The sequence below is a fragment of the Xenopus laevis genome, chromosome 2L, assembly GCF_017654675.1.
Source record: "Xenopus laevis strain J_2021 chromosome 2L, Xenopus_laevis_v10.1, whole genome shotgun sequence".
NCBI classification, from domain to species: Eukaryota; Metazoa; Chordata; class Amphibia; order Anura; family Pipidae; genus Xenopus; species Xenopus laevis.
In genome coordinates this window covers 92,773,935-92,830,685 of record NC_054373.1, presented here as the reverse complement: position 1 = coordinate 92,830,685, position 56,751 = coordinate 92,773,935, and the positions used below count along the sequence as shown (strand labels likewise).

Genomic DNA, 56,751 nt, shown 5'->3' with positions numbered 1-56,751 from the left:
TTCTCATCTACCCAGTGGTTTGCTGCTCTTTGCAAATGTGCATTAACCCATAACAACAAATTGGCAATTAGCTTGTAGTTTAGAGCAGGTAGAATACCTCTGGGTTCATACCCTAGCTTAAATGTACCCAGAGTGAGTGTATGTGCTCTACTGCCCATTAGATGTCTTAATTTGGGTTACCATGCCATAGCTAACATAGCTGGTTCAATTTGCAACAAAAAATATATGCAAAATGTACACATAAATAAGCATGCCAATAAAAATTACGCTGCATATAATATAATTTTCCTATATGATATAATAAATTATAAAAAAATAAACCATATTCAGTAAAAAAAAAATCATATTTTTAGCCAGCCTTTAAAAAGCAGCAATGTATTATGCAAGCTTTGTAGAGGAAACCAGCGCTCGTAGCACGAAGTTTTGGACAAGGGGAGAATGACAAAAATAGTAATATAGTGTAGTACTTCTTATGGTATGACACACCGCTTAGTGCATAGGCAAAACTGAAATCTTATATAGGTGCCTTTAACCCTCTACTCATCCACACTGTGCACTTTCTGCAACGCCACTTCCCAGCATGCGGTGTGTGAAGAATCAATGGTGGGGTACTTACAAACGTTTAAACGGAATAATTGCGTTATAATAATACTTCAATGGGTCGATGGTCTAACCTTTCCAGGTCCTATGGTTCACACACCGCATGCTGGGAAGTGGCGTTGCAGAAAGTGCACAGTGTGGATGAGTAGAGGGTTAAAGGCACCTATATAAGATTTCAGTTTTGCCTATGCACTAAGCGGTGTGTCATACCATAAGAAGTACTACACTATATTACTATTTTTGTCATTCTCCCCTTGTCCAAAACTTCGTGCTACGAGCGCTGGTTTCCTCTACAATTCTGACAAATATCGATTGCAAGTCTGAAGGAGAACAGACATTTCTGAAACCGGCAGAAGAAGCAGACTATTCAAGACCTTAATATATCCTTTTGTGACTTTATTATGCAAGCTTAACTTCCCAACCCACAATCACAAGCAAGTTTGGGCACTTTTTTCCTATTTTTCCTACATTTACTTTTACATACTCTTACATACTCAGATGATTATATTGTTCTGTAAGTTTCTAGACTACAGAGCATTATACCACTGATCCTGTTTGAGTGAAGTGTTTTACAGCTGGTGGAGAAGCTATGGTGATGCATACTCTATGTGACCTAAATTAATAATAGCTCTATAAAATATTGTTACCTAGTAAACTGCAACATCCAGTGAATCTTTTTGTTGTAATGTGACCATCTGACTAACATTTATGTGCTGTATATGGCTGCTTCTTTAACACTTAAAATAAAGGAATGTAACTCCAGGGTTACAGAAAGAAAGAAACTCTTTCATAATCACAGAATCCTTTGTAAGTGCCCTCAAGTGACCTCAAGTCAAGTGTCAGTTTTTCTGCAACATTTTCAACTTTATCTCATTACTTTTTTTTTTAACCTAAAATTTTTGACCTGTTCTGAAATGGTGTTAACTTTTATAAGGCATAGCAAAATGGTGGCAAGCTTTCCGGAATTCCATAAAAATAGTGGTTTAAAAGTGGCCTATATTTGTTCACGCCAGAATAATGTTTCTTATAAGGATAGATCTTGCTCAGGAGAGAATACATTTTAATGTAGTAGTTAACTTTTAGTACATTATAGAATGGCCAATTCTAGAAAACATTTCAATTGGGTTTCGTATTATTTGACACCTTCTTCTGACTCTTTCCAGCTTTCAAATGGGGGTCGCTGACCCCCTGCAGCCAAAAAACTATTGGCTATTCATGTATCAGTCTCTCATTCAAACCACTTCAGCTGCTGAAACTCCAAACTGGAGAGATGCTAAACAAAAATGAAGACCAATTGCAAACTATCTCAGGATATTACTTACTACATCATACTAAAAGTTAACTCAAAGGTAAACAACCCCTTGAAGAATTTGATATGCACAAATGAAATAGTTGTGAATAATAGCAAATTGCATAAAACTTTTTCCTATTATGCAGAGAAAAAAGGTCCAGATTATTAAAATAAATAGAATGCTTGTAAATCAACTATCAACTCCTTATTACAAAAAAAAAAATTGACGTACAAATCTTCAAATCACCCATGATTTCATTTGTATTGTAAAAGTGAAAACAATTGGTACTCTTGGTTTCATCTTGGAAGTCATACAGATTTTAATTTGTATGAATGAATTCACACTGTGTTTTCATAGAATGCTAAGAATGCATTTAATGCTTTTCTTCTATTTGTAATAGGTGGTAGGTTGCAATTCCCAGTGGATTAGCATTACATATTTAAAAATTACCCAAGATTGTGGGAGCTTAACTACAAGGTTATATTTTATAGCAGTAAGCCACAGTAATCACTGCAACCATTAGCCCTGCTTGTGAAGCCAAGAGCTTTATTGTCTTGTTTGCTGCCAGTGCAACAGCTGATAGCTGATTTATTTTCCTATCTTCTGTTACGGTGAATGACATTTGGGCCCATGTGACATACCAAGATATCAACAGTGACACTGTTTATAAGTTCATTGCAAAGCACTTAAAGACAAATATGGAGGTATAGGTCAGGACAAACTGTACCAGCTTAGCATTTGAAGGACCAATAATCTCAAATTGTGATTTTTTTATTTTTTACATGTAAAGTTTGTATCTTTTGATCTCACTGTACATATAAATCATTTCTTGACAATAAATATTTTATTTGAGAGGGGTATTCATTTTACAGTTCTGTAGAGAGCTGAGAACTATAACCATAGTATTCTACAGAGTTTATCTGCTATGTAATCTTTTTTCCTTTTCTCCTTTTTTCACCCCCATGGCTACACAGCAGCCTATTTATTTATAAACTATAGCAGTGTTTCTAAAGCAAACACATGATTTGGACTAGCAGAGGGCAACCGTACATTATATTTTAAATACTTCAAAACTTATTTTATGTTTTTACTGTTCCCTTAACTACAAAACTAACTTTAGAATGCATGGGGGCTTTAGGGCTAGGACATTGTTTTTTTTCTTCACCTGCCTAAATTCTGTCTTTCCATAATAAAGCATGGGAATTCCAGCATCAATTACCCATCAGATTAATGGTGCAACATTCCTGCTTAACCTAGTGCTCCCTCTTCTCTAACTCTAGTGGCCCTGTTAGTGTTTTAACAGTTATGTTTTCAGCTACTAGTTATCAAATATGAGTGAAGTTTGGAGTGAATCCAAAATGAAGTAATCCTACATCAAATGTACAATAGGTTTATTTATTGGCCAATTCCTATATGAAATGATTTTACTGTATGTTGTCAACTTCCACAGCATACAAAGATTTATTAGACGGTGGACCCATGCATGCCAAAAAGAACTAAGGACAGTGCAGACCTACGTATATTTTATCTCCAGCCACTTGATGGTAAAAGATCATTCTGGAAACCAGCTCAGGTTAATTACTGACCAATAAAATGAATGTGTGGGTAGAAATTAGGGGGACATTTTTAAAAGCAACCTTTGCAAACCATGCAAATGTACCTTTTAGGTATATGGAATTCTGCATTCATTCTGCTGCCTTTACATTTCTTATCATGTCGCATGGAAAAGTTAACACCTTCCCTGCATCTGTTGACATGTTTTTCCAGTTTGTTATGGTAATAAGAATCAGAGCCTATGCAACCTACTGCACACACCACTCAGATATAATGGAACCTTGTGTTGAAAAAGTCAGTTGCATCCTTAACCCTAAGGAAGAAGCTCAAAATATTATTTTACTATAGGGAAATAAAAAACTGAAGTCCAGAAGCTGTAGTAAGCTTATAAAGAAAACACAGTGAAAAAAATAATTGTACCTGTAAACTTGATTGATGTTTAGAAAAGAATGGCAGTTTTAGCAAAAGTTGGTTTAGGATTTACAGCCATTTTGCACATGCATAGCAAGTTAGAAAGCAACAATTCGGTCACAGTTAATGACATTCTAACTATTCAGGCCACAGCGGTCTGACATCCTATCTAAACCCTGTTTTAACATTTCTTCAGAATCTGAATCCATTTACATGTTTCAGAGTGATTAAGTAAAGACAGACCTTTTGATTGCCAAAGTGTTCTTAGGAAGAACCAAAGCAATCACACGCCCCTGGTTTACTGGCAGCCTCTGCCAATTAATTTGAGTGGAAACAAGTGCTGCCAGGTAGTGACTGCTCTGAAATCAGGATTTGTGACCAGTTTTCTGACAGTGCTAGGATCTGTTTACATAGAGCATTTACAGTTCAAGTGAAAGGGAAGGGGCAACTTTAGAGGATGATGGTAGTCAAAATGAATGTGTGAGTTGCCTTAGAAAGTTAAAAAAGCATCCCTTACCTCATAACAAACTTACTGATACATGAACCATTGTTTTTGTTATTATAGAACTATTTTCCTACATTTGTTTCTGGGAAAAAGGATTATAGCACTATAGGAGGACTATGGGAGGGAGCAAAACTTTTCATACAGTATGGTCATATGATCACTGAGCTATGCTGTTTGGTCAGTTATACAATCTCCTACTCATTAGCTGGTGTATCAAGGTCTAAAGTTGACCAAATCAAAGAAACAGACCAAACACTGAGTAGATGTATCTCATGCATAGGGTTATCACTGCTCATGGCTGCTCGGGCATACATTACTGCATGCAAACAATCTAAAAGGTGAGATAAGTAGCAATCTAGTGAATGGACTGATTTCAAAAACCTCTAACAAATACCCATTTGGCCCATTTGTCATCAGCAAACCTAATGGCTCATTTAAGGAGATTTAGTAAGAGATGAAAGTTTCACGTTTAAAAAACAATTGTATCCTGTTTCCAAGTCGGCTTTACACCTATTTTATTTTCCTATGAGTGTTCAGTAAACTATACTGGCATTGTACTGCACAGCAAGTCTAAAGGTGGCTATAGACGTAACAATTACGATCTTTCTTGGAAAAGATCCTTACAACATTCTTGTGCAGACAATGTACAGGATTGGCAGGGGTGCTTGAATGCAAGGCTTCACTGGATTACCACATAACTTGAGGAGGTGCTCTTTTTGTGTTGTACTGACTGAATTACATGCTAACCACCTTATTGATACTATGTGCATCCTGTGCATTGTCTACTGGTAGGGTTGCCACCTTTTCTGGAAAAAGATACCGGCCTTCCTATATATTTATCGTTTTTCCCTATTAATAACATTGTGATCAACCAGCATTTTTACTGGCCAGGCCGGTAAAATACTGGCCAGGTGGCAACCCTATTTAATGGGCAGGTGCTAATTTTCTTTCACATTGGTAAATAGAATGTAGCATAAAATGCACAGTATTTAACAGGTTACATAATTACATATTTAGGTTGGGTTGAAAAAAAAACAAAGTCCATCATGAATTTTTGGAAATTTTTTTGTGTGTAAAAAACATGGCGATATGCAACAGTTTTTTGCTTTGCACATTGCACTTTTTTTTGCAAATGAGCCTTATAGAGCGAAACATTTGCATTTGTTTGTCTTTACATGTACATTGTCCTTTTTTCTGTTAAATATTATTGTAGCGTAACATATATCACAATATTTCAAAAGTCTATAGCCTCAATTTTTTGTCGTTGAAAAAAATAATCAGTTCTCCATAAAAAGTTTTAATGAGGACTAGTAGCAGAAATGCTATCACAGCACCTTTGGTCGAATATGTGGAAAAACACTGTTATTCTGAAATCATGAAGCATAAACATATTCCTCTTACTATACATATATTTCTCTTGACAGACGGGGCAACATTATTTTCTCACCTGGCAAACACAACACACCATTCATCTCAATATGAAAAGGTGTGGCAATGTGTTTAGGAAGTCAAAACAGTGTGTGTCCCATCCATAGATTGATCATATATGTTTAGTGTTTTTTTTACACCCACAAGTAAATGAATCAGTGTTGCAACAAAATTGTAACAAGTTACCATTCTTTCTATGCCATTTCCTAGAACTTGAAACAGTCTACTGTCTGTTCAGCACAAGAAGGAACATGTTTCAACTTAAGTGTTGAACAACAAAGTAACTATTATAGGTGTGATACCAGAAGCATTTTGAGACAAGCCAACACAGGTTTTAAATCTGGAATCCCCACATTTTTGTCCATACATTGGAAATGAATATTCTAATACCTGGCTGTTCCATCTCTAAAAGCCTTCAAAACTATCTTTAATTTCTGACTTCTTAAAAAATGAATCACTAGAGAGTTTTTTTTTTTCATCTTACATCACCATTATAGTCAATACAATGCAGTGATATGGTAGAGAAATAGGGTTGCCATCTGACCAGTATTTTACCGGCCTGGCCGGTAAAAATGAGGGTTGATCCCAATGTTATTAATAGGGAAAACAGATAAATATATAGAAAGGCCGGTATTTTTTTCCAGAAAAGGTGGCAACCCTAGGGAGAAATGTGGGAACCTTAGTAATCTATCCTTGCCAAACTGACAGGGGAACCTCAGTTGGTTTTTGGCAAAAGCTGTAAAGTTGCTTGCTCTCTATATGTCTCTTAAAATATAGCTAATTAAAATGTGTGATGATATGAGACCCTGGGCTGCCAAATTGGTCATACTGGAATATAGCATGATTAGAAATGGCTTTCATGGCTAGGAAAGCACTCAGCAAAGTCCATAGTACCAATATAGAATAATTATAATGATTTTGAGTTATTTTTTTCTGATATATGTATACGTTTTTCCTGATCTACACTGTGGAGATATTATAGGGATGAACCAAATCCATAATTTTTGGATTTGGCCGAATAATGAACCCTAGCTGAGCCATAGCTAAATACTACTATATACTAGAATTCTTCCTAATCCTAGCTTTGTGCTTTCCAAGTATATATATATATAAATGCTTGGAGAGAATTTGTCAAAAATTATGTTCAAAATGGCAGATTGCACAATAAACTAGACCCTTGCAGTCCTTTGATACATGAGTGTCATAAGCTATAGAAATATGAATGGGTGCTTTGTAGTTACTGCTGCTTGTCTACAATTCCCAGCATGCCTTTGTTAACTACTTACAAAATGCCAGGGAGAATATACTAAACTTTAAGCTAGCCATACATGACAAAATTTAGTCGGGCAGTTTAGCTTAACGCTGCCAGACCATCTGGGCATGTATGCCTCATGGGGGGGGTATTTAACACACTATCCTGCAATTCTCATCTAATATCAGATCACAATCAATCTGTCCAAACTGAAAACTTCATCTGCCAATGCACCTACCTACCTTGTTGCTTGTATGGGCAGATGATGAAATGAGAAGATCCAGGGCTAATCTTTACTACCTGCCAGATCCAATTGTTTAGGCTGATATCCTGAAAGAAAGGAACAGCATTCCCACTGCACAATATCTTATCAATGAGATACCTTAAGGAATGGCTAGTGTATGAGTTTACTACAAAAAAATTATGTTGCTGTATATGTGAGATGTGGGAGTGCAGCTTATCTACAGTGGGAGAATGTTTGTCTAAAGCACTCAAATACAGGAATGCATTCTTATCTCAATGTACACAAAGCCAGTAAAATATTTAACTATAATTTAATGATTGCTTCATGTTTCAATAAACTCACTTTCATGCGGCAGTAGTTAACACTGCTGAAATTTAAATATACTTTCTGATTGTTTCCTTGTTGTAGTGGTAAAACTTCAATTGTTTCTCAAGGCATAATGCATTGGGGATTCTTTTATTGTTACACATAGATTAAATGTGGCAATTTCTTGATACTGGGGAACAGAAAGCATAGTGGTGAAACAGGCTGGGTCAGGGAAAAAAATCCAGGTACGGGATCTATTATCCGAAAACCCATAATCCAGAAACTAAGATATAAATAATCCTTAATGGAAGCAAAACCAGCCTCTTGGGTTTATAGATTTTCTAGTAGACTTTAGGTATGAAGATCCAAATCACAGAGAAATCCATTATCTGGAAAACCTCAGGTCCCGAGCATTCCCATACCTGTACTTTATTGTAAGTTTATTCCATGGAAGATGGTGATGGACAATGGCCACAACATTAACGATATTTAAAATATATGTACCTTAAAAATCTGGTTAAAATAACTGTATTTTCGTTGTATAGAAATCCATCAAGGAACTGAATCTAGTTGCCATTTATTGGTTAAAAATCATTTTATTTCCTCTCGGTCATTACTAATGTAATAAATACAAAATAATTAAATGCAATGGACTAAATCCTTTTTTTTGACCCTGCTATCAATATGTTTATGTGTTAGTGTATCATGGTTGGATCAGAGATGGATGGGGGGTGGGCCGGGGCCAGAGGACTAGTGATCACAAATTTACCAACTGGCTCCAAACTTGGCTGATATTGTACAAGCTAGGCTGGTGAAATACCAGCTGATTGATGAGTGTATACCATTTGAATAGTACCACCAATAGACTGTGTAACATCAGACAACACCAGCCTAGCCGGTAAAATACTGAACATGCCAGGGCCAGGGCAGGTTTTACAAATTTACCATCAATACACTCTGCCAGTAAATTTGTAATAACTTGTCATCCACCCCCAGCCTGCTTCTGAACACTCCTGGGCACCTTCAATACCCACTGCCTGTCTACTATACCCTGCTTATTTTGTTCCCTTGACAGATTTGGATTCAGCTGAATTCTAAGGGGTCAATTTTCAATTTTTTACAATAGTCATTTTATTGTGAATTGTGACAAAAAAAGCATGATTCACATGATTTCCAGTAACATTCGCAACAGTAAAAATTTTGAAATTTTCCCAGTCATAACTGAACCCTTAGAAGTCATCTGCCAAAATTTTTGTTCACACTGTAGGAAGTGTGTGGGGTAAAATCAGTTTATACAGTGTATATTATGAAATAGTAACCTCTGCTTGTGTTGACATTTTGGGCAGTACTGCTTTCTTACTATAATTCATTTCCCTGTTCCTGCTTCTACTTCCTGTTTTGCTAAGAAGAAACATGGATAAAGATAGTCCTATCTGCCATGTTATAAAGAAATGAACTAGCGGTTAGCGTCTGATCACATGGGCAGATTCGGGGAGATTTGTCGCCAGGTGACAAATCTCCTCTTGTTCACAGCGACTAATCTCCCCGATCTGCCTTCCCCTGCCTTCCGCCGGCTTAAATGAAAATAGCCTGGGGGTAGGCACTTGGAGCACTTCGTTTTCCGAAGCCGCCCAAAGTTTCCTCGTGAAGCAATTACAGGCGACTTCCGAAAACGAAGCGCTCCGAGTCCCTGCCCCCAGTCGATTTTCATTTTAGCAGGCGGAAGGCAGGGGAAGGCAGATGGAGATTAGTCGCCACGAAGAAGAGGAGATTAGTCACCTGGCAACTAATGTCCCCGAATCTGCCCGTGTGACCAGACCCTTACTGTCTCCTGTCTTTCTATTTCACCTGTAGCTACACAGCTGATTAATTAAACCCACTGCTATCCAAGCAGTTTATCACAATTGACAATCTGTAATATATGTAATATAGGAAATGTTAAAAGACATACAAAAGGAATAAGATGGATCAATACAGTTCACAAGGAAGATCCAAAACTGTACAAACAGTATTAGATGAATAAATTCGCCAGGCATGGATTCACTGGGAATTTCCACTGTTTTGCTGCCCGCAAATAAATTCACGAAAATTCACCAGAGAAAAATCTGCCACAACAAAAAAAAAATTGGTGCACGTCAAAATTGCTGCACGCATAAAAATTGTCACATGTCAAAATTATTCAGATGCCCATTGACTTTAAATGCATTTGGTCAAAATAGTCGTGCATATAAAAATTGTCACACGTCAAAATTATTTAAATACCCAATTTTTTTTTTGGGCGTTTCACAAATTTTCTTCCGTTTAAAAATTTTTTTTGGCCGTTTCGCAAATTCTTATCTTAAATAACTTAACTGCCATATAGAGTGCAGTGTGCTTCAGTGCAGGGCTGCTCCTGCCATAAGGCAAAGTGAGAGCTGAGCAACCAAAGTGGATGCGTATATTAGCAAGGAACTGAATCTATTTTTTTTTTTCATATTACATCACAATTATAGCCAATACTAATGTAATATATACAAAACAATTAAGTGCAATGGACTAAAGCCTTTTTTACCTTGCTATCAATATGTTTAAGTGATGTATGTATAAAATTTAGATGCTGCGGGGCTTATTAGTAGATAACATACTGTATATATCATAAATCAATAATTAATAAACATGCACTACTCTGACCTCTCACCACTTCATCCTTCCACAACCCCTATCACTGACTAGGCTTCATTTACTGCTGAATCATTTGGCTCATTGCATAGTGATGAGCCAAATGATAGATAATCATTTGGCTCATTGCATAGTGATCATTAGCTCATTGCATAGCCCCTACCATCCCCTACACCCAACCCTTACATGGCAACAAGTAATTCATCTGATTGCAGTTTTGCATAGGAATTACTAACATTTTGTGGTTACTATAGACTCTCCCATATGACAGGGAGATACAAACTAAAAATCACACTCCACTGCACTTCCCTACTAAGAAGTGGAAGTCCATAAAAATCAGAGCCAGTCATTCAATTTAGTATAAAAATAAAAGCTTGCCATTCACAAAATTTCTGTGGGCCAAAGCAGTTACTCACTAAACATTTTAACTCATATCAGTTAACATTTTATTTGAAAAAAGAATTAATTTGCGGCATTACATGGCGTGTCAGATCTGAGTCTGGGAGTGGAACCTCCACCTACACAATGTGCATTCTTGTCAAACATGTGTGCATCAGTTCAGTTACAGAAAGCCAAGTGTTTTGTTAAACAAACTCAATGAACTCAACTGCCATTCTCTGTGTACATTAACATTAAAGAGGCAGTTCACTTTTATATTCATTTTTTAGTATGATTTACTGACATTCTAAAAAGAATCTGCAATCGGTCTTCATTTTTTATATTTTTGTGGTTACCGAATCGTTTAGCTTTTTGATCAGGAATTTCAGCATCTGGTCCCTAGGTTCCAACTTACACTAGCAATCAGGCAGTGCTGTGAATTGGAGAGTAGATGATGAATGAGGGTCAGGACCTTACCGTTAGGTCTGCCAGTGGTCTCACTCCTGACATGCACACAATCGTCTGCAAGTCCCCTCAGACATGCATTCTGATGCAAGACGGCATGCTTCACAATGCAAAGAAGTGCAAATCATGATGCAAATTGGAGACAGTAGCAGTAGCAGTAGGTATAACTTTACCAGTCTCTGCATTCTGGTAAGCACTTGGACATTGTTCCTTGACTAATACCTGTGACTTATTGCTGATTATATTATTTGGTATCTGAACCTTTTGTCTGCTTGACAATTATTTTGGACTTCCTTCTGTACATTGCTTGAGCTTCTGACTACTTTTTATCACCCTTGGCCTAAATCTGGACTTGCTTATTAACCTGCTGCATCTGGTTTTTGCAGTTCTGCTCTCCACTGCTGACCTTTGGAGCCATTCCTGTTTTAAGAACTCTGGCTCTCAGAACTCGCCTTTTCACTCCTCATTCTCAACTGAGGGTGCAATAGTGGCGAGCTTTAAGCCTAGTCCTCCTTGTCATCCTGGTTCCAGTACCCAGTAAGCTTTATAATAAGTAGAAAAGAGCCTGAGTAATAAAACAATAAAATAAAATTCTGATTTCATAATTTAAAGCTGCAAAAAGGCAGAATTAAGATCATATGAAACATAGATTGACAAGAGAACATTCTATAACATATTAAAATTTAACTTAAAGGAGAACTGCACATTTCGATAACTGGGTGCTATCTTTACTGGCAAAATTATCCAAATAGCAAAGGAAAAAAGATGCACACCAGGATTTGTATACAAAAAGTTAGAATTTCATATTTATTGGTTTACATTTTAAAAGAAAATGTTATCTTTGGGGGAGACAGACCATACCTGCTTTTCTCTTTATTTAGCCCACATGTACCCAATAAGAAAGGTGAGGAGCGGCATTTCTGCTTGTTTGTTTAAAAATTTTATATTTTTTGGGGAGGTGGCTCTCTCCTTAAATGCTCGCTCTCCGAACCCCCGCCTAATGGTGTCTTTGGAAGAGATCATGCTAAATATATATATCGCAAAAGAAATGTGCCCACACTTGTCTCTCAACAATCTGTTGAGGTGCACAGTAAATTATAGATGTGTAGGTTTGGTAAGGACCAGCACTCACTTGCATTAGATTTAAATCAATAAAATGTCTTTATTTCATTTACCATTGGGTCCAATGTTTCGGTCCACATTGAGTCCACATTATCCTTGATAAAGGTCTCAAAGTGCTAATTAACACCCACAATGGTAAGTCTGACTAAATTCCATTTCAAAGGAGCAATACCCCAACCATAATCACTCGCCTCCATGCTTCATGTTTAACTTGTCTCCCAAAGGTGCACATATATTGGAAATATCAAAAATCACGGAGCAACCAAGAGGGAGTTAATAAATAAAAATTCACCTTTAATAGTTCAGCTTTAAACAAATGGAATACATCACATCATTAAACCGTGGATCATACGCTTTACACGTTTCGTGGTGTCTCAGAAGCAAATGCTGTCACTTATGGCATCAATAGAAACATGTGCATGTGATTCACTGTGAATAACAAGTGAAAGGTCCTTGACCTATTTTGCAGTAAATTTTAGATGATGTTAATGCATTATGCATCAATGTTTTGATTTTGTCTAAAGTCATATTAACATTTCGTTGTGTTATGTTTCTAAATATTTAGCATCACAGCATAGAACTTCACATTAGACATGACTCCAGTCCTACTACCTTCAACAGATTAATTAAGGGTCACTGGAACAACGCCACCAAGTCGATTGATATTGTACTGTAGTTAGATGTAATCAACAATATGGGTTTGTTTAGGCTATCTCCTATAGTCAATCTCTCACCTATCCATCTCTCTCACGGTTTCTTCTTTATACCACACAAAAACACATACAGAAATCAAATGACTAGCAGAGAGTGAAAACCAAATGGTACAAAGCAACAAAGCAGATTTACAAAGCACTATGTTAGTGGACTTGGGCTTGGTATTTAATCATCATTATTTTTTTGTCACTTATGTATTGTATTTAAGTTTAATTGTTTACTTGCTTTTGCAATATATGAAGGAGGTTATGTGGGAATGTTTCAAATATGATGGCATTGTTGATGAAAATAAACATGGCTTGGTTCAAGCAATATTCTTACTTTGCATAAACTAGTAAGTAAAGTTCACATGCACTGTAAATGTGTTACTCCAGTAATCTTTACCTTCCCTTGATGGGCTGAATAGTTAATTACAATTCACCTAAGAGCACAGGACCAAAACAGGACAAAAATTAACAAAGGCAGCTGGTGCTACAGGGCTGCCAATAATCTAAATTATTTACTTATACTGTGACATTTATATGATATATATTCAGTATTTTTGCTCTGGTCCCTAAGCTCAGTAACTGACAGTAGCATAGAGCATGTGCAGTGAATCATCACAAAAGAAGATGGGGAACTACTGGGGCTTCTTTGGAGGCACCAATCTTTACTGCTATAGGACTGTGGTTGCCTTGGCTGGTACAGAAGCCCAAAACATAATGTACACAATTTCTTCCCTACCTCTTTGGTTAAGCTTTAGTTTTCCTTTAAAGGGCATGTAAAGGCAAAAAAATAAAATCCCATTTTTACTTTTTTTAATGAAAAAGAAACCAATATACTTTAATTAAAAAAAAAAGTGTACAGTTTTTATAAGAAACCTGACTGTATGCAGTGAAATTCTCCCTTCATTTACTGCTGTGAATAGGGATTCTCAGATGGTCCCTAACTGCTGAGCAGGGAAACAATCATACTTATGAACAGCAGGGGGAGCCCCTGCCTTACTTCCCAGCCATGCAGAACTCAAGCAGCTTTGTTTATGATAAGCAGCCCAGACCACACTGAGCATGTGCACAGTCTTAGTCTTGCAAAGATGTTTAACAAAGTTACAAGATGGTGACCCCCTGTAGCCAACTTTGAAAGCATATATTATTTGTTTGATTAGGCTTGTGGTGCAGTAAGTTCATGTTTATATTTAGTATACAAAATACAGCATTTCTAGCCTTATTCTATTTTAGACTTTACATGCTCTTTAAGTGAGACCAATGCTGTGCTGTAGTAGCTAAGAAAGCCTGTTAAAAAGTGGTATCCATATGGTGCACAGTGTGGGTCTTGATAAGGACTTTTGGATCAAAACTAACAATACACGCATACACTAAAATCTGATATAACATGAATTGTATACTAATTCTGGGTAGGTATAGGAAATAAGAGTAGAAGAGCAATCTATATGTACAGTATATTTAAAAATTCTACTCAAAGTTCATTATAGGATTAACCAAAGCACCCAGAAAATGCTACCTATCTATTTTGCCAAAACAGAAGCCCAAAAAGCAACAAAATCTCACAATAAATAAATATCCATGGAGATTTAAAACTTTTTTATAGAAATGTATTTTCCCCTGTGTAAGAAGGAAACAGTTCTGCTCGCCATTACTTCAGGCAGTCCCCATAAGGGTTGGGACAGATAAGAGCTAGTCCTGTTTTGCATCTGGAAGAGGAAGCTGTTTCCCTTTCCAGGTCAAAATATTTTCCAGGTAGTTCCATAGTTGACCAGGGGTGTCAGGGTTCCTTAGCATGTATGAAGGGAAATCACCCTGTGCTTGGTCTCTTTCTGTGGATCACCCCTTGCTGGAGGGGGAGGTTGGTGCCAGAAGAGCCTGAGGTGGGGGTAGGCCTCAGTTGGAAAAGACAATGTTTTAGGAGAAGTTTGTAATAGTTAGCCCTAGGAGTGAGAGGCAGGATTAGGGTAGCTAGTGATATAGCCTAGGCCTCCAATGAGGAAACCAGAAGGGTTAGTAACCGGCGAGTATAGGACTCACTATGATCATCCTCAAAGAGGTGTCTACTGGCATGCTGACATCCTCTGCTCCAAAGGAAATCAATCAGGCATAAGCAGTAGGCATCTCTTTGAGGTGTTCACAGTCAGAGAGTGAGAACTCTAAACAAAAAAGAAACTAAAAGAGATGCAGTTGATCTAGTTGGAATTGGGCTTGCCACCTTTTATGAAGTCTAATACTGGCCTGGGAGGGGGCTTGCCTGTGAGGGGGGAGGGTTAACTACATCAGGGGCGGGGTTATGCTACAAATGGGACGGGTCAAGACGTCACTGCCCATGTCAAACTAACCTGGTGAGTAGTTTCTGGTATAGGGGCAAGCTGGTAGTGGGAACTAGAGATGGGTGGGGTGGATCAGAGGCAGATCAGGGTTGAATCAGAGGTGGATCTGGGGTGGGCCAGGGCCAGAGGACTAGTGATCACAAATTTGCCATTAATTACATTGCCAATAAATTTGTAATACTGGTCCCAAACTTGGCTGTTATTGTACAGGCTAAGCTGGTGAAATATCAACTGATGAGTGTATACTATTTGAACAGTACCACCAAGATTGCATGAAATCAGGTTATTGTTTTGTTGCAAAAACCACTGTTGCCCAAGTTATTGTAAAGTTCTCTTTGTATAATGGCGCCCATCATTTTAAATAGTGTTAGACATGTAATAAGACCTATAAGTATAAAAAAATTCTTAAAGTCAATTCTGGGCCTGAGGTTGAGAGCACCCAAGACAAACACCACCCCTTGCTCCCCCCATTCATCTCATCAGCGCCCTAGGCAACTACCTGTTCTGCCTACTTCTAGTTCCAGTCCTGAGGGTTGCAGTTAGGGTTACCACCAAGATGGTATTTCACCAGCCTAGCCGGTAAAATACCTGCCAGGGCCATGGTGAATATTACAAATTTACGGTCAATGCACTCTGCCAGTAAATTTGTAGTAACTTGTCATCTACCCCCAGCCTGCTTCTGACCACTACTGGGCCAACTTCAATACCCTCTCCCAGCTCCCCGTCTAGTCCATTTTACTAACTATGTTCCCTTAGATTTTGCCCAAAACACCATGCTTCCGCACATCATGACTCAAGTTGGCAAGCCTTGTAACGCAAGTTAGGTGCACTTGGTGACATAAGCAGCAGATACTACTTTTCCAGGCTCTTCATTGCCATAAGCGCTCGGACATTGTTCCTTGGCTAATACCTGTGACTTATGGCTCCCAGTGTAGTTCACCCTACTCACTAATGTTAACTTGGATTTGGCCCACAATGTCATACTTCTGCCCCCATGACAAATTCAGTTGGCGATTCAGCTGAATCCTAGAAGTTTTGACAGATTTGGATTCAGTTAAATTTTTAGAGTAGTAGAGAGTAGTAATTTTACTGTGAATTGTAGCAGCAAAAACATGATTCAGATGATTTCCAGTAACATTCACAACAGCAAAAATTTCAAAATTTCTTAAAATCACCTGATTGCCACATTTTTTGTTCACACTGTAGGAAGTGTGTGGGGTAAAATCAGTTTATACAGTAACCTCTGCTTGTGTTGACATTTGGGCATTACTGCTGCATTGCATTTGTCTTACTATAATTAATTTCCCTGTTCCTGCTTCTACTTCTTGTATCACTAAGAACAAGCATGGATAAAGATAGTCCTATCTGCCATGTTATGAAGAAATTAACTAGGAGTTAGTCTCCTGTCTCTCTATTTCACCTGTAGCTACAAAGCAGTTATCCAAGCAGTTTATCACAATTGAAAATCTGTAAAATATGTAATATAGGAAATGTTAATTGCCAGAGGGAGTGCAGTGTGCTTCGGTGCAGGGCTACTCCTGCCATGAGGCAAGGTGCGAGCTGAGCAACCAAAGTGGATGTGTATAGCAACATATAAACATTTTAACATTCCCTCTCTCTGTGCCGCATAAGCAAGTGAGTCATTGATGATAATTCCCAGTCTGACTGGAGTGCAGAAAAATTTCAATTACATGATTCAGAGAGAGAGAGCGTATCCTTTACGATAACACTACAAAGAGTGCAACACCGGAAAACAAATTATGGTTGCCTTTATCTGAGCAACCAATGTTATGACCAGATCATGGCATACTGCTTGTTTATTGCATTTTCAAAACATTACAATGTGCTATAAACAAATATTTCATATTTACTATGGTAAATGAAAGTGTTAGATAAAAGGGGTATTTAAAGATTATCTGATAAACAATGATGTGGCAGGGAAGGCAACAGTGGCTGTGTTCGTAGGAAAAAAAGATGACAGCTCACTGGCTGTAAATTAGAAATAGCTTGCTATGAGTCTGAAAAGCAGGAAAAAAAGGGAGGAGCTGTAGACAAAAGAGACTGGAATTGTGAGAAGTAGGTGGTGAAAGAATATAGTTGAGTAATAAAAGGTCTAAAAAAGCACATATAAAATTAGTGGTTATGAACAGTGAAAGGAGATGCAAAGTGGGCTCATGAGAAAGTGAAAGTGACAAGAAGGGTAAACAAAATTGAAACAACTAAGATTCACTAAGGTGGTAAACATGATAAAGAAAAATAAAAGAGAAGTATATTAAGAAATATATGTGTATTTGAAGAGGCAACATAGAAGATAAAAACCATAGGAGAAAAGAGCAATCATAATTACATGAGAGTGGACACTAGGAAAAACTATGAATTTTGACCCAAACAGCTCGGCTTTTCTTAGGGGTGTTTGGGTCACAACTGCCTTTTCGGGTTTCAGCCTTGTTAAACCTGAACAATAATCCGTCCAGTAACCACCTCTGATATCAAAACTGCGCACACACACCCTTAAATGTCATAACCCCTTAAAATGACCATATGTGTGAATTAGAGACTTGTAAATCCCACTGGAGCAATGAATGATGTGTAATATTTGAAAGGATTGTAGAGATTGTTGGTACTCTATAAATAAAGGATAATAACAATCCCCCAACAATAGTATATCTGCAAATGAACAACATCCTTGTATGGGATTAGCAGATTAAACATATCTTTTGTGTAGTGTATATGAAATGGAAACGCTTATGAATCTCTAGTAGCACAGTATGCACTGTTCCATACTGACATATGGGATATCTACTCAGTAAACCCCTTCACATTCTTTTAAATTTGATATACAGAATGTACTTCGTCTAATAGTTGCTACCAATCCATAGATGCCAATTGTATTAGAATCATTTACTATGTTTAAAGTGGACCTGTCACCCAGACACAAAAATCTGTATAATAAAAGTCCTTTTCAAATTAAACATGAAATCCAATTTCTATTTTTTATTAAAGCATTCATAGCTGTTGTAAGCTTATTTAAAAATCTCAGCTGTCAATCAAATATTGTCTGCCACGCCTCTATGCCCTGGGCATAGAGGCGGGGCAGACAATTACTTTCACTTTCCATTCAGCACTTCCTAAATGTCACTGCTCTCCACACATTCCCCAGTTCTCTTTACCATTTAATTGTGTAGCCAGGGCATTGGGATGGACATCGGGTCCCCCATTCTGGTGCACAAACAAGATTCTGAGATGATGCAAGACTTGTCTTAATAATAGTCAGCCGCACTCTGAATAACGTTGTATCAGTGTTCAAAAGTTAAACATTTATTAAGCCCATATGCCAAGGCAACGTTTCGAGCCTACCAGGCTCTTTATCAAGCCCCTGTGTTACACCAAACAAACAGCCTTTTAAAGTGAAAATGGGGGTGTAAGACTACAAGTCCCACCTCCTAATCAGTGACATCATTACATATGTGTTAACCCCGTGTTATAAAATACACCATAGGTTTATCAATTATATGAATATAAAATTGTACAAAAGTATGAAAAAACCTTTTTTATATGCATAGATGTTACATACTTTGAAGCCTTTAATAATTGTCAAACGTTTTTTCTTCTTTAGGCCATTAAAAGATCCACTTAAAGTATCCTGAGTGCAGGCAGAACATCTTACACAGCATAGATGTCTCAGAGAGATGCTGAGTACAATATGCAGAGTGAGTCATGCTGTGGCGTCTCAGGTATGCTGGATCAATATGGGTATAAACAAAGTTACTATATTAAACAATGTTGCGAAGTAATAAATAATATCAGAATGATATATGTCAAATATAGGTTGTTACTTATTGCAAAATGTTTCAAGCTATTGATACCTTCTATAAAGAAGGGAGTATACTGAATGAATTTTTGTATAAAAAAATGGACTTGGAATATATTATTGGTCCTGGTTTAAAGATTTGGACATAAGAACCTGAGACTAATACAGATGAAAACGAACTTTATTTTTTTAAAAAAAGAATTTTTTTTGGACAACAAGGAACTTTACCTTTTGGACAATAATGAACTGTGGACACAATTATTGATTTTTTTGATTTTTTTGATTTTTTCATTTTTCTCATTTTTTCATTTTTTTCAATTTTTCATCTTTTTATTCAAACAATGAATTTTTGGATATGAGAAGTAATTGTTTGGTCTCAGGAGCTGTTTCCACTTTTTCTATTTTTATACAATTTTTATACAATTTTTTTTCGCTTTTTCACTTTTTCACTTTTTTAAGATTTTAAATAATTTCTGAAAGGTTTTTTCATACTTTTGTACAATTTTATATTCATATAATTGATAAACCTATGGTGTATTTTATAACACGGGGTTAACACATATGTAATGATGTCACTGATTAGGAGGTGGGACTTGTAGTCTTACACCCCCATTTTCACTTTAAAAGGCTGTTTGTTTGGTGTAACACAGGGGCTTGATAAAGAGCCTGGTAGGCTCGAAACGTTGCCTTGGCATATGGGCTTAATAAATGTTTAACTTTTGAACACTGATACAACGTTATTCAGAGTGCGACTGGTTGTTTCCTGCATGTTGTTTGACCCAAAGACAGGAGTGGGTCTCACAGTACAGCACCTGACGCTACAAAAGCGACACTCGGAGAGGTGAGCACTCCATGTATGTGTTTCTTGTCTTAATAATAGTGTCCACAAAATGGCTGCTGCCTGCTTGCTATAATTTTGAATTCCCAGACTGAAGGAAGCAAGATTCAAATAATTTATATAGTGTAATTAAAGTTCATTTTGCTTGACTAATGTGATAAAATAGGATTTTGAATAATTTTTTTGGGTGACGGGTCCCCTTTAAGGCCTTGTTTAGCTATACTGGGATTGGCTAAGCAAGGATGGTAAACTTTGAACCTTCCAATCAGTACACAAGGGAGCCATGTCTTGTAGATTGTACAAGATGGTAATGCAGTTAGCATCTTTGAACTTCCTGTAACTTGCTATTTCAGTTAACTCTGTACCTACAAAGGGCATTGGGGATCTCCATTACAGCTATGACAAAAGGCAGCTGGGTTTAAACTCTGCAGATATATAATATAAAAATAAACAAGTAGCACCTGGGTGTTATCAGCAAATATTAAGGGGGTTACATACTTAGATCCGAATTTATCTCATTGTTTTAATAAAAAAAGCTCAACCAAACTCCCTTTGCCTTTATTATACTATATTATTTATTACTAAAATAACCTGAATCTGGCTTTTTCTAACTTTTTTCCTGAATTTCTTGATTTGTGGTGTTTTTGCCCTAAAACCAGCATTTATCGGATTATCTAGCTAAACCCAGCACAAACCATAATATTTTCAAATTGGGATAGGTACATCTCCCATTGACTTATAAATGACCTCAACAGGTTGGAGATGGTGGATTTTCAGATTCTGGCTTTTTGCAGCATCAAGATATAATAAATCTTGAAAAAATTGCATTTTATTTTTTAACTAAAAATCAGAGTTTTTGCCCCAAAAATCCTGACCAGATAAATTTGAATTTAGTAAATAACCCCCTAAGAGTAACAGTGATTTAAAGCAGCACCCTCCTTGCCCCATGTCTTTTTTGTGTTCAGGAAGAGACTGTTTTTGGGAGGCACATATAAAAAGAAAACAGACAGAAAGAGCACAAGGAAGGGGTTTATTGATATAGAAATTGTAGTACATAAAATCCAAGCTTAATTCTCAGGGTTTAATTCTGCAATTTGTGGTGGGCTCTTTATACCAGACTGAATGGAAATAGTCAGATTTGTTAGGGAAGTTGAAGTTGAGCGGCAATATTTACTGATGTATATTTGACAATGTTGTAAAATTTTCAATAGGTCACTTCTAATATACATTATCAGTTGGTTAAGTGTTCACTCTATAGGTAAAGTTTTCCTTTAAATTCTGCTGCAAGAATCTTTCTCCTCCCATCCAATATATAACAGGACCCTTCACTCTTAAAATCTTTATCATGGTTTTTCCATAAATCAAAGAATAACTTACAAGCTACTTCTTAAACCCCTTCACTCTGCACCTCATTACATATCTTTTCTTACATTCTCCATATATTCCTGGCCAACTCCTCCATTCTTCTCAGAGCCAAAGCATGGTTGCACCCCCCACTGCTAATTCCTGCCTTAAACCTTTCTGCTTTTTACATTTGGAATGCCATCCCTAAATTCCTCTAGAGAGATTCTTCCCATCAGTCTCTTCAAGAATAAACTACCTATTGGGGCACTTGTTTAACATCTGACTCAATACAGACATCCATTAGACAACCACATTAAAGTGCAGCATTTATTATACCCCAATTGGTAGGTGGAAGTTACCCACCTCTAAGGTTGTAAGCTTTATGGAGCAGTGACCTCCTTCTCCTTCTTGTCTCTTTAACTGTTAAATGTAATTCAATTTTGAATGTATCTATTTTTATTGTACTGTCCCCTGTTTGTTCTATTAATGTACTGTTCTAGAGGACTGTGCTGCTTGCAGTAAACCTTTTATAAATAAAAATATGCACACTTACAAGCTAAAATGTTATACAAGTATGGGACCTGGTATCCAGAATGCTCGGGACCAGGGGTTTTCTGGTTAACAGATCTTTCCATAATTTGCATCTTCATACCTTAAGTCTACTAGAAAATCATGTAAACCTTAAATAAACCCAATAAATGGGTTTTGCTTTCAATTAGGATTCATTTTATCTTAGTTTGGATCAAGTACAAGGCACTGCTTAATTATTACAGAGAAAAAGGAAACAGTTTTTAAAAATTTGGATTATTTGATAAAATGAAGTCTATGGGAGACTGCCTTTCCATAATTCAGAGCTTTCTGGATAATAGGTTTCCAGATGATGGATTGTATACCAGTATATACAGTATTTCTTGGTTGCCTAAAATAATTCTATCCTATTCAATCCTATTCCTAATTGACCCAAACATTGTCCTTATACTGTTTAGGGTGGGTCTCCATAAACGTTTTAATATAGTGCAATACAGGGGCTGATATGCAACTGATCGTTATGGAACAATCTATTTCAATCTATCCATAATAAAGGTCCCTCAGCAGACAGCAGCAGAGTACATTTTTAAATGTCCAAGTCTAAGTCTGCTCTAGTGACAAGACAAGAGATGTAAATGTATAGTAAATGTTTTCTTAAATGGAAGCCCCAGACCTGGAAAAAAACTAGTGGGTTTCTTCAGTGTGGGGGGTGTCTAATATATTGGCACGCCCCAGTGATCATGGTTTATTTGTCCTTTAAGAAACACACTGCTCTGTATGAAGGCATCCAGTGCCAGATTATTTTACATTGCTTCAGACTGTTGTAAGTAAGTTTTGCTGGAAGTGGGTCAAAGAAAAAGCAAGTAAAAGAATAAGGCAATTTTTTTACATGGTGATGCCTGGCGACGTGTGGCATTTTATTCCACTATTTTTTACACCGCAAAATAAATCTGCCCCCTTGTAATTACCTGATAATTACCTGATATACAATATATATACAAATATATTATTTTTAAGTTACGTATATTCTGTAGTGCATTGTATAGGGACTGCTATACTCTTGAAAACACTAAGATTGATGTATAATTTCTCAATGTACCTTGACATCTCTACAATGTTTAATGACCAATAACTTGTCCCTTACTGTGCTCCAAATAAAAAGAGTTTGAAAAGAAAAACTGGAAGCTGTTGAGCTGCACGCATTGCAAGTCTATTGCCTCGCTGAGTTAAAGGAATATTGACAACAAAAAATGAAAGCGTTTTAAAGAAATGACAATATAATGTAGTGTTTCCCTATACTGGTACAACCAGTGTATTTGCTTCAGAAACTCTACAATAATGTATATAAACAAGCTACTGTGTAACCCATGGGGGCAGCCATTAAAAAAGGAGAAAAGGCACAGGCACATAGCAGAAGCTGTATATTATGAAAAGGGATTATTCAGAACGTATCTGTTATCAACTGTGTATCCTGTGCTTGAATCTCTGCCCCATGGCTGCACAGCAGCTTGTTTTTATAAACAATAGTTGTGTTTCTGAAGCAGAAACACAACTGTACCAGTGTAGGGCAACACCACATTATTTTGTCATACCTTTTAAACACCTTCATTTTTTGGTGTTACTGTTCCTTTAAATGCAATCTTTGCAGTCTTTTCAGCTGGATTTTCTAAAAGCGTACAGTCTTCCAAAAGAACTGGTAACCTTAGGATAAAGTAGAACCAAGAATGTCTGCAAAGGACAATATACCTTTTAGCTATTCCTGGTTCCCCTCCCCCAGTAAGGCAGTACCAGCAGCAGTCTCTGAAATCCTATCAGGTATTTTCTTAGACACACCTAAGCAAGACAGGAGGGAAACAACTCACACTGCCACGGAACCTTCAGACTTCTCCCCGATCTTCTCCGTCCCAAGGTAAAATACAGGTAGGAGCCCTTTTGTTAACTCTTACCAGTACAGCACTACTTATAACTGACACAGAACAGTAATAGGAGAGAATATTACTAGATTAGTTCTTTAAACATTGTCTGATCCTTCTTTATCAGTAAAGTGTTTCTTCATACATTTTAACATGATTTCAGTATTTAAACAACTCTGTACTGCAAGGCAATACTATCATTTAGATATTGCTTCCTTTGTTCATTATATTATGGTAATACTGTGTGCTTTCTTTCCATAGTTTATTGATTGACCCTTACTTATTTTATTCCTCTTTCCCCCCGAAGAAGTACTACAAGTTTGTGTTTAGAAGAATGAGTTTTAAATGTGTTGTCATCTTTGGGTACTGGCATTAACATGGTGCTGGGATTAATCTTGTGTCGGAGCTAGAATCGCCTTTCGTTGATACTGTGGTGCATCATTGTGTGTGGAAAAAAAAAATCACAGAAGGAATATTGCCAAAGCCAAAATTTATAGCAATAACAGCAATTATGAAAGGCATCTCATTTCTAAGCAAAAAAAGTGGCTGGTTGATACCAATGTGAGGCATTAAAAAGTAAAGGGTTTATAAATAGTTCATAGGACGTCACTACGGTTTGAGTCCCACCTGTGTAACAACCAGGAGTCTGTAAAGCCTTTTGCTACTGTGTGACGGTGTCGAGAAATTTCATTTCAAAGATTCTGGTTGAAAAGCCCTTCGTTAAATAGTTTTTTAAAACGAAAAAATCATGAGGTAACAACCTACATTGTTTTTTTTTGTGTTAATACCTTCATGGATATGCGTTGGCTAGATTCCATTTCATCATTTATTCTCGAACATTCCCTATAGCCTGTATTCACTTCCCAAAAGAGTCCCCCCTCCCCAGAAATTAGATATACACATAAATATCCTTATACATATCATGAATACAATATTTTGCTAGGTAACGGCATATCCATGTTGCTGGATGTTTAATACAGTGGCTGTTGTGTGGCATTCCAGTACATGGCACATCTTGTTGTAATTGATTAAACTAATTCCTGTGGTTCTGTAGCCAAACAGCCTTTATCTATTGTTTCTCTTTTTCCTATATTTGCTCTTGGGCACTGAACTGAAGTGATGAATTGGGCTATGTTTAGACAAATTTACCTTTTATTTAAATAAGTCCCTATAAACAGCTACGCAACAAAAAAACAACAAGGGGAGCAAAATGACTTCATTTATTGTACCTGGAGCAATAGTGACATTAAATAATAATATTCTGTTTAAGGAGCTGCTCTTCATTAATAATGCTTGAGGTATCATGCAGCATGGTAGGTAGATTTCATTACCTCTTTTTGTACTGGCCTAAAGAATGTGACTGTATTAGCCTACTGTGCTACTGACTGCCCCACAAGAGGCTAGTGACATTGAGCATGCATACTATTTTGTGTGCTATTTACACTCATTTATGTTTATATTAAACAATAGACAAAAACTATTTTATGGATGCATTGGGAACATGCATTAATACTGCTCTGTAGTAAACTGGCTAAAAATAGGTGAAATGACTAAAAAGAACTGACTTGGCTGTTTTTGAACAGTTCCATCTGCAGGACCCAAAATACTGGGAACTGTGCCACTGCATGAAATAAAAATAGCAAAATGTGATGTTAGTATCCCTTTAAAAGCTGCAGCCATTCCACAACCACTCCCTAGCTTTCTTTAGATGTCTACTTAACATTATAAAAATCCATTAGATGTAAACAGCAACGGGTGGAATCCCAATGACAGATTAACCTGACAGTCTTTCCGAACAGGTTATAAAACATGCAGGAAGGTTGCAGTTTTCGTGTGTGTTTATGAAGAATATCTAAGAGAAGCAGTATACCAGCTTCCACTAAGGTATAAATGCAAGAAGGGAAAATATTTGCTTTCTACATAAGCTTCTCATACATCTCAACATTTTGGAAATAAAAAGAGGGATAAAAAAAGTTGCCTCATGTAGCATGGCGAATTTTTTTGACCACATCCGTTTTTTGTGGCCACATCCCCTAATTACCATGTTCATTTTACAAAATTTTAAAAGTTTGAACATAGTTCTGTGGTTTGTTTCAGTTATTACAGTTTTGCTAATGAAGGTGAATTGCACTTTAAACTGTGAGTCTTACTTTTCTCAAGAGATCTGTTATCTTATATTGTTACAATTATGTATTTGCTTATCTAGATTGCTTATCTAGATACATTTGAATTGTTACAAATGTGTTTAATCTTCTGTTGGGGCTGTTCTGGGTTCTCTGCCAAAAGCCAATTAAGTTAGAAATTTTGTTTCTTTTTCTGGCTGTTCAGTGCAGAGAAAAACTGGACTTTCCAGTACAAATGAGGGACTGCAGGTTGAGCTGTCAAAAGAGGGACTTTCCCTCTAAAAACGGGACAGTTGGGAGGTATGGCTTACCAGCCACCCAACACTTATCATGCTTCTTTTGGGATGGACTTTGCCACTGCTTTTATTACAAGATGTTAAAATATTATATAACATAATATTATGTTATGTGTTATATAGCATATAAATACTGTTTATAATATTATATTTCAGCATAAAGGGACATTAAATAATCCAGGAATGCTTGTTCAACAAAGAGGCAACCTGCAATCAGCCACCCTTAGCAGCTGGTAAAATAGGAATATGAAAGCAGGCATTTTAAATCCAACCATCTTCCCTGACCCACCTGGGGAAAGTTTCAGTAACACATCATACCATTCATATTAAACTTTTTATTGGGTTTTTAACACATCATACCTTTCTAGCTGCCATCTCACAATTGCCACAGGTCCATTACCCAAATTGTGAATAGGTGTATTTCATACTGATGCCAAAAAGGGTAGGAAAGGTGGTATTTTGCTCCCAGGTGGCCAACCGTAAAGTGGCAGCACTCCCCATTTTCCCTGGCTACATTTTCCTAACTACAATCAAGGATTTTTTTCCTGAAGCATGCAGCTAGAGGCAGTGGCGTAACTAGATATTACTGGGCCCCATAGCAGATTATTTTTCAGGTCCCTAGGTTGACCAGTTTTACCAATATTTATTTAAATTGTATATGAATTAGGACCTCATGGGACCCCTATACCTCCTGCCCCCCCCCCCTGCAGCTGCAGCGTCTGCTTCCTCTATATTTACACCCCTGGCTAGAGTTACAGGGCACAATTCCTGCAAAATAACCAGGCACATATAAATGAGTTATGTTTAGATTATAGTTTATTTTATAGACCTGTGAGAATAGGAACAGCCTGAACTTTGTCTGTTGTCCACAAATACCCATACATAAGAAATTCTGTCACGCTGAAGAGGACTGATCTTTAAATCAGACTGGCATGACTTATGGACTGTATTCATTTATTTTATTTACAAGTCTCTCTATTTGATAAACAAAGCTTTTTTTCTCTCTTGTACTGTCTCTTTTTTAAAGAACTGGCTCTACAAGTTTTCTGAAACATTACACCATGCTTTGATGCAATCCTCAGCCTTGTGCAAATGAATGTGCAGAGATATAAACATCCAGCTGCTCCCTTTGTCAAGTATATTTTTCTCAACCAGAGCAGGGTACAACACATCAATCCAGTACATTTATAGGGGATATAAACCAGAACCTTGCCTTCCACAGAACTATTCATGTGAAGCCTTACCTCTCCAATGCAGGCATTCCAAGCAATTAAAAACAATAAAACTTTTCATTAAAATTCCATTTCCATTCCTTATCCATCCATCTTGCTGTTATCTAACACACTGGTCATACTCAACCAAAATCAGCATATCCCCCCAACATCTACAAATAATGATCTGGTGATTGGCAGGATTATTTTTTTTTTTAATTTATTTCATGTAATCTTGTTCACCTTGTACCTTTCAATAAGTTCTAACAAATACTCCCAGATTACATTTAAGAAATAGGAAACTGAGAAAAGTGACATTAAATACACATACGCCTCATCAGCAGAATTATAAGCACATACCTTTGTTAAGAATTGCTCAAAACGACCTTTTATTTGTTCTGACTCAGTAGCTAGTAAATCAGATGTATGTGTGTGAGCCAAAGTGTGGAGCTTATTACTTAAATGGCAATTTTTCTATTTGGGTTAAACAGGGCCGGATTTACATAGCGGATACCCCTAGACCAGGGATCCCCAACCTTTAGAACCCTTGAGCAACATTCAGAAGTTAAAGGAGATGGGGAGCAACACTAGCATGAAAAATGTTCTTGGAGTGCCAAATACAGGCTGTGATTGGCCATTTAGTAGCCCCTATGTGGATTGTCAACCTACATTGAGGCTCTGTTTGGCAGTACACCTGGTTGTAATGCAGCCAAAACTTGCCTCCAAGCCTGGAATTAATAATAAGCACCTGCTTTGAGGCCACTGGGAGCAACATCCAAGGGGTTGGAGAGCAACATGTTGCTCACGAGCTACTGGTTGGGGATCCCTGCCCTAGACCCAATGCCGTTCGTCGCCCCTGTCCCCTCCCCTTTATTTGTGCAAATTTTCATCATCGGTACTGGAGCAATGGGGATTGGCACATGGGAAATTAAAAAAATTATTGTATCTCCAGCGTATCCCCAGTGTTTTTGAACCAAATGTGGGTGTGGTTGGGCAGCATGCAGCCCCCTATAATATTCTGCTGCACTAGGTCCGCGCCGATGTGGCCTTTCCACAAATCCAGGCCTGGGGTCAAAGCAATGTCACATACTACTAGTAACGTATATTCATAATGAAAAATCTATATTTATATGAAACAGTGCTTGATATTATGTAACTTATTTTTATACAGTTCTGCAATGTTTGGAGGTATAGTTTCCTTTTAAAAGTCTAATGCTGGGTCCCAACACAAGGCCTCCCTGTGACTGTGGGGTCTGTTTCCTCTAAAATTAAACTACTGGTTAGAAGAGTCCCACATAAATGTGCCTACATAGTCCTTGTTCGATGGGGTTTTCAAACCTGTCTGACAGATCTGCACAATTTTTGTCCAGATATCAGTTGGGGGACCATAGGGAAGAGCCCATACAGTGACAAAGAAGCTGCTGGCTTTTTAGGGACTAAAACAGCAACTTAAAAATGCCCATGTATGGCCAGCTTGAGTCTGATTAAGCAAGGCAGGGCTTATCATTATTATCAATAAAGGAAAGATACACTGCAAAGTAATGTCGGTCTCTAGGAAAATACAGTATTCTGCATAAAACTGCTCATATGTAAAACTCTGCTTCATCTAAATTCACCCATGATCCATGAAACATACTTTTGTAGTATTATGTGCCATTGAATAGTCCTAAATAGAAAATTACATTTTAAGTACTACGGGTCGCCTCCTGGGACCAAATCAAGGGCACACATACATGTTAGGTTACATGAGCCAATTAATGGACAAAGTTAGAGTGGCAGTATTTCTGGTCCGGTGATTTCTGAGGCAGCACACAGACCTTCACAAAATGGTGGCTTGAGGGAAAAGATTTAAACTGGCAATATTTACTAATATGTATATTGCAGTCTGGTAAGATTCTTTAAAGGAAAACTATACCCCTCAAATATCGTAGGTCTCTATAAAAAGATATTGTATAAAAAAGCTCATACGTAAAACCCTGCTTCCTGTAAATAAACCATTTTCATAATAATATACTTTTTCAGTAGTATGTGCTATTGGGTAATCATAAATAGAAAATTGCCATTTTAAAAAATAAGGGCCACTCCCTGGGATCGTAAGATTCACTGTGCACACATACAAACCATACATGTTAGGTCACATGAGCCAATTAACAGACAGAGTTCTGCCTTTTGCTTCCACACTTGTTACAGTTAGAGTTGTAGTATTTCTGGTCAGGTGATCTCTGAGGCAGCACACAGACCATCATGAAATGGTGGTTCAAGGCAAGAGATCTAAAAGGGCAATTTTTACTTAATATATATTCCAGTTTGATAAGATTCTGTAATATGCCACTTAATTTGATATAAACTATCTGTTGCTCAAGTATTCATTTTGGGGGTATAGTTTTCCTTTAAAGGAGAACTAAACCCCCCCACAATGTTGAGAATTAAAATGAGAGGAAATCCACTCCTGAGACAACCACATTCGAAACATTCCAAACCATAAACAGGTGGCCATAAACAGGTTGCCTTAATGCTATAAGACTGATTGGCCCATGCACCAGATACTTTGTGAACAGGTCATCCACATAGATGGAAAGATGGCACTGATGAATTCATTCAGGTTAATGTTTTTGATAATGAAAGGGCCATGTGGCTCCTCTCACTGTTACATCTGCAAATTCTCCATTCACTAAGATTAGCTATCAGCTATATGAATTTGTGTTTTTGACAGACTGATTTCAATCCAGTAAATTACAGGAAGCTCTGACCAACCATGCATGTTCATTTGGTCAGACAGTAAATAATGTACCTTTTACCTTGAGAGGGAGAAATACAGTACATGTTTCTTCCATTGTCTTCAGTGACAATTCATTATGGTGTCACGCAGACCCACATACTCTGGCTCTGACATGTAACCTGACTTCAGGGTAAGAAGTATAATAAGAAGCCTCACCCTAGCACGTGGAATATGAGAAGCTTCATGACTATGCCTGATTGTGCCACGTAATACATGACAAGAGCAATTTAAAAATACATCTTCTCTAACACAAAGTCCCATATCTGGTAACCAATAAAATGCTTCACTTTTAAATTTGGGTTAAATTTGGATACACTTTTTTTTCCTGATAAAGCTTTTATTTATACAGGCCCAGCAGTCAAGGCTCCTATGTATTAATTTCCATTTGAGTTTGAGTTTTTTACATTCAAGCTTTTTCTTAAATACAAAACCATTTGAGTTGTGAGTTCATTCGAGTTCATTTATGGCTTTAAAAAGCTCACATCGCTCTGAAATTTGACCTTTAATAAATACCCCCCTTAGTGTACACATACACACATTTATATGAATATTCTGCAACGCACACATGCACTCACCAACTATGTAAAAGTAATTTATGTTCCAAAGACACAATTTCATTAAAGGCAGGAGGCAGTTAGTTAAACCATATATAAGAATTCAAAATTTAACAGTAGAAAATCTACAGATTCTTTAAAAAGACATAAAAATGTATTTATAGAATTTGGAGATTTTCTACTGTGTGTGCAGTGGGTTAGTATTTCAATGCTGAGGTCGAATGCAGACTAACTATAACCCAACAAAAGGATATTCAGTACAACCTGGTGCACGTGATCATTTGAAGAATTAATAGATTAATAGCTATGCTATTGTCTATGTAGTCCTTTAGGAATTTGATTGCAACACCTAAATTACCTGGACTAAAAGACATCCAAACTATTTTGGAACACTGCATACTTGCCATACACATATTGGCATACTGGGAATGACAGGATATTATGTAATACATTGTTAGTTGTTAAGATTTCTACAGAGTAGAAGTTTAAGAAAAATTACAAGACCCTTGTAAATATTCAGTTTAGGCAATAAAATCTCTGGTCACCTCTCCAGCTAGTCACACATACCATTAAAAAGATGAAAGGGGAACTTAACCTTTGAATTAACTTTCAGTATGCCATAGCCAGTGATATTCTTAGGAATAATCTCTATTTTTTATATTTTGTGGTTTTTGAATTGTTTAGTTCTGTTCAGCAGCTCTCCAGTTTGGAAACTGTGCAGCTATTTAGTTCCTAGGATCCAAATTACTGTAGCAACCAACCAATGATTTCAATGATAGACTAAAAGATGATTAGGAGAGTCCCTGAACAGAAAGATAAGTATTAAAAAGTAACAATAAAATTGTAACATCACAGAGCAATAATAACGTCATATAGAATTGAGTCCATTGTGGGCAATCAGAATGATAAAAGGCATCACAGGTCAAAGACAAGTTGGAGTTAACTAAGCACTGCGTATCTTGACAGCGCTATATAAATAAATGATGATGATGATGATGAAGTTGGAGTTAACTAAGAAAAAGCTCATCATGGTGACAATGGGGCTCATTTGCCCATGGGCAGTTACCTATAGCAACCAATCAGTGATTTTTAAAGCCAGCTGCAAGTAGAACAATGAATGCAGCAATTTGATTGGTTGCCATGGGTTACTTCCCATGGGCAAATTTGTCCAGTGTTGATAAATGACCCCCACTGTCTTTAATGTCTTATGTTTTATTGAGCTATTGAGCTTCCAGTTACTTTATTCCCTGGCTTCTTACAATGCGAGCAAATGTTATAGTCTTTTTCATCAATCCATTACGAAAATTTTACAGGACCTATGGTAAAATCCTTAGGAGACTACCCACATTCAATAAGGAAAGGTAGTTGTTTTTTGACACGTAACGTACATTGCAATTGTACAAAAATCAGGCCTGACACCTGGCCATCCATATTGCTGTGCCCACTAGCATCCACGGGATCTCCTGTCACTGTTGACAGTTGTTACACTCACATCCATATTTAAGGGAGACCCATTGCCTATTTTTCTCTCTGTATATAACTATTTTCTAATATAATATAATTGCTAAGATTTCTTTGTTTTTCCTTCCTAGGTTGTCATTGCATAATGGACTGGAAGACATTTCAGGGTATCCTGAGTGGCGTGAATAAATACTCAACAGCATTTGGTCGCATCTGGTTATCGGTGGTCTTTGTGTTCCGAGTACTTGTGTATGTGGTCGCAGCAGAGAAAGTTTGGGGCGATGAACAAAAAGATTTTGATTGCAATACTCGGCAGCCAGGGTGCACCAATGTTTGCTATGACCACTACTTTCCCATCTCACATATCAGGCTCTGGGCCCTCCAGCTTATCTTTGTTACTTGCCCATCTCTTTTGGTTATAATGCATGTAGCCTATAGAGACGAACGGGAGAAAAAGAACCGTCTAAAGAATGGAGAAAACTGTTCCAAGCTATACTCCAACACAGGAAAAAAGCATGGTGGTCTGTGGTGGACCTACCTCTTGAGCCTATTCTTTAAGACTGGTATTGAAATTGGTTTCCTTTACATATTGCATAAAATGTGGGATAGCTTTGATCTGCCACGTCTTGTAAAATGTACAAATATTGAACCCTGCCCTAATATAGTAGACTGTTACATAGCCCGTCCGACAGAGAAAAGGGTGTTCACCTATTTTATGGTTGCAGCTTCTGCTTTTTGCATCATCCTCAACATCTGCGAAATATTCTACCTTATATTTAAAAGGACACTGAATTGCATGAACAAATACAAGAAGTCTAGCAAACACTCTGTGACCTACAGCAAAGCTTCCACCTGCCAGTGCCACATTCATCTGGACACCATTGAAAAGAAACACATGATGAACAAGACACTGGAGTCTATACGGGCATCTGCACCCAATCTGACAACAATATAATCCAGTAAGCGTTGGATGAATTATTATAAGCACCTTTTTGTATTATAAAAATATGATGGATTATTTTTTAATTAATCTGGTTCTTCCAGAGCTCAATAGAAAGAATGAGAGAGACATTTATTTTTGTATCAAAAAAGACATTATTTTCACAAGGCTGCCACTGCCCAATTCTTTTTTTAATTTCCAGAGACTTTTACGTGGGATCTTGTACTATGCTGCAATCTGCCTTATGAATGTAAATTATCCTGACGCAATCATACCTGGATTACTCTTGTAAAAATCCATTGTTCTGCATTTCAAATACTGACTCTTGTTTACTGATAGCAGTCTATTGAGACTCAAAGTTAATGGTCTATACTGCCGCCATACAAAAGTTTGGGTTATATTGCATATTATTATTGTATTTTCCATACATCAGCCTGTGACACATAGCACTTGTGGAACCTAACACCTAGGATTGGTGTTTTATAAAGAAAAAATAACAAATATACGATATACCAGGTTCTTAAAAAGGAAAAAAAAAACAACACAAATACCTGTACATATGTTGTAGATAAAGAAATACAAAACTGTTGTCTGTGTATAATGCCAATGCTTTGTAATCAAGACCTCGGAAGCATGATCATGGACAGACATCAATTTATTTGTCTGCAGCACATCACTGGGATCAAATTAAAGAACTTCATCTGCTATGAACTACAACTTCTGGTATCTTTTAACATCCAATGGATACTGGAAGTTTGCAGCAAAGCAGAATTCCTGGTTAAACTGGCACTAGTCAGTTGTCACAAAAGTTACATGAATTGAAGAAATGTGGCACCATTATGCACAGTATCAGTTATGCAGAGTATGATAGTGTCACATAATAACAGCTGCAAATTTAACTCTAAATAGAAAGGACTTTTTGAATTGTAACTTTATCACTGCCAGTTGGATCTGCTTTGCATACAGGGTAAAGGGGGTTTATGGTGCTCAAAAACACCTTTCACTTACAAACAGTGTATTTATTATTTATAGAAGCATATTTTATTAAAGTTTTTTTTACAAGGGATGTTTGTCTTTATGTCAATGTAGAAATCCATTTTCATGAAAATGAAACCCCACAAATAAGTAATAAACAGTGATAAACATTATTTATTAGGTCAGGAATGTTCATCTTATGTGTAGGTTGGGTACAAAGCTCCTCAGTCTGAATAAATTCTGAGCAGCTATACATTTTTTCCTGGCAACTGCAAGTTCAGCATTGGAAATGGTCGACACGTTGTCCGATCCTACATCACATGCATAATGAGAGAGCCTGGGCATTTCCTTGTTATGTGCATGTATGTGCCTCAACACATACATGCACATAACTAGGGTGCTTTTCTTTGAAATATACCTCCGGTGGGGTGAACAGTTTTTATGTAAAATGCACTGGTGTAACTATAGAGGAAACAGAGCCTGCAGTAGCAAGGGGCCCATGAGAGGGGGGGGGACTGGTGATAAAGGGGGTCCGTGACTTATACAAATTTGCAGGTAATTTGCAGAGGGGGCATTAAGGAGCCCCTTTAATGACTTCAATATAATGAACAAAGCATAAACCACATAACTGGATGATAAAAATATAGATGAAACAGACAATCTTCTGTACTTATAGAGTATTTGCTAGAATTAGTTAACTTTCTCTGTAACATTGTCATAAACGCCCCCCAATTGGGCGGTTGCAGTCTGGTAACCAAAATCACTAACCTTTTACTCTAACCTGTGCACCTTCGCTTTAAAAATAAAATTAACCAGCCTGGGATACTTTAGTCAAGTGCACAACTAGCACCATTTTTCTTCTGCTCCCAGCGTCCTTGCAGAGGTCGGGCACATGCACAGTACAATATAGTTTACAGGAATTACTATACTATATGTGTGCCCAGCCCAATCCACCACTAGGGAGGCATTTTGCAGCAAAGTACCACAACTTGGTTAGCTTTTTTAAAAAAAAAAACACGTTTGGAGCAATAGTTTAGGTATTTTAGTCAAAGAGAGTCAGAAATATATAAATAGAAATCTATTGTTTAACATAGTGAGAATATACAGTAATTATTTCTTGCTAATACTACACCATTACACAGCTGGTGCTAGGGATGGCAGGACGGCACCTATAGGAGAGCTTACAAATATCTTGGTTTATAGGACAGAGGTTACTGGTCCTGGAGAGTAGGGGGAAAGTGTTTAATGTATAATATTGCTTTAAAAATCCATCCCCATTTTTGCTGAACTTCTGTACACAAGATGCTTTATTCTAATATGACAATAGCACAAGTTATGTGACAATTGCCTAGTCATTATTCTCTGCCTCCCTGCCCTTGCACCTCTGCTGCCATCTCTTGCTCAATGGAGGCACCATCTTGGCAGATCTGGTAGAATCCTGATTGACTACCCTTGGCACCAGGGTCAGACTGGGCCGGCTGGCCTGGGGGTGCCAGAAATAGAAATTCGGCCCTGGGCAGCAGAGTCTATGGCACATATGGTTACATGGAATTTAGTATCTGGGGTCACAGGGGTTGCCTTAAAGTGTGGCAACCACCAATTAAATATATTTTTTGCCCTTGAAAAATAAAATGCATAGTCCAGTAAAGACTTTGTAACTGAAAACATCAAACATAAAGGTGTATTTTAAATAGTGTCATAGATAATGAAATGTTACCATTGTGTGTTTCACGATGCAAGTTTAAAACCAAAACTAAGACGCTGTCATTCAGGTTCCATAGCTCTCAAATCCAAACAGCTGGAAAATACATCTTTTTTTGAAATGCACTACCCTCAGGTGTCCAACACAAAATATAGCAGTATATAGTAGTAAATCAGCAGCTTGATTTGTCCAGCTCAATATACATACTGATATGTTTGCTTCAGAAACACTACTATAGTTCATATAAACAAGCTGTTGTGTAGCAATGATGGAAATTGAAAAAGGTCTACATGGCACAGGTTAAATGGTGGATAACAGATAACAGAAACTTTGGATGAAGCAGAGCACACTCGAATGGCTTACCAGAGAACGCCTGGTGCACAGGGTGGAGGTACGGCAGTCCCCAATATGTAATTGATAACAGATAACACCATTATGTTCTACAGAGCTTATCTGTTATATGTTGTGTGAGAGCCTTTTCTTCTTTGAATGGCTGCCCCCATTGCTACACAACAGCTTATTTATATAAACAATAGTAGTGTTTCTGAAGCAAACAGCAGTTTTACCAGTGTAGGGCAACACTACATTATATTTTTATTACTATAAAACACTTGTTTTTTGATGTTACTGTTCTTTTAAGGATTTGCTCTCCTCTCCACCTACATTCTAGGGTGGAGGAAGGGTACTTGCCTTTACAGGCTGTTCAGGTGTAGTGCTCTATGTTATTGTTAGCATTAGCAGTTCTGAATTGTTTTGCCTTAGCTCCATTAATTGGCACTCTCCATTAAGGGCTCTTACAGATGAGCGTTTTTACCTGCGCTCCACTGCATTCTGTTTTTCTGCGTTCAGCCGCAGGGGAGCGCAGGAATAGACGTATTACATTTTTTCCAATGGGGCTGTACTCACACAGGCGCGTGTAGGTGCCGAACGCAGGAAACATGCAGCATGTTGCGTCTCAACCGGCGTTCAGCGCCTACACGCGCCTGTGTGAGTACAGCCCCATTGGAAAAAATGTAATGCGTCCTGCGCTCCCCTGCGGCTGAACGCAGAAAAACAGAACGCAGGGGAGCGCAGGTAAAAACGCTCATCTGTAAGAGCCCTAATGTGAAAAATTATCTCTTCTCTTTTAAAAAATGCTCCCAAGAGAGAGGGTTATGTAATACAAGATGCAAACTTTTGCTACAGATCTAATCAACTATAGCAACCAGTCAGAAAGATCTGTTGAGGGTGTAGGAGGGAGAGCTGAAGTCTAGAAGGCAGAAACTAGAATAAGGACTCTATCACACGGGCGTTTTTTGCTGCGCTCCTCTGCGTCCACTTTCTTCCATTCAGCTGCAGTGGAGCGCAGGAGTAAACACACTCAATTATTGTCAAAGGGGATGTACTCACACAGATGCATGTAAGTGCCATATGCAGGTAAAATGCAACATGCTGCCTCCCACCTGCGTTTGGCGCTTACGTGCGTCTGTGTACGTACTGCCTCCTTGACAATAATGGAGTGGGTTTACTCTTGGGCTGAACGGAAGAAAGCAAACGCAGAGGAGCACAGTAAAAACGCCCGTGTGTAAGAGCCCTAAATGACAGTATTCACAAGTTATTTTCATTAACTTTATTAACACGGATGCACAAACTCTGTGAAGTCAAGCATTACAGTTTCTTTTTCTTATTTTATCAACACAGGTTTATTGTGAAAGGCTGTTGACAAGCCTAGGAAGTATATTGGTCTGACACCGCTGGGTCATATCCTTATCCTTTGAGGAGTTAAATGAAAAGATGAACTAAGTTAGAATATGGTATATAGTGAATAAAGTACCCCCTTTTGTAAAATATAGGGATATTATAAGTTACCGAGGAGTTTCATGACCATATAAAAACACGAGGCCGAAGGCCGAGTGTTTTTATACAGGTCATGGAACTCCGAGGTAACTTCTAATATCCTCATATTTTACAACTGGGGGTACTTTATTTATTATAATACACAAATTTCAATGAGTCATGTGACAGAAATTACATCAGAACTCACCGTTTATAACTGATGACATCAGAACTCACCGTTTATAAGGATATAATTTACAGGATATTCATGGCTTTTGTGTATTATAAAGATATAAGATACTGTGTGTGTGTATTTCTTTTCATTTGCAATCTTCCTCTCACCTGCCCAAATTTCAAATTGTATTTGGGTTCAGCAGTCCCCCAGAATCCATGAAAGCAGATTCATTATAAGGATCTATAACAATATATGTCCCCCTTCTAATCAGTTTAGAATCTGCCATTCACACTGTTGCTTGGTTAGGAGAATAAGAGAGAACCTAGCAGCCAGTTTAATTCCAATACATGGAATAAAAGTTAAATGATTTCAAAATGATACTGTATTTAGAGAAAATAGAATTAATTTTGTTAGGTGCTATGATAATATGCTGTCTACATCATAATAATTGTTTTCCCTGTTGAAATTTTCCTTTAGACCAGTTTTCCAAAGTTCTAGATTTCATTGCTGAACACAGGTTAATAGATGGGATCAAAACAGGTGAGTGGGTTTTGTTCATTAGGATCAGATGAAGTTGCAGTACCCTTTTAGTGGAGGAAGGTATTGGTACTGCCAGACTTAGATAAGAGTTGTTGATTTATTTGCTCTGTTCTTCTGGTATAAATGTCTGACATTTTACATTAATGATAACGTCTCTGTCTGTTTTATATTGGTTTTTGTCAGTATTACATGCATTCTCTACCATATAAGTATTTACACCAGCATGGGCTGAAGCTAGAGAAGCAGAAGACCCGGGCCCAGAAATGAGAGGAGTACAATTATTTATCCCCTGAGCTTTTCTTAACCTGAAACATCCAACACCCACTGAAAGCCTCCTGATGTTGTTGAGATGTTTGGGAGTTGCAGTACAACAAATATTAAAGGGCTGTTTAAGGGATTGCACATTCTTATTGTATATATTGAAAACCACTAACAATTGTTTTACAATATGCATTATACAGTTTATAATTCATGGGGACCCTTCCGGAGCATAGGGACCTTACATTTTTTTTTAAGATGTTCTAGAAAACGTATTTAAATGCGACCTTTTTATTAGGATGTATTAAGCAATTGTGTAAAGTAAACACACAGGATAAATGTTTTGCAGTTCCTACCAAGCTGCAAACCAATTTTCTCAGGTACTACCGGACAGAATAGCACAGGAAGGGGGGGACCCCAGAAATAGCAGGACCTCATATTTTTCAACTGGAACATTTCTATGTAACCATTTTTGTTTTTTTATTTGGTTACATCTTTGTTGCAACAAATACAAGTTTTAAAAAGGTATCTTTAGGGGATATATTTTTATCCCATATTTTCTTATTATGGTTTTTCCGATCTCATGCATGTTGGTCCTGGAAAGTGCATCTAATTCTGCCTTATTGTATTCAACTTTACCTGCTTGAAGGTGATGCTGCCAAAAATTGTTGTAGGACTGGGTTCTGCCCTGGGTTCACCGATACCGTAAAATGGTCCTCCAGATAGAAATTAGCAGGGTTCCAACTCAAGGTTTGAACAAAATCATGAGTCTGCCATTGCTGGGAGTTGTTTCCTTAAATAGTTATTGCAGTTAAAATAAGGGATGGGGTCTTGTCCCTGGCAATGCTCCGTTCCCCTGTTTATTAAAAATCCCTGGTCCCAACAGATGTCGCAGCCAGAATATCATCCTGCATATTTCTTTGTCAACTGACTTGTTTTTCAACTTTTCCAAACTTTCTTGACTTCTTGCTTCAGTATCGCATAATGCCTGATACACTCTGAACTCACAGGTGAAAAGAATGTAGGTGGTGGCAGAAAAGTTTTAACAAACACAGGTCTAATGTACATTCTAGCAGCAATACTCATGCGTCATCAACTAGCTGTTTCCTAGCAGCTTCGGGCCCAAGGAAAGGCTTTTGGCTTTATTTCACTACCACTATTACTAAGCAATTGTTTAAAATATCAGAATGATGTCACCAGTCCTTATATGGCCTTTGTGACATATGTGTGGTGATCTGGGTGTAACAACCATGCAGTAAGCCCCCACCAATTTTGGAAAATTAAAATTTGAGAAATAAAATGTAATGACCTTTTTAAAGTTCATGTATTTTAGAGTGCTGTACTTAGGCAGATTCAGTATTTCTTGTGCTAGAATAATGTGTTGCATGTATTAAGGCATCGTTTTCTATATGGGACACATATATGGCTGTAAACTGGAAGAGTTTTGAACTAAAAAAGCTGATTTTTAAAATCCACTAAAGGGACACTAGACCCCACTCTACTGCACTGCTCAACCTCACTTGTTGCTGGACTAATTCCTAGTGTGCTTTAACGTGTTATCAAGGTTAAGGCATGCTGTAGTTCAGCAACATCAGGGTTGTATTCTTACAGCATTATTGCTTAATCTATACCCTGCTCTCCAGGACCCCCTGCTGCATTAAAATGCAAAATCAGAGTCCAACCTGATCTTTGTAAATCTGGCTCCATGTTTTTTGTTCCTGCAACTGGAGTGCACATAAGTGCACATATGTCAAGGGACAGCCACTACACATAGGTCAATAAGTTGCCCCATGTATGGCCATCTTTACAGTTTTTTTGTGACCGAGAACTGAGACCTGTCAAGATGTCATTCATGTGGAAAGTGTCTCTTGCGAATTTTGGCAAGTGGATAACGTGTCTCCTATAATATAACTATAGTCAGAATGAGGCATGATAGGAATTCAAAGACAGACAAACAAAATACATAGTAACTACACTATGGTGTACTTTTTAGGTACAAATATTATATTTGTAAAAAGTGGCTGCTTAAAGAAGTGTCACCTTACTACTACTTTTATACTACTAAAACTTCTGATATTTTCCTCTCTTTCGCAAACATAACTGTGTCCATATCCACTTTTCTATACTTGCCCTTTAATTTTGTAATTGTCTTTTTTTTCCCCATTGGTAGATTCTGTGAAACATGACAGGATGGGAGTTGTTAAAGCTCTTATTGGATGATGTCCAGGAACATTCCACACTTATTGGGAAAGTCTGGCTGACTGTACTTTTTATCTTCAGAATATTAATTCAGAGTGTTGCAGGTTTGTCTGTTTGGACAGATGAACAATCAGATTTTATCTGTAACACTCAGCAGCCTGGCTGTACCAATGTTTGTTATGATCAGGCCTTTCCTATTTCACATGTTCGCTACTGGTGCTGCTATTTCTCTTTGTCAGCACACATACCTTGATCTACTTGGGCCACATGGTTTGCCTGTCTAAGAGGAGAAGGAAAGACAGAAGGAGAATGAGGCAAGAATTCTGATGGCAAACGAAGCACAGACAGAAGCAAGTTCTTCTGCAACTAAGAAAATAAGGATTCAAGGGCCCTTAATGTGTACCTACACCACCAGTGTAGTCTTTAAAAGCCGTTTTGAAGCTGCTAGGCCAGTGGTACATATATGGTTTTGTGATGTCTCCAATATATGTGTGTGAGTGGATCCCATGCAAACACCAAGTTGAGTGTTTTGTCTCAAGACCTATGGAAAAAGCAATATTTATCTGATTCATGCTAGTCGTTTCTCTCATCTCTCTTAAATTTGATGGAACTTATTCACCTAAGCTTTAAATGTTTCCACCATAGCATAAAAGAAGGTGCAACTTGTCCTCCAACAGAAGTTACCACTACCTGCTAAAAGGCTTAATTGTTCAATTTGGTCTGCATGAACAACATAAAAGTGTCTGCATCCAAATTACCACATGGCTTGAAAATACTGTTCAAGAAAATAATCGGTGTTATATTAACCCTTGGCGCTGCTGCTTTTGTGCACTACTTTTGATTTCAGTGTTACTGAAATCCAGCTTTGTGTGTTGTCTCTATAAATATAGCTGGACCTTCAAGGGTTTTAAGTCCATAAATCCACATGTTGAATTACTGTTTATGTGCATGTATTCATAAAATATGAGCACGATTAAATTATTTACAGTCTTGTATGTGGTTAGGGTTTTCATTTATTTTCTATGTAATCAAAGCATTCAGTATAGACATTTAGCAATTCGTACCCATGGTCCTTCATGATTGCCTCCCCACTGCAAACATTGTCATTAATTAATTGAAGAGTAAAATAATACGTTAAGCTTGCATCCTTTTTTTTCTGCCTTTAGCCTAAGAGATGAACTGAGAACTGCACCACGTGCTCTTGATCTGGGAGTATTAGAGAGATAAGCATGGAGGGCTCGGGTGCCATCAGGTCTGTAGCCTCAGGCAGGTCTGCAGTTACAAATGTGAAATTATCCCACCAGTATATACCAGTTTTGTTGCTATATAGCCTTCTCTAGGAAGGTAATTTATACTTACAGACAGTTACACAGTTTAACAAACCGGTCATCTCAATCACCACCTGCTTCTCTAGCCAAAACAAGCAAAGTTATACAGGTATGAGACTTGTTATCCAGAACGCTCAGGACCTAGGACTTTCTTGATAAGGGGTCTTTCTGTAATTTGGATCTTCATACCTTAAGTCTACTAGAAAATTATGTAAACATTAAATAAACCCAATGGGCTGATTTTGCTTCCAGTAAGGATTAATTATTATTATCATCTTAGTTTGCATCAAGTACAAGGTACTGTTTTATTGATACAGATGGGGCATGACCTTTCCGTAATTTGGATCTTTCTGGATAAGGGGTTTCCGAATAACAGATCCCATACCTGTACCATTATGAATACAGTATGAACTGCAAATTCAGCAAACACTGTAGCAGTTACCAAATATATCCAGAAGGGGTCACTGATGCACTTTTGTGTATGATCATGACATGTCACCACAGCTCCTCCTTGGCACCTGCATGTTATTAGTCACAAAAAAAGTTTTATAAATCAGTGAAGCTTTAAGAATCCAGCCCTGCTGTGGAAACCGCTTTAATGTTTCATAATATTTTAGAGTAGATTATGCTGGGAGCTGTAGCCTAACAACGTTATGTGACAGCAGAAATCCTGTGGAAGGTTAATGATTCCCTTAAGATCAAATCTTTCCCCCTCTAAGATCGTGGTCTCACGATCAGGATCTGATCTTTTAAAAATCTCAACATCTATGGCCAGCTTAAGGCTTCATTCACTGATGAAATATATGCATTTAAAATGTATGCTGAGCGTGTCAAAACAGAGTATGGCAAACGCAGCATGTTGCAGTTAAAAGGATGCTGCTGAAGTAACATGCAAATACAGTACTCCCCCCCCCCCAATCAACGACAAAATTATTATTGTTTTCAATTTATTCCCTTAAGAAGTAAATGTAGAAACTCTAAGGATCACCCTATGTGGCTTAATATAGAAGTAAAGAAGGTAATAGGAAAGAAGAGAAAAGGCATTTAAAAACTACAAGTCTGTTGGGACAGAAGCTGTATTTAATGAGTATAAACACTTTAATAAATGTTGTAAAATAGCAATCCATAAGGCAAAGGAAATGATTAGCGCATTGTGGCTGAGGCTAAGACTAACCCCTAAAAGTTTTTAAAGCATATTAATAGTAAAAAGATTCAGGTTGAGACTGTTGCTCCATTAAATATTGGTACCAGTATGGTTGTAACAGATACAGAAAAGGCAAATGTGCTAAATCCGTTCTATTCTTCAGTGTATGCAATAGAGGAGTCTGAGTTTCCAGGCTTACCTTGTAGCTGCACTGATGGCTCAGCTCATTCTAGTCCGTGGCTGACTCAGGATATGATTCATAAAGCTTTAATAAAAATTAATGTAAACAATGCACCAGGGCCAGATGGCATACACCCATGAGTTCTAAGAGACCTTAGTTCAGTTTTAGACTGGCCCCTATTTCTGATTTTCTTAGATTTGCTTTCATCTGGTATGGTACCTATGGATTGGAGAAAAGCTGATGTCATTCAATATTTAAAAAGGGATTATGATCTCATCATGGCAATTATAGGCCAGTAAGTTTGACATCTGTGGTGGGCAAAGGCTTGTTAAGGGATCACATTCAAAATGTTGTCCTAGTGAATGGCATTATGAGCAGCAATCAGCATGGCTTTAAGAAGGATGGGTCATGTCAGACAAATTTGCTTTTAAGGATGAGGTAAGTAAGATGCTGGACAGTGAGGGGCAGTAGGTGTGATCTATTTGGATTTTGCCAAAGTGTTTGATACCGTGCCCCACAAACAACTGCTTTCTAAACTAAGGTCTGTTGGGCTTAATGAGGTTGTTTGCAACTGGATAGGAAACTGGCTACAGGATCAGGTACAGAGGGTGGTTATTAATGGTACATTCTCTTCTTGGAGTAAGTTTCTTATTGGGGTCCCTTAGGGCTCAGTATTGGGCCCTCTTTCATTTAACTTGTCCATTTATGACTTAGGGAAGGGTATTGTAAGTAATGTATCAGTGTTTGCAGATGACACAAAACTAACTATTGTGAGAAGGTAAGCAGGGACCTGGATTCTGGGATGGCAGTGGATGTGATTTACTTAGACTTTGCTAAAGCATTTAATACAGTGCCACACAAAAGGTACTGGTTAAATTAAGGGATGTTGGCCTGGAACATAGTATTTGTACCTGGATAGAGAACTGGCTAAAAGATAGACTACAATGAGTGGTGGTAAATGGAACATTTTCTAATTGGACCAGAGCTCTTAGTGGAGTACCGCAGGGCTCTGTACTTGGTCCCTTGCTTTTCAACTTGTTTATTAATAACCTGGAGGTTATAACTTTGGAGTCCCTGTAGGTTTTTTACAGTGAGAGCTGTGAAGATGTGGAATTCTCTCCCTGAATCAGTTGTACAGGCTGATACATTAGATAGCTTTAAGAAGGGGTTGGATGGCTTTTTAGCAAGTGAGGGAATACAGGGTTATGGAAGATAGCTCATAGTACAAGTTGATCCAGGGACTAGTCCGATTACCATTTTGGAGTCAGGAAGGAATTTTTCCCCCTCTGAGGCAAATTGGTCTTCCTCTGGAAGGCAGGGGTAAAAATAGAGTTAGAAGGTTGAACTTGATGGACGTGTGGCTTTTTTTAACCTAACTTACTATGTTACTATGTATTCTATGAGGGACTGTGTTTTTTGAAAACCTTAATAAGAACATAGCCATGTAGCAATGCATCTGCAGAATATAAGAAAAACATAATGAATAGCAAAACCGCAGACAAGGAAATGAGCAGCTCTGCATTTCCCATTGATAAGCCATGTTCCTGCTACTTGCCTTCTTAGAACATCATGACCAGGAACTGAGTGTTATATGGGTTTTACAGATTACAAATTACATCATTAAATATACATGAATCCCTTAAAGAAACCCAGACACACCAGAAATCCTGAAAAATCATTTGTCTGACTCTTCTCTGGCACCCATACCCTTTCAAAGATCAAAGATACAAACCCAAGAGATGCTGTGAGTTATAGTTAAAGCAGTAGTAGCTGTATATAAGATGATATAGATACACATTTAAAATGCACAAAACCTAGTTTGTACTCGCCTTTTAGTAAATTGCTAATGCTGGGGCGAATTTAAATTTTTGGGTAAAATATTCAATATTTGAACTTTCAGCCTTTAGTAAATATGCCCCAATCTGTTGGCACACAGCATAGGAACCCCACACTTTTTGTAGTTGCCCTAATCGGATTGGGCACTATAGAGGTACAGTTAAGGGATATGCTGATTGGTCTTTCTTTAAACACCTGGTATTGGCCAATAATCCCTCTTATGCGATCCTGGTTAACTGAGGATTTTCAGTCCTTATGAAAAGTGTAGAGAAGCTGAAGCTCCTGTTCCCTTTCTGCTGATCCAATCATTTAGGCATGTAGCCTGAATGAAAGGATAATATATGACAATATAATGGGTGGCCATACATACGGTGCCTTATGTGGTATCTGTCAAGGCCACCGGTTAATGTGGCCACCTTTAGTGAGGGTTAACACACATAATATTTGACACGAGAAGAGGTTAAACTAAAATGCTATAAATTTTGTATATTGAGTTCATGCTGTGATCTCATAAGTAACCTTTTTAGAAGTATAGTCAAGATTTATCCTTTCTTCTCTAAGCTGTATAGGTTTTATAAGAATCTTCAGCTCCAACAGTTTTATCTGTGAAAGGAGCTTCTGAGGGAAATGTTGTTTTTTGGGTCAGTTTGGCTTGTTATCTTAGCAGGTAAGGGATGAAGAGATGGGATTAATGGGAGAGAAGTGACAGTGTGAGTCTAGGCAAAAACACAGCGGCGGAGCAGCATCCTGCCCACACTTGTATGATGTTGTATGAGCTGTGTAGCTAATATTAAGTTGCATTTTTTATCACAGCAGGCGAGAGGAATGCTGGTTGGTTGTGGAGTTGATATTTATATTTTTAAGACCCTACATGTGTGTGTCAGGAGCCCCTTACCTGTCTTCACATGCCAACTCTATCTGTTTAGGTTGGTTGACTAGCATAGGATGGCTTTGGTACTCAAGCAAACATTTCAAAGAAAACTGGAACCTTTTCTCTGTTTGTATAGTGTGCTTGTGATGACATTTACAGTGTCTTCATGGCCGTGAGTGCTACAACAAAATGAATATACTGTCTTATGCAGCACCTGCTATATAAGTGTGCACTCCAAAATGCAAGTATTCTCACCTCCTTTGAACAAAAACTAAATTTAAAAAAACTCTCTCTCTCTAACATAGTAAGTTAGGTTGAAAAAACACACATCCGTCAAGTTCAAATTGGCCAGTCCTTGCCTCATAGCTAAGATTTTCCATACCTTTCACCAGCTTAGTTGCCCTTCTCTGGACCCTTTCTAATTCAATAATGTCTTGTTTGAGCAGTGGAGACCAAAACTGTATGGCATATTCTAGATGGGGCATTACCAGTACTCTGAACTTTCTTAAAACTTGAAGTAACTAAAACTCATTTACCTGGTGTATAGCTTCTATCAATTTTTACTTTTCAGCACTCAAGGTTGGAAATGTAGTAACTGGTGCCATACATAGCATACATAAATAGCAACTAGCCATCTATTTACTTGCTACACTTATAATATTAATATTGTGTTGTTCTGGGTTATCGAACTTTAAGCAATGTTGCCCCTTCTATGGTTTGGTTTTACAAAAAATTCTGTGAAAGTACACATAAAACTGGATGGAGTGAAAAGGGTGTGGCCCCTCACCTGAAAACATCTTCTGTTGACTATGATATAAATGTTCAACATTGGTTTATTAAATGCAGATCTCGTTTTACCCAGAGCTTAGAGCTGCATTGTGCTTTCACTATATTTGTTGGTCAAGGAATTGAATCATTAAAGTGCATGTTAAGTCTAAAATAGAATAAGGCTAGAAATGCTGTATTTTGTATACTAAACATAAACATGAACTTACTGCACCACAAGCCTAATCAAACACAGGGGGTCACCATCTTGTAACTTTGTTAAACATCTTTGCAAGACTAAGACATGCTCAGTGTGGTCTGCGCTGCTTAGGGATCGTCATAAACAAAGCTGCTTGAGTTTTGCATGGCTGGTAAGTAAGGCGGGGGCTCCCCCTGCTGTTCATAAGTATGATTGTTTCCCTGCTCAGCAGTTAGGGACCATCTGACAATTCCTATCCACAGCAGTAAATCAAGGGAGAATTTCACTGCATACAGTCAGGTTTCTTATAAAAACGGTACACATTTTTTAATTCAAGTATATTGGAGATAGGTTTCATTTTCATTAAAGAAAGTAATAATGGAATTTTATTTTTTTGCCTTTACATGCCCTTTAAATTACTTAGCTGTAGTTTTCAGCAGTAATAATACTATATATTTCAGCATTCCATAGACAGCATCACATTATCTTTCTAGAGCATGCAGAAATGAAATGAAATAATCGGATACCATTTCTTCTGGCTTTACAGGTCCTCTAGGTCTTGTATCAAAATATAGCATCCTGGTTGAGGATAATATGGTACATATTTTTGCCAAGTTAATTGCTGCAAATATTCAAAATTCAAATATTAATTCCTGCAGCAGCTATTGGTTTTTTTTTTTTGCTTGATTGTGTTACACAGTTTCCAGCACCTGAACAACCTCAGCTACAGTATATTATAGCCATATTACAGTGCACCCGTGATCCACCCATTTTGTATATAGCCCAAACATTCCATTTACCAGGGCTGTTCTGGCAAATGTTAATAAGCATTGTATTCTGATATATATTAAGGATAATTTTTTAACAGTAAATTTGGGGGCAATATTTAATTTCCCATTTGCCATTTATCCCATTATCCCTTACAACATAGTAGAAAGAGGGAAAAATACCCTACATTTTGACATAAGCTTATTCAGCTAAATGTATGTAAAAAGAAAAAAAGTTTTATAGACATGAAGTCATAGACACACTTCCATAAATACTGTGTATATATATATATATATATATATATATATATATATATATATATATATATATATATATATATATATAATATATATATATATATATATATATATATATATATATATAAGAACGTAGAATCGGATATAGCACTCCTGGGATTTTTTTAAAAAGTTCAATTTTATTTCATGCTTAAAAATAATCAACGTTTCGGCTACTGTCTAGAGCCTTTGTCAAGATTAAAAAAATTAATTAAACATGCCCTATTTAAAGGCCCACCCTGGGTGTTACCCTCAATCATATCACCAACCCACCATCATGGACACACCTCTCCTTTAACCCCCATAGGTACTATATAGATTAACCCTCTAAAACATATGTACATAGTAATGTCGTGAATCAATTAAATACAAAAATTGCATAAAAAGAGAGATACATGTAATAAATAAATGTATACAGGGTTCAAAGTTAAATTCTAGAGTGACTAGTGTCTTTCATAGCTTATCTGGTATTAAGGAAGCAATTAAAGTAACATTGTTCATTGAGTCCCTTAGGAGACATAGTATCTAAACGCTTAATCCAATATGTTTCATGCTGTAACAGCAACTGAGATCTATCACCGCCTCTTCTTGGCTCAGGGACATGATCAATGCCAATATATCTAAATGTAGGCAGATAAAGATCTGGCTAAGTTGTGCCCTAATCCTCCATTGATGGCTTACACCAGGGGGCATAACCTGCGTGACTTGCTGGTACTAACTGACCCGGTGAAATGTTACCAAAAACATCAGCAGATGTGGCAAATCGGGATGTTTCAGATGTCCCAGTTGCACGTCGTGCAGGTATATGTCCCCTGGTGAGACTTTCCATCATCCCCATACAGGACAAAACATTAAAATTAAACACCGGATCACATGTACTACCACACATGTTGTATATATGATTACTTGCCCCTGCGGCCTAGCTTATGTAGGGAAGACAGATTTGACTTTGAGAATCCGGATGGATGGACATAGATCTGCCATTAGCACAGCATTCAGGGATAATCAGACAATAAAGCCAGTTGCAAAACATTATTTGGAGATGGGCCATAGGTTGCCTACATTTAGATATATTGGCATTGATCATGTCCCTGAGCCAAGAAGAGGCGGTGATAGATCTCAGTTGCTGTTACAGCGTGAAACATATTGGATTAAGCAGATACTATGTCTCCTAAGGGACTCAATGAACAATGTTACTTTAATTGCTTCCTTAATACCAGATAAGCTATGAAAGACACTAGTCACTCTAGAATTTAACTTTGAACCCTGTATACATTTATTTATTACATGTATCTCTCTTTTTATGCAATTTTTGTATTTAATTGATTCACGACATTACTATGTACATATGTTTTAGAGGGTTAATCTATATAGTACCTATGGGGGTTAAAGGAGAGGTGTGTCCATGATGGTGGGTTGGTGATATGATTGAGGGTAACACCCAGGGTGGGCCTTTAAATAGGGCATGTTTAATTAATTTTTTTAATCTTGACAAAGGCTCTAGACAGTAGCCGAAACGTTGATTATTTTTAAGCATGAAATAAAATTGAACTTTTTAAAAAAATCCCAGGAGTGCTATATCTGATTCTACGTTCTTATGCATTTTTTCCTTCGGAGCAGCACCCGGGTTATTGCATCATCTATACTAACGGAGTGCGGATCTGGTTTGGTCGTATATATATATATATATATATATATATATATATATATATATATATATATATATATATATGTTTTTTTAAATATTTTGTCTGTGTTCTTTACATAGCTCTGGCATATCCCGCAGTGATTTACATAGATTATACATTATTCATATCAGTCTTTACCCCAGTGGAGATTACAGTTTAAGGTTAAACACACTATGGGCATTTTTATCAAGTATTCCAGGGGTGCCATTGTTACATATAGTTACATAGTTAGATAAGTTGAAAAAAGGCAGTCCATCAAGTTCAATCCCTCCAAATGAAACCCAGTGTCCATACACACACACACTGACACCTCCATACACTCATATAAACTATATATACTCACACACTAACTATAGATCTTAGTATCACAATAGTCTTGGATATTATGTCTGTCCAAGAAATCATCCAAACCACTCTTAAAGACATTAACAGAATCGCCCATCACAACATTGTATGTTGTCATAAAAAGTATTTATTATGTGATAATATCCTGGACTCTTAGGGGCAGATTTATCAAGGGTCGAAGTGAATTCGAGGGAATTTTCGAAGTTAAAAAATTCGAAGTAATTTTTTGGATACTTCGACCATCGAATAGGATACTACGACTTCGAAATTATTTCGATTCGAAGTAAAAATCGTTAGAATATTTGACCATTCGATAATCAAAGTACTTTCTCTTTAAAAAAACTTTGACTTCAATACTTCGCCAAATTAAATCTGGCGAATTGCTTTGTTAGCCTTTGGGGACCTTCTACAAACTTTTTCCAAGTCTTTACACATCGAATAAAAATCCTTCGATTCGATCGCTGAAATCCTTCTAACCGAACGATTCTTATTCGATCGTAGGATTGCCAAATTCGGTGAAAAAACGTCTAATTCGATATTCAACGTTTTTTAATTCGATGGTCGAATTTCAAAGTTTTTTGTACTTTGAAATTCGACCCTTCATAAATCTGCCCCTTAGTGTGTTTATTTCAGGGCATGGGTTTCAGGTGTTCTGGGTGACAGGTCACGGGAGGTGGTTATACAGGACTGATGCCTTGACACTGCACCAGTCATGTTATTACCCTAAGATAGTAAGTTAAAGATGTGGAAGTTGGGTTTTTATGAAATGTGTATGTCCATTTAAAAAAATGTGCATATATTTTACATTGGTCAGATTACCATAAATCAAATTATTAAATCATATGAAAATCAGGTAAACTGACAGCAAGTTGTGATTCCGAAATAATTATATTTTAATGAAATTAACCCATATCTGGTAACCGTATAAATGTAAAAGTAATTTTCTGTGTGCTTCTATACCTGTGTATTAGTTATATCCAAATCACAACTTGCTATGTGCAACACTGGATATTTGCTCTATATAAAATGCTGTGACTTCTCAAAAAAGAATCATAGAACATCTGCACCCATCTATGGTACACAGCTCGATATTCTGGCACTAAACAAGTTAAACATTTCTCCAAGCCAAGCACACCCCTAATATCCTGCACCTCCCATAGTCCGCCCCATTGTTTCCGCTTTCCCCTGTGGGATATTTTTGAAAAGCAAAGGGCAACATCTGAATGCCTCTCTTATCACACAGCTCTTGGCACATACGGAATTTATATGGCTTTACCAGTGAAGATTGGCATTACAACTAGCTCTACACACAATTTCTGGGCATGCCAATGCAGGTGGGGTGCCTATAGCTAGAAGATCTACTTTGATTATTGCTGGTGAGTATTTAGACGATAATCTGTTCCTAGAAATGTATTGCTAGAAGATATGTTCTTGTCCCCTCACAAAATGTTCCATAGTACAGTCTGAAGTATTACTGATTATTTAACATTAACGGGAGTTTTACAGAGAGGAATTTACAGTCCTCTATTCATCATCATCATCATCATCATCATCATCACCATAATAGTGCTGTTAAAATGAAGTCCTTTGTGATAGGAGTTTTTGAATGCACTGCCACAGCATTCTTTATGTTCCCTTGTGGCTTTGGCCATTTGGTATTTATACAAGTGGAGACTTTTTTTTTTAACTATAAAAGGGTATCTCAGTGGGGTGTCATTTGCAGTGTTAATGTACTACATGCATATCCCTTAACACACCACAGAAACAAGAGATAATTGAGTATATTTTGCTTTTTAAATAAGGAGTACCAATTCCTTAGTTGCTAATTCTTTACATATCTTCTGTTTAAGAGCTATCCTACCTGATGTCTTTTGGTTGCAAACGTGCTGAAAATGTTGGATTGCTTTCACTGGGGAAAATGAAAAGTTTAGGACCAGTAATTGTCCCTTTCATCATGATCAATATACTGATCCCTTTTTATTAAAAAGTAAAGGATATAGTATATATATATATATATATGTGTGTGTGTGTGTATAAGCTGCATGGTATCCATCAGTTTAGTAAATCATCCTATAGATTGATACATTGTAGCACAATAATACAAATTAGGGATGCACCGAATCCACTATTTTGGATTGAATGATTTGTGAAAGATTCAGCCGAATACCGAACCTGAACCCTAATTTGTATATGCATACGCAAATTAGGGGTGGGAAGGGGAATTGTTTTTTTACTTGTTTTGGGACAAAAAGTCATGCGATTTCCTTCCCCACCCCTAATTTGCATATGTTCGGGTTCAGCCGGGCAGAAGGATTCGACCGAATCCCGAACTGAATCCTGGATTTGTTGCATCCCTAATACAAATATACTGATTCTGAAACAAACTTTGTGTCTACTTAATCAAGTTTTATTATCACAGCTAGAATTTCCCAAAGATGGGCATGATATATACAACCTACTCCCGCTCAGTTTTACAAGTATGTGTCTATTTTTTGTGGGGCAATTAACTAATTAAAAACAGCTATTCAAGGGGAGTTATATTATTTTCTAGCCTGGACTATTTAATGTTAGTGTTGTTACTAGAATCATGATAAAACCCTTTTATTTTCCATACTGAAAGAAAAAGCAATTCAAAGTAACTTTCCAATACACATCACATTATATTAACATTTCCAATGGTTTTAAAGTTATTTGAAAAACAAATTGCTAGTAAATCATTAAACATTTTATGTAGTGTATATTGGAAAGTTGCAAACAACATTTTTTTTTGGGTGGAGAACCCATTTAAGTTCCAGTCTATACTTCTGCAAATAGCTCATTTAAGCACCTGTTGGCCTCTCATTAAATGCCTAGCATTACTCTTGAGCTGTGGCTTTGCACAGACCATAATTCCAGGACCTCAATGTACAGAAATGTATCCTACCCAATATAAACATAGTAAAATTACATTATAAAAATTCAAAAGTACAGTTATTTATACCATGCAGTTTATATGGAATATGGATACACAGAAGGCCTGAGATTAAGAATCCTTTGGTTTGGTATTTAGCGGTGCTGTATTGATGAGGGGAAGGCTGGGGGAGACACATAGGCATCTCTAATAAGTTGGCTACATCTCTAAATCAGTGGTAATGAAAGGTACCCAAAAACAAAAAGATAAATGTTTTATTTTCTAGCAAATAGTTGTCATGTAGCATGCATATTTTATAGGTTTATATAGTTTTAAAGGAATGATCTGGTAGCCCTAATCTTTCTAAAGACATGTAAAATCCACATTATTTTAGTTAGCAGTTAATGAGAAATGTAATGACCAATGCAGCATGAAACTATTCATTTTTAAACCAGCAGGTAAAATTTGAATTTAGCCACATTAAATACAGATAAATTAAACAAAGGGAGTATTTGAATTTACATAAGATATACATTTCCAAGCCCAATCTGTTGGCTTTAGTTCTTTTTTAATCAAGGAAGCATGTGGAGGTGACCATGTATTTAAGATAAAGGACAAATTACACTGCTGAATGTAAAGCTTTATTCTGTTTTACAGGGGGAATACTAAGATCAAAGCACTATGGGAGACTGGGAGTTTCTTGAAAAACTATTGGATCAGGTGCAAGAGCATTCTACTTCAATCGGGAAGATCTGGCTTATGGTGCTTTTCATCTTCCGAATCTTGATTTTAGGTTTGGCTGGGGAGTCTGTTTGGGGAGATGAGCAGTCTGATTTTACTTGTAATACAGAGCAGCCTGGATGCACCAATGTTTGCTATGACAAGGCCTTTCCCATATCTCATGTCCGCTATTGGGTACTTCAGTTTCTATTTGTCAGTACACCCACCTTGTTCTACTTGGGCCATGTAATCTATCTTTCAAGGAAAGAGGAAAAGTTAAAGCAAAAGGAAAGTGAATTGAGGGCTTTGGATGACAAAGAGCAAGTTGAACAGGCTATAGCTATTATAGAAAAGAAAAAATTGAAACTGTATATCCAAGAAGATGGGACAGTCAAGATCAAAGGAGCCCTAATGTACACCTATCTAACTAGTGTTATCTTCAAAAGCATATTTGAAGCTGGATTCCTTCTTGGCCAGTGGTACCTTTATGGATTTGTGATGACTCCAATTTATGTCTGTGAAAGAGTACCATGTCCCCACAAAGTAGACTGTTTCGTATCCCGACCCATGGAAAAGACTATTTTCATCATTTTCATGTTAGTGGTGTCTCTCATATCTTTATTTCTCAATGTACTGGAGCTTATTCATCTTATCTGTAAGAGCATGATCCATGCCTTGAAGAAATATTCACAATACATCCCTGCCAACCGATACCCCAAGAATGAGGACACGTATCCAGAAAAGACATCAGAAACAGCCACAGCACCATTCCAAGACAAATCCTATATTTACCTTCCTATGAATGAGAATATCTCATACCCACAGTACAAGATGCCAAATGAACAGAACTGGGTAAACTTCAATACAGAGCAACAGCTAGCAATAAGTGGCAATACCCAGTCACCTCTAGGCCATTACAGCCTCAGTGCCTTTCTGCCTGTATCTCCAAAAACTCATTCAACAGTGGAAAAGGCTAGCACCAGAGCCAGTAGTTCTGCTTCCAAGAAGCAATATGTTTGAGGCAGCTGTTTGCACTATTTATTTTCTCAGTCTAAATACGAGGCAAGTTTTCTACAGAACCATTCTTCAATTTCAGGTTGCTTAAATGTTAAAATAATTTCTGTTCAGTGACAAATAATAAATCACTACGTTCCTGAGCAAATAGGTTTCCTCAAGCTTTTATGATCATCTTGATGCTCAATATAGGCTTAAAATACATTCAGTTACTGTTACTTTCTCCTGACTGCAACCTTTCCTTGCACATGCTATGTATGTATGTTTTTGGCTATGGAGAACTCTTATGTCTACAGTTTCTGTTTTATTACAGTTAATGAGATTTAATTGATAAAACTGTATTCTAAAGGTGGCCATAAACGGGTGGGGGGGGGGGGGTAAATACACACTCAATTAAATTCACAATATCGAGCATGCCTTGATGCAATTCATATAGGTACTTGTGGCCATAGTCGCTGGTTTAAAATTGCGGTGAGCTCCAATGTACCCCTTCAGCCAGCTTTGATAAATTATGGCAAGTGAAACCATTGACATTAGAGAACCTGAAATAAACATCAACCTGGACATGCCGGCAATTCAAGTGTTTCCTTAATTGGTTGTGTCAATAGCAACAACTGACGGTAAGTGAATAACTGCTAATGCCATTGTGTTAAGGTGACAGAGTGGTTGCTTAAATATAAACCATTCCAATAACAGAACTAGTAGTTCCAGAGCCCAGATGCAGGCCGTCCACTCGTGCCCTCCACCGTCCTCTGAGGGGGTACAGGCCCAGGTGCAATCGCACCCGCAGCACTCCTGGTAGTTCCACCCCTAAACCAGTCATTAAAGGCACTTATGTCTTAAGACTCCCCTTGCACATTACACAATGCAATTCTGCTGGAATTATGGGAAAACACTGCATTGGGTAAAACTCATTGTAACCTGTTCCCTAAATTGCTTTGTACAGTGAACTTCATTAAGTATATGACCCCCAAAAGCTGAGGAAATAGGGTGTGCTGTGACTTGCGGGCACACAAATTTCCGTGGATGCAACATTCATAATTACTCTGCAGTTATGGGAGAAAAAACACAGCATTGTGCTTAAAAAATGTCCTAAATTTACACTTTGCACATTTCACTGCATTCATACAAAAGGCATCTTGGCTATTTCCCATCCAAGTACTAACCAGGCCCAACTTTGCATGGCTTCCAAGATCAGGCTCTTTCAGGTGGTATGGCTGCCCCAACTTCTGTTTGACTTGCCATAGGAAATTTTATGTTGCAAGCTATTTAGTTGCTGCCCACAAGTACACAAAATCTAGGTGAAAATACTGTGATGTGTGCACTGTGTACATTGCAGTTGCTTGATAAATAAACCCTAGTATTTTCATGGTGGCAAATTAGTCCCTTCATTAACTGGTTTACCTATGTACTGTTTAAAGGGATATTATGTTGATCAAATAAGGATTTATGAATTAATACATTTTTTGCATGATTTCCTGAATAAAAGTAACTCAGGTTCTGAAAAGTGATTCCTACCAAAGTTATTCTTTGTTAAACCTGGGCAGGCATTCAACAATTTGTTTGATAATGTGTGTACTTAATGTATTTTGAATAGGGTTTGCTCATTAGAGATACCATAGCATAGAATAAACACAAATAAACAGAAAACACACACTGTTCCTGGTTCCCTGTTACATCATTGTGTTTGCTGAACATTTAAAAATGAAATAATGAAAAATTATTACTTTGAAGTCAGATATATTTTTCATTCTATTTAACAAATCAGCCCTACCAGTTTGAAAATAAATACCCTCTCAAGCTCTCTTTTTTTCCATTACATCCCCAACAGAATTATACAGTAGTTAACATTTGTTTCTCGCTAAAACGGATGACCCTCAACAAAAATAGCTCAGTCGATGAGAAATATGCCTTGTGGAAAAATGTGTCCAACCATAATTAAATATATTAGTTTGACTGTATGTTCTACAAGACTGGCAAGAAATGTGTCTCCTTGGC

The 56,751-nt window shown here is 37.3% G+C and overlaps 2 protein-coding genes and 1 pseudogene across 3 annotated transcripts in view; all 3 read left to right on the top strand.

Annotated features, from left to right (window-relative positions):
• Positions 1–23,519: 23,519 nt before the first annotated feature.
• gjb3.L (gap junction protein beta 3 L homeolog) lies at positions 23,520–34,108 on the top strand. Of its 2 annotated transcripts, none has more exons than XM_018245029.2 (2): positions 23,520–23,687; positions 32,236–34,108. In XM_018245029.2, exon 2 carries the CDS (start codon positions 32,250–32,252, stop codon positions 33,057–33,059), a length of 810 nt encoding a protein of 269 aa, XP_018100518.1. In that variant the 5' UTR covers positions 23,520–23,687; positions 32,236–32,249; the 3' UTR covers positions 33,060–34,108.
• A 6,533-nt stretch (positions 34,109–40,641) lies between these two features.
• Positions 40,642–41,515, top strand: LOC108707720 (annotated as a pseudogene).
• A 9,860-nt stretch (positions 41,516–51,375) lies between these two features.
• gja4.L (gap junction protein alpha 4 L homeolog) overlaps positions 51,376–56,751 on the top strand; it is a 5,706-nt gene continuing 330 nt past the window's right edge. The window contains 2 exon segments of the mRNA NM_001171972.1: positions 51,376–51,505; positions 53,677–56,751. The exon segment at positions 53,677–56,751 is cut by the window's right edge and continues 330 nt beyond it. Of these exon segments, the coding sequence (NP_001165443.1) occupies positions 53,701–54,759 (1,059 nt within the window). The 5' untranslated portion in view covers positions 51,376–51,505; positions 53,677–53,700 and the 3' untranslated portion in view covers positions 54,760–56,751.

Excerpts from the sequence above, each read along its gene's own strand:
- gjb3.L (XM_018245029.2), top strand. The coding sequence starts at position 32,250 with ATGGACTGGAAGACATTTCAGGGTATCCTGAGTGGCGTGAATAAATAC.